The sequence below is a fragment of the Oryza sativa genome, chromosome 4 (genome assembly GCF_034140825.1).
Source record: "Oryza sativa Japonica Group chromosome 4, ASM3414082v1".
NCBI classification, from domain to species: domain Eukaryota; kingdom Viridiplantae; phylum Streptophyta; class Magnoliopsida; order Poales; family Poaceae; genus Oryza; species Oryza sativa.
The window spans coordinates 14530932-14603020 of record NC_089038.1 but is presented as its reverse complement, the minus strand read 5'-3'; the positions used below and the strand labels follow the sequence as shown (position 1 = coordinate 14603020).

The 72089-nt window shown below is 41.8% G+C and overlaps 3 protein-coding genes and 1 long non-coding RNA gene across 4 annotated transcripts; all 4 read left to right on the top strand.

Moving 5' to 3' along the window:
• Positions 1 to 20431: 20431 nt before the first annotated feature.
• On the top strand, positions 20432 to 22652 carry LOC107280531 (uncharacterized). Its single transcript, XR_001545032.2, has 2 exons — positions 20432 to 21126; positions 22271 to 22652. It is a non-coding gene; the product is annotated as an uncharacterized lncRNA (long non-coding RNA).
• An 11723-nt stretch (positions 22653 to 34375) lies between these two features.
• LOC136356187 (uncharacterized) lies at positions 34376 to 34870 on the top strand. Its single transcript, XM_066309774.1, has one exon. The coding sequence runs from the start codon at positions 34376 to 34378 to the stop codon at positions 34868 to 34870; it is 495 nt and encodes a 164-aa protein (XP_066165871.1).
• Positions 34871 to 53039: 18169 nt separating this feature from the next.
• On the top strand, positions 53040 to 54928 carry LOC9267957 (UDP-glycosyltransferase 85A3-like). The gene has a single exon (XM_066310175.1). The coding sequence runs from the start codon at positions 53278 to 53280 to the stop codon at positions 54799 to 54801; it is 1524 nt and encodes a 507-aa protein (XP_066166272.1). The 5' UTR covers positions 53040 to 53277; the 3' UTR covers positions 54802 to 54928.
• A 7939-nt stretch (positions 54929 to 62867) lies between these two features.
• Positions 62868 to 63975, top strand: LOC107277471 (UDP-glycosyltransferase 85A5). Its single transcript, XM_015779301.3, has 2 exons — positions 62868 to 62899; positions 63522 to 63975. The coding sequence occupies exons 1-2, from the start codon at positions 62868 to 62870 to the stop codon at positions 63973 to 63975; spliced, it is 486 nt and encodes a 161-aa protein (XP_015634787.1).
• The last annotated feature ends 8114 nt before the right edge of the window (positions 63976 to 72089 follow it).

Sequence of the window (72089 nt, the reverse complement as noted above, 5' to 3'; positions counted from 1 at the left end):
TTCACCGGGAAGTCTTTTTTGTGGATGAGGGTGTCATGTCCTGTCTTCCTGAGGCCTCCTCTTTGCACGTATTGGGCCCACGCTTCATCTATCGCTAGTTGAATTGGGGTCCAATCATATGCGTTCTTATCAATTCTGGAGTTTAGGTAGTAACATGTACTCCACTTAGGTGTTATGACCAGAAGGATCCAATGGGCACTGCGGCATTAATATAGTGAAAGTTAATTAAGTACTGAAGGAATGTGTCATGCTATTGTGTACATTTAGATAACACACTTACTATTGATTATAGGCGCACATAATGTACTCTTTGTCTCGGCGGGACCACAAGGTGTCGTAGATGTAGTTGACCATTCCTTGATAGGCATTCTGGAGATTTGTGACAGTGACCACTTGTGGATCAAGGAAGGCAACTTCTGGTGCATTCTTCTGACACCATTGCCAACTTAACCTACACACAGGATAAACGATCTTGTAAGCTAGTTAATCCGATTGTTATTACCAGATTGAGTTGGGCGACAATACTTACAAGGAGTAGCACTTAAGGAGGCTTGTGTCAACCGCTCGGAGCCTGTAGAGGTCGAATAGATCCTTGAAGTCGACGACGATATAATTTTTTGGACCAAGGAATGGCTTTCCATCGTGCTCTTCAAGGATATCGGTAGCTTTATTCGGCTTCCTGGCATTAGATTTCTTCATGTAGTATGCGTGAAGGTCCTTGCAAGCGGTGCCCATTGCGGCAAGGACGTCATCTCCAACAAATGGCATGCCTAGTTGGAACTCCTGTGGAGCGACATATTTCTTCTTGACCTCTTTGCCCTTAGTCTCTTCCTGGCCCTTGCCCAGATCTAGCTTTCTTGGAGCTAGAAATAAGGACTGCACCTTTCGTCCCCTTCCTCTCCCCTTTGCTTCGGGTTTATCGAGAGTAATTCTCTGAGGGGAAGAGTGTGCCTTCCTGCTCTTCTTCATCGGTGGGGGTTCATGAATCGCCTTGCTGTCGGCCTCCATTCGGTCCTCCCCAAAATCCATGTCGTACTGCAACTGCACATCGTAAGATTGTGCGGGTCTCTTTGGTGGACGACCGCCTGGTGCAGTGGTTGGCCTCGCTGTAACCGTGATCTCAATGAGGTCCTTGGGCTATTGGATGAAGGTACCACGGGCATTTTCTAGTGAGAGGACCTCGTCGTTCGGTGGATAATTTAGTGGGAATAGCTCATATTCCGGCTTCACCGAGTCGACTTGAACTTTTGCACAGTCGCCCCTGAGTTGCGCTCCATGCACTCTTGTCTCTAGGGTTGGCTTGTATGCAAGTCCCTCGGCTGCTGGAACCGTGAAGGTCGGCATCACCCTAACTGTGAGGGTGCAGCTCGTTGGTTCCTGCGATAGATTAATCAATTTTTTTAGAATATTATATATCATATGGACTCGTTAAGTCTTTCATGCATTGTGGACGAAACTTTTACCATTATGTGGTCGACGGCGCTGTCGACTGATGTTGGATTTTCTGCCACCTCAGTTCATGCGCAACTGCTGCGTTTTTGGGTGGGACTTCCTAACTCTTCGTGCGCAGCAGCAGCAGCGGCCTGGGTGTTCTGTTACTCTTCTCGGATCTCTTGCCTAATCTTGGCCCTCATCGACTCGAGCTTTTTGTCGAATTCAGATGTCAGCTCAGCTCTTATCGACGCCTAGATCTTGGCTTCAAGGCGTGCATCTTTCTCCGCCTTGTTGGAAGACCGTTTCTTGTACTGCCACGCGTAGTCTGGAAATCCATACTTCCAGGGAACAGAAGACCCAATGCCCCGTGTCCGTCCACGGTGTTCCTTGTTGCCCAACGCTTTCGTGAGGAGGTCGTCCTCGCGTCTTTGAGAGCAGGCCTCTTGCGAGGCTTGTTGCTCGGCAACCAACTCCTTCTGCATTACAATTTAGTGGGGTTAAATAAACTGCATGATCGGAACCAATGCAAACATCTAGTTTGACTAGACACTTACTATAGCTTCGTACACTCATTGATCTTCTGGATTTGGCATGAAGATTGTGCCATCATCCTTCTTCTGGTACCTGGCCCTGGCCCAATTCCTAGCCCGAGGGTGTAGGATATCGCCAGACACGAGCGGCGTGTTCGATTCCTCCGCTTCTTCATCCTCACGCTGCCATTCCTCTTCCTTACCAGCATATCCGGCGGTGCTAAGCCGATGCGGATGCTGGTTCTTGGTCTGGAGCAAGCGATTGCCTCGCTACTAGCTCTGGACTCGGGGGTCGACTTCTTTGCATGGAACTCCTCCCAGACCTGTTCCGTGATCCAAGGAAATTTCTCTCTTGGATCCGGATTCGCCGGGTTGTAGACGAACTCGCCGACTAGCTTAGTCTTGAAATTCTTCTAAGCGTTGCCCATAACCTTGAAAGCAGCCCGCCTGAGACGGTCCTCATGCTCCGCAGGATAATCGAAGCTCTCCTTGAACGTTAGCCAAGCAATGTCCTTCTCTGCGGCCGGCACGTGCTTGATGTCATCTTGTAGAATACTGAACTTCTGCCTCCCTATGACCCCGCAGATAGACCTAAATCGGCTCAATATTTTCCTTGGACATGTCGGCAACCCTACAGCGTCCACCGCTGTTATGCGGAACCGTTCCTTAGGGATTTTGTTCCCTGTCCTAGGAGTACGTGCCCTTGAGGACCCACTAGTTGTCGTCGATATTGGTTCGCCTTGCTGAGACATCGTCTACTTTTTTCTAAATAACGAAAATACACTATTCAGTGCTTCAATGGCTAAGAATCCAAAGTTCTAAAATCTATGAGTCACATAAATAAACTAAATTGCACATCTCACAGTAATAAAATGAATTGAATGTCACATAAAAATAAATTAAACATTTCATCTATTCATCTATTCATCCGCATTCATCTCGAATCATCTATTCATCCACATTCATCTATCCATAAACATTCATCTATTCAAACACATGTAAAATGAATTGAATATCACATATAAATAAATTGAATATTTCAACTATTCATCTATTCATCCGCATTCCTCTCTAATCATCTATTCATCCACATTCATCTATCCATACACATGCAAGTATTCAAACACATTCGTCTAATCATTTATTCATCACATTCATCAATCGAACCACATTCATCTATTCATCATTCATGCGCGTTGGAGGACTCACCTGGGGGTCGGCGTCGGGCGTCGGGCGTCGTAGGCTCGGTGGAGGCGGCGTCGGGCGTCGGAGGCTCGGTGGAGGTGGCAGCCTCGGTGGCGGCAGCCTCGGGCTCAGCGATGGAGGAGTCAGCGAAGGAGGAGTTGGCGGCGGCGGTGCCGGGCTCGGTGGAGGGCGTCGCCGGGGTCGGTGGAGGCCGCGGCGTGCTCGGTGGAGGCGGCGTCAGACGTCAGAGAGGAGGAGGCGACGACGATGAGGAAGGATGTCGTCGAGCTCGGTGGGGGTCGTCTTTGAGGAGGCGGCGGCGGTCCGAATGGAGGGCGGAGGAGGCTCGGTGGCGGCGACTGCGGGCTGGTGGCGACGGCGGCCCGATAGAGATAGACTAATCTCTATCGGGCTTAAACTAAGGCCCGTCACCGATGATTATTTTTCTATTTTTCCCATCAAGTCTTTATATTTGTGAGTGCAAAATATATAGCTGCTATATAATAATTCAATTTATTAGTCATAATACATTTTTGGATAGTAAATGATTTCAAATCAAAATATGGTCAACAACAAAATTGTAGAGCTTATCAAGATCTACAACTTTTATTTTGGTCATTTGTCTATATATCTTTGTTCCCAAGAGCTTGAAATTGATTTTAAAAATATGACAAATTAAAACAGCATTTGTAAATAGTAAATGATTTCAAATGAAAAAGGCAACAATAACAAAGTTGATCCTCTCATCAAGATCGACAACTTTTATTTTGGTCATTTGTCTCTATAACTTTGTTTCCAACAGCTTGAAATTGAATTTGAATATATGACATATTTAAACAACATTTAAAAATACTAAATGATTTCAAATGGAAAAGCCATAAACATCAAAGTTGTACAACTTTTATGTTGGTCACTTCTTCATCCGACAAAGTGATAGTACCAATGTTTACAAAATTGACATATATGTGTTGATGTTTATAAACCAGATGAGAGAAATGTGATTTTTGTGAATAATGTAACTATCACTTTGTCGGATGAAGAAGTGACCAAAATAAAAGTTGTAGATCTTGATGAGAGGATCAACTTTGTTGTTGACCATATTTCCATTTGAAATCATTTAGTATTTACAAATGCTGTTTAGATTTGTCATATTGTCAAAATCAATTTCAAGCTATTGGGAACAAAGTTATATAGACAAATGACCAAAATAAAAGTTGTATATCTTGATGAGAGGATCAACTTTTTTGTTGACCATATTTCCATTTGAAATCATTTAGTATCCGAAAATGTATTATGACTAATAAAATGAATTATTACACAACAGCTATATATTTTGTACGCACAAATATAAAGACTTGTTTGGAAAAATGGAAAAATAGTCATCCGTGACGGGCCTTAGTTAAAGCCCGATAGAGATTAATCTATCTCTATCAGGCATTATCTTAGGGCCCGTCACAGATGAGTCATCCGTGACGGGCCTTAATGTCATCTCAATCGGGTATTAGTATGGAGCCCGTCACAGATGAGTCATCTGTGACGGGCCCTACGGCAAAGCCCGATTGAGATAGATTAATCTCTATCGGCCATAAACTAAGGCCCGTCACCGATGACTTATCAAGATCTACAAGTTTTATTTTGGTCATTTTTCTATATAACTTTTTTCCCAACATCTTGAAATTGAATTTGAATATATGACAAATATAAACAGCATTTGTAAATACTAAATGATTTCAAATGGAAATATGGTCAACAACAAAGTTGATCCTCTCATCAGGATCTACAACTTTTCTTTTGGTCATTTGTAAGAAAACAAAATTAGCCATATTAATGACTACACATATCAAGTCTTTGTAATAAAACAATAAAACAAAATACTTCATTCATTACAATAGATAAGTACAAATGCATCGGTCACAAGATTATGCCTTCCATATGATCTAAACAAGCATATGCCACATGCTCTTGGAGATCATCGTCAAGGTCAATGTGAGGTCTTACATGAAGATTATGGTTGTATTCTTCTTCATCGACGACATTGTCAACTCCTACAATTCGGCGCTTTCCATCCCTCACGATGTGCATCTTCTTGTTTGAAGGGTCTTTTATGTAGAATATCTGCTCAACCTGTTTCGCAAGTACAAATGGTTCATCGGTGTATCTCACCTTTGATAGATCTACCAAAGTGAAACATTCCTTGTCGGCTTTGACACCAGTCCGTAGATTCACCCAACGGCAGCGGAACAAAGGAACCTTGAACTTGACGTACTTCAGCTCCCAGATCTCCTCAATGCGGGCGTAGTATGTGTTTGACCCAACTTGATCCTGGAATGCATCTATACGGACGCCGCTGTTTTGCACTGTGCTTTTGTCATCTTCTTTGACGGTGTAAAATGTATATCCATTTATATCATATCCTTGCCATGTGTCTACGGTCCAAGACGGTCCCATCCCCAACAATTGTACTGTCTCATTTGGCACATCCGTGGACATTGTCACACGATTCTTGAACCATTCGTTGAACCGAGAATTATGTTCTCTGTTAATCCATGCATCAGATAGTCCCAAGTTCTCATCTCGGATTTTCGCTAAGTGCTCCTCAAAGTATGGGCCAACTTCTGCCATATGTTGGAGTACAGCGTAATGAGCCTGCACGTACGACGCTTGATCGGGCCTAATTCTTTTCCTTCCGATTGTGCCAACACCTGACAACCTTCCCTCGTGACGAGACGCAGGAACTCCGATAGGATCGGCATCGGACATGTAATAGACACAGAACTCAATAGCCTCCTCGGTCGTGTAACCTTCAATGATGCTCCCCTCAGGTTTAGCTCTGTTACGAACGTACAACTTCAGAACTCCCATGTACCTTTCAAACGGCCACATTTCCCTTAGAAAAGCCGGGCCACATAGTTTTGTTTGCTTCACCAGATGAATAGGGAGATGAACCATTATATCAAAGAAAGATAGTGGGAAAAACATCTACAGGTGACAGAGGGTATTCACAATATCGGTCTGCAACCCATCTAGATCTTCTGGATCTATAACCTTCTGTTCAATTGCATTGAAGAAGGCGCATAGACGTTGGATCGTGTGACGCACTTTCGGAGGTAGAATGCCTCTAATAGCAACTGGCAAGATTTGTGTGATTAGCACGTGGCAATCGTGAGACTTCATTCCAACAAGTTTTAGATCGTCCAATTTAACATACTTACTTACCCTCGCTGAATAGCCCGATGGAACTTTAATATCCTACAAGCATGATAACATCGCGATCTTCTCATCCTTCGACAATGTGTGGCAGGCTGGAGGGAGGTACACTCTACCTGTCTCTGCATCTCGTATGGGCTGGAGTTCACTGCGAATATTCATGTCCTGTAGATCAAGGCGCGTGTTCAACCCGTCCTTTGTTTTCCCGGGAATATTCAACATCAGGCCAACCAAACTCTCACACACATTCTTTTCTACATGCATGAGATCAATGCAATGACGGACATCAAGATCTTTCCAGTAGGGTAGCCGCCAAAATATGGATTTTTTCTTCCACATACTCTTCTCCTTTGTCTTGCTACGTTTTCTTTTCTTCCCAAACTCATTGCTTATGTCCTTGACCATATTGTGGACCTCATCTCCGGACAAATCTTTGGGAGCAGGCTGAAGTTCTCTCTTACCGTTAAAAATTTTCTTCCTTCTTCTGAATGCGTGACGTAGCGGGAGCCACCTCCGATGACCCATATATACCATCTTTTGTGATCTCTTCAGCCACCGGCTTCGTGTATGTTCCTTGCAATCGGAGCATGCCTTCTTTCCTTTTATAGTTTGTCCGGAAAGATTACCGAGTGCAGGGTAATCATTAATGGTGCAGAACAATAGAACTCTTAGCTTGAAGTTCTCCTGACCATATGCATCTCATGTTTCCACACCTTCTTTCCAAAGAATCTCCAGATCGTCGATAACAGACTCCAGGAATACATCGATATCATTGTCGGGTTGCCTCGGACCTTGGATTAACAAGCACAACATAATATATTTTCGTTTAAAACATAACCATGGTGGGAGGTTATAATTTGCAATAAGAACTGGCTTAGTGCTGTGAGTACTACTCATGTCACCGAAAGGATTCATGCCATCCGTACACAGACATATCCTCATATTTCTAGGGTCGGCAGCAAAGTCTTTGTGTTTTCGATCGATATTCCTCCATTCAATCGAATCCGCTGGGTGTCTAAGCATACCGTCATTCCTTCTCTCCGTGGCGTGCCAACGTACTAACTTCTCTTCGTTCAGGTTGGCAAAGATTCTCTTGAAACGATCAATGATAGGTAGATACCACACAACCTTTGCCGGACCACCCCTCTTTGACTTATTTCCTTCGTCAGCACTTTTCTTTCGCTTGTATCGAGAAGCCTTGCAGACAGGACAAGCATCCAAGTCCGCATATTGCTTGTGGTACAATATGCAGTCGTTTGGACAAGCGTGAATTCTACGGACCTCTAACCCCAGTGGACACAGAACCTGCTTTGCTTCGTATGTTGTCACGGGCAATGTGTTCTCAACAGGAAGCATAGCCTTCAAAATTCCTAAAAGATTTGTGAAACTCTTGTCTGTCCATCCACTACTTGCCTTCAGCTTCATTAGGTCCAACGTAACTGACAACTTAGTGTATTTTGCTTTGCATCCAGCGTACAGAGGCGTCTCAGAATCACTGACCAACCTGCTGAACTTCATTCCATCTCTCTTATTCTGGGTTGGGTCCTCAACATCACGTAACTTGTCTTGCAGCAGATCGTGATCCACATCAACCATTTCACCGCCCAATGGAGAAGGTATAAACATGTCATGCTCATCTTCATCTTCCTGATTATGCGTACCACTTCTGTCTGCTGCTACTCCACTTCCTGATTCTTGCTCTCCATGCTTCACACAACATGTATAGCCCTTCATGAATCCTCGTTGTATCAAATGACCGTGTACGTCCTCTGCGCTATCAAACATATTCTCATTCTTGCAATCTGCACATGGATAACACATGTAATCACTGTTTCTTCTTTTCCGATCCTCCTCCACGGCATTCATAAAATTTATTACGCCATTTCTGTACTCCGTAGAATGACGTTTCAAATTTTTCGCATACATCGAACTTCGATCGATTGCTACAAAATAAAAAAAACAAATTACATGCACATCTTATAAGATCAGTATTGCAAAAGTAATACGTGATGAAATTGCTCAATTAATGATTAATATTACTCACTTGATTGATCCATTTTGATCACTTTTGGGAATTTTCTGTTTTTCTTGGAAAAAAAGACAAAAAATCGCCCCCTACAGCCTCCCACCAAAATAGTGAACAGTGGGATACAGTTACACTAGATGGTGGGGGTATTTATACTGTGCAACAAATATCTGTAACGGCGCTAAAACAATCAACCGTGACGGGCATACAAGTAATCTCTATCGGGCCTTAATAAAAGCCCGTCAAAAAAGAGTATCATCTGTGACGGGCATTAAACTTATCTCAATCGGGCCTCTAGTTGGAGCCCGTCACAGATAACCCTCATCTGTGACGGGCTTCGTTTAGGGTCCGATTGAGATATGGAACCCTCATCTCAATCGGGCATCAACTATGGCCCGTCACAGATAAGTGTGATCCGTGACGGGTTTTAGTTTTATGCCGATATACCATGGCTGTGCGACCATATCTCAATTGGGCGAAACTTCGGCCCGATTGAGATTACTTCCTTGTGACGGCTCGCAAATTCCAGTCTTGTTATGGGCCGTCACAGATGGAAGGATCTGTACTGGTGTTAATTAATCAACCTATTTGGCCAGTTAGGATCGACGTTGCACAGTGAAATTTGTACGGACAGAAACATCCATTAGCTTTTGATTGTTTGTCATCAGTTTTCATCTCTGCTCACTGTCACACATGTACTTCAGAGACTAGATGACTAAAATAGAATGCTGAATGTACATATTTATAGCATGAAAACCCTTCGGACAAAAAGTTACTCCTTCCGTCCCAAAATATAACAACCTTGTATTGGATGGGACACATCCCAGTACAACGAATCTGGACAGGGGTATGTCTAAATTCGTTATATTAGGATGTGTCCCATTTTATACAAGGTTACTATATTTTGACATGGAGGGAGTACAAGCATCAGATGGCATGGCACGTATGTAACACAGGCACAACTATATATAGGTCACAAAACGTAAGTCCATGAAAGAGAGGGGTAAAACCGAGTTGCAGACTGGTTGTCTGCTCTCGGTTGTGCCTGGCAAAACCACACCCAGATTCTACTCAATTCTACTCAAATCATTTGCACAATATTGAGTTTAACAATAGAAAAGCTAAAATGTACGGGAAAATCATTTGCACATTATGAGTTCAATTTCTAGCTTTGTGACTAACTAGCTTGGAAAAAAAATATTTTCTGAAAAGGTAAAATGTACGGGAAAATAATTTGCACATTATGAGTTCAATAAAAGAAAAGGACGTCCCGCAAAAAATAAAAGAAAAGGACGAGATCGATCAGTGTCTAAGAAAAGATTAATTGGCTAGGTCGAAAGATCGTTGTATATACAGTTTGCCCTCGGTCGTCAGATACCATATACAAATAGGGTTGTGGTTTAAACTAGCTATGTCTGGTAGGCATCAGGAACATCAGCTTGCTACCCCAGGAGCAGAGATGTAGGTAGCAAGTTAAATCCTGCTAGCCTGCATGATCCGCAAGGGATGTTCTCAATTTGGAAGCGGCAATTTTGCGGTATACAGGAACACTTCCCTAAGCAAGAGTGTGGTACTGTGGTATGTCATTTAGAAAAATAAAAAGTTATTGCTTCCAGTTTGTTCTAATCAACCAAACTAGTAGCAAACTGTGAAATAATTAACATATATCAGGATTTGCTGAAAGCACAATTTAACATGGATGATGGATGACATTTGCCCACAAGTCCTCTACTGTGATTCCACATGTACGCTTCCAAGTCAGCCCACGTGCACGATTGGGGTGTGAGCCAAATCTGACTTGGAAAATGCCCAAATTTGGCCAGACCTTTCGGTTTGAAAGGGTTGAAATGGATTGAAGGGTTTGATAGGGAATAATTCCACACCATAATAAATTTGGAATAAAGCCTTAGCCAAATTGGGGGAAGATCTTAGGGTGGGATCCTGTGAGAATTAGGAGCCCACGCTGTTTTCGGCGTAACAAATAACGTGCTGGTCCAACACAAATTATGTACAAACAAACTTTATAAATTAAAAAGTTCATACATAAAAGGTGTGCATAGGAACTACGCATTCGTGTGTGTATAAATTTCAAACAAATTCATTAGCGTTTTATCTCAGCAAAAAGACAAAAGTTCATACATAGACCTTTATACAGAAAAAACTTATAGATTCAAATTTTGTTGGGCATAAACTTTCATGTGTACAAAACCATTCCGTGTTATTGCGCGATGGTGCTGTGTCCATCCAATTAGCACGATGAGGCCCTGCATGTTCTTCTGGGTGTGCCTATGAAAAATATTAAACTAAACGAGGAAAAGTAAGAGACGGCTAAAAATGAGAGAGAAAAATCATAAAATTAAAGCAAGTTGGTGATTCCTGTTCTACTTTCCGCAATTACTTGAATAATGTAGTCCAGTGAAGAACTCAATGTGCTCGAACAAATAGGATAGGCATTCATCTGCTATTCTTTGCTTGCAAGTAGTTTATCAATGTATCATAAAAAGGTGGTGGACTGAAATTGTCACGTTCTATTATCATATTACGAGCAAATTGCCGGGGAGATAGAGTCTGTGCTGAAAATCAATTTCAGATTAGTAACTTCGGTAGTTGATAATTAGCTCCAGTTCAGCAGCAATTCATAACGCACGTGGAATACTTCAGATGATAAAGTTGGAAAACACTGCACTGCAGCAGATGTCGAAAGAAAAGTCACCTACACGGTGTGCAGGATGGAAGAACTATGGGTGTGTTTGGTTGCTTGCATACCCTCATCCTGGCCCATCTCAAGGAAGAGTGAAGTGACGAGGAAGAGGAAGAGTGAAGGCCCAGGTGGCGATGGCGACAGTCCTCCCTCGACGGCGTTCAGATCTGGCGGATTCGACTGAGCTCAAGCATGTCGCCTCCGCGCGTGTCTGGATCTGGCGAATCCGACCGAGCTCGAGCACGCCGCCCTCGCCGGAGAGGATGGTGGTGCCATCTTAGGTCAGTCCTTTGCTTCTATCTCAGGTCATCGTCCTCCTCTTCCCTTTCTGATTTCCTTGCTACTCTTCCTCTCCAAATCGTAGATTTTGAATTTTGGGGGCAAATGAGGAGGGGGCGGATTGACCCCTGCTTGCCCCTTGCACGCGCGGTGCAACGCCTTGCACCCGCGGGTGCAACCCGCTGCATCCACCGGGCCTGCCCGAGATAGGAAGCTCGAATCGAGCATTTCTCCTCAACCTGGCTGGGGAGCCCTTTTTGCATCAGCGGGGCCAGGCTAAAAATGCTGCACAGGCAACCAAACAACAGGAAGTTGCATCTACTGATGCAGGCCAAGCCTAATGCAGGCAACCAAACACGCCCTATATATTTGTGCAGAGCTCTGCCTTCTTGTATGGCCAATCACCGAAACAGAGTCACGAAAATATCTTGGATATGACTGGCCTGTGTAAGCACAAGAGAGAAATACCGGCAAGGCCCAGTATTCTGCAGATTTTTTTTATCTATTTTAGACCTTTTAAATAAATAATTTAATAATAGACCTCCCAATAAATTATTTTAAAAAACAAACCTCTTCGCCACGCCACCAGAACTGGCGTGGGCTAACTAAGTTGTCCTGTGACGGTCTACCGTGTTGACAGGGTCAAGCAGGCATCGATATGGCAGCGGGGTGAGGTGGCGTGACACTGTCATGCCAGGCTTGGTGGCGTGCCGATGCTGAGCTTGCCGTTCTTCGCGGAGCAGCAGACGAACTATCAGTACGAAATGATGGACTAGGGCATCGGGATGGAGATCGGCAACGAGGCACGACGAGGGGAGGTGGAGGCTATGAGAGGCCTCATAGTGCACCGAGCTAGCGTGGATCCTAGTTGCGCCAGCTCGGATTTTCGCCGACGTGGAGCGAGCGACCGCGCCTTAGCTAGGTTTCTCGGCACCTAACTGAGCAACGCAGAACCTCGCGAGGACCAAGGCGCGCAGCGAGGAGAAGACGTGAGACGCGCGCGCTGTGGGCGGCGTAGCCTCGCGCTCGCGTGCCCCTAGTGCCCAAAATCCCCGATTCACCCTCCCAAAATCCCCTCCCGCCACAGATCGGATTGGAAGAGAAAAGGCAAGAAAATCTTGGGGATTAGAAGAGAAGAACAGATCGGATTCAACAAGATGAAAAATAAAACAAAAGCAAAATCATCACAACAAGATTCAACAGGTCGGACTCCTCCTGCAACACCACCCCCGCCTGCTCTGATTCCGACGACGAGGACGACGACGACAAGGTGGGGACTCGTCGCTCCCGCCGCCGGCGGAGGACTCGAGGAGCACTCGCTGCCGCCCTCCAAGAACCTGTACGGGAGGCGAGGAGGAGGACCAGCTCACCGGTGCTCCAGATCCAGCCGCCGCCGCCAAGAACCGCCTGCTGCCCGCCGCCAAGAACCGCCACGCCGCCCCCGCCGCTCCCACCTTCGGGAAAGGCACGGTGACGGACCGGGAGGAGGCGTGACGGCGGACTCGGAGAGGAGCGGCGTGGGAGGCGGTAGTGGGAGGCGAGGCCCTGCCGCCGTCCGCTCCCGCACTTCTCTAAGCACGCTTCCTCCTCGGCACGAGTGAGGGAGGAGAAGCAGAGCGTGGGATATAGAGGGAGGGGAAAGGCTCGCCGGTGCGTGCGGTTTATTGCGATGAGGCGGCGCCGTCGACGTGGGAGGCGAGGAGGCGTGGCAGCGTGGCAGGAGAGGAGGAGGCGCGGCGGTGCGGGAGAGAGGAGGAGCCGAGGAGGCAGTCGCGCCGAGGAGGGGAGGGGAAAGGGTGGTGCGAGTAGTAGGCGAGGGTAGTTGAGAGAAATAAATGTGGGGTAACGCGCCTGGGGTCACGCCCACTGTGGGCTTGGTACCCTTTACCAGTGTCTCCATTCAATTAAGCCACACAACTAGAGGTGTTTGCACTGTGGGATGAGTGTCTCTGGGCCAACTTTTTGGGCTAGGGGTACGGGCCCCATGGCTTGCACTGTGAGAGGCCTGATACGGGAGTCCATGGAGGGGCAGAAGAGGCGGGAGGTGCGGCCATGTGCAGGAGAGTGGAAAGGGAAGGTTGTACGAGTGACGCTGTGAGGTGGGTCACGGGTCACCAACCTTGACCGGTTCATCCACGAGGAGCTGCTGTCCTGCAAGGATAAAACCGTCACGGTAAAATATGCATGGCAGCATTTAATATTGTACAGTATTTCTAGTTGGAACGCAGATCAATATTAGAATATTCAACCAAGCAACCAAGTAGCCATGTCATGTGTTTTACTTAGTACTTTCTCTGTTTTACAATGTAAGTCATTCTAATATTTTCCACATTCATACTGATCTTAATGAATGTATATAGTTTTATAATGTAAGATATTCTAGCATTTCCCACATTCATATGAATGTTAATGAATCTAGACATATATATATCTATATAGATTCATTACCATCAATATGAATGTGAGAAATACAAGAATGACTTACATTGTGAAACGGAGGGAGTATTTCATAAGAGCATCAAGTTCAGAACTTCAGATATAATGTTGGCGTTTTGCATCTCCTCTCTGCAGCTACATTATCGGAAGAGAAATGCACACTACTCCTACTAGAAAAAACGTTTTTCCAGGTGGGCAAATTTCTTTATTCCAAACAGCCAAACGTTCTGCCTGCACCTAAAGGCCTGTGAAAAAATATTTTTTGCAGGCGGCCTTCGGACCCGTCTGTGAAAATATTTTTGCAGGTGGACTCTTCTTTCTCGCATGCAGCAGATCCAACCGCCTGCGAAAATAATCCCAATGAGCCAAAAAAAATTCCCTGCCACCACCCCCTACCCGCCGTCGCCCTACCAGCTCTGGCCAGGTCTAGGGTTAGGGTTTTAGGAGGGAGAGGGAGGGGAGGGAACCCGCGCTGCCGCCGGTCGCCGCCACTGCAGGGGGCCATCGCCAGAGCTGGAAGGGAGGGAGGGAGGAAGTTGCGTACCACCAATGCCACCACCGCTGTATCTTGAAGAAAGGGAGGAAGCCGCGCCGTTGCCGCCACTGCCCTACCCCCTCCCCCTCCGGGCGGATCTAGGAGGTGGGGAGGGAGGGGAGCCGCCGCCGCCACCGCCCTCCCCTCTCTTCCCTCCAGCCGAATCTGGGAGAGGGAGGGAAGGTGAGCCGCCTCCACACCGCCACCTTCGCCCTGCGCCACCACCATCGCTTGGGTGAGGAGCCACCTTCGTGCCGCCAATGTCACTTGGAGAGGAGCCACCTCCGCGCCGCCTCAGCTTCCGCCACCACCACTGTCGCTTCCTCCACTGCTGCTACCATCATCGTGTCTGCCTCCATGCCGCGCTGCCGCCTCCGCGCCACCTCCACGTCACGTTGTAGTCGCTCGGAACTGGGACTGGGAGTGACGAAGGGAGGGTAGGGTAGCTGCCTCCACACCTCCTTAATGCCAGGCCACCGCTGCTCTGATCTAGGACTGGGAGTGAGGGAGGGAGGGAGGGAGGGGAGGTGAGACATGGAGGAGATGAGGAGACGAGGGAGGTGAGGAGATACTTTTCGCAGGCAGACCTCTTAAGATACCGCCTGTAAAAATGACCACTTAAGAGGTATGCCTGCAAAAATAGATTTTCGCAAGCGAACGATAATCTCGCCCCACGGTTCTCATTTTTCCAGACAGCCATTTAGCTCCAAGAGGCATGCCCGCCTAGGAAAAAAATGCCATCATGTGAAAAAATGGTTTTTTTTAGTAGTGGCACGGGGAAAATAATTTGTTTTGCTTCAACCCCTAATTATTAAAAATATATGTGCTAATTATATTTATTTTTTATCTTTACCGCTGACTAGCTGGTAAATCATTTAATCACAAGAGAGAAGAGATGTCAGAAAAATTATTTATCTTAGTGGTGTCCAATTTGAACCGATATATTATTTATCGAAGTGATTTCTGTATTAGCATGAGGATAGACAAACAAAATAAAATAAAAATGGCCGTAAGCCCCTGACTCAATTTCTTTGGCTTGTCTTAAGCTGCCAACTAATATTTAGGTCCATATTCCGTCTTTGGTTTTGTGGAAGAAGAGCGTTGAAGCTCCTTCAAGAGCAGAAAACTTTTTGCATTTATTTTGTTTTCCAAAGCCCCGAAGTTCACCGCACCGAAGGTTGAAACAACAATTACTCCCCCATACTATGTGGTCTTCCTCATGACCTAAATTACCTTCGAAGTCGAGTTCAATGGTCCAAGATGGACACAATAAAATTCCCAATGCTTCCCAAATCCAAGTGCGACGGGTCTGGTGAGAATACTGCAGGGCTTGTGGCCATCGGTCTATGAATGATATGCTATGAGTGCAGGGTAGAGACGCACAGAATATGAAAGCATATGCAAGAGCTTATACTACATGTGACAACGTGACTATTGTCAGAATCTTGAAATTGCAGCCTAATTAGTTAAGCTACCACCAGGACAAGCTGAAATAACTACTGTACATGATTTGGGGATGGTGCTTGCCCACGGTCAAGTTACAGAGGTACATATTTTGGATCATGTTTAGCAATGCCACATTTATCTCATCCAGGTTATTTCTTTCATAATTAAATTGATCAGAGATATGATGCCCATCATTTGAACCTCTCTAAACATTTCTACCTTCAGCTAAAATAACATACTTCATTTCGCCTCTTATAGAAAACGGAGTGGATTTGCTGACATGTGTTCTCTCCATTGATAGTGTCTTACTTTTATAATATGAAATAAAGGGAGTAACATTTTTACGAAGCTAAAAAAATTGTGTGTACAAAGACAGGGAGGGGATCTATCCAATAATGATGATTTCCTGTTAGGACTTGCCAATTAATTATCTATTATATGGTTAAGCACTTTAGTGTAGGCATTTAAACTTCCAACAAACACTAGCTTTGCGGTACCAGGTACATGCCTTTATTCATGGTGATTACCACATCCTGAGCAATGAATAGATGGTTTTTACATGCTAGCACGTTAGAGCAAGCTTACACAGCAACATAAAGAAATGCAACGAACGTTTCAATGGTTCGGCCATTCCAATAGTCGCATATTATTGTTGGTTACTAATTTTACCTCTCCACTTTAATTTAGAATACTAAAATGATTTATGTAGCCAACTATAAATAGTAGGCAAGGAAATATTCTTGTCTATGGTCAAAACATATAAATAGGTTTCTATGATTTACCATATCGATATAAAATGCCTAAAATTTATATGTACTGCGATGTAATTTCTTTATGGATCAATGCCGTTCAATATTCAGCTTAAGTTAGTCCTCCTGAAGTTTAAATCCTAGCTTCGTCACTGGTGATGGTACTGTGTGTACTTTCATCAAGGCCAAATGCCAAAAAGTCCTATATAATCTATCTATTATATACTAAAAGTCTATTAAACTTTCTACCAACGCTCTCATGCTACTATATGGTGCTCTAAAAACGCTCTCAAGCTGCCACATGGCGTTTTAATAAAATAGAGAAAATCTTAAAAATTTTGAGAAAAAGAAAAAAAGAATCTAGCCCTCGACTTTCATTAAAGTTTGTGGACCCATTAGTTTACACCGTTAGATTAGATCCATTATAAATAGTAATCTATCCCTCCTAATTTACCATGTAATACTTACCCAAAAAATATTGGCTGGAATAAGCCAAGAAGGCATACGCACTTACAGAGTTAACAACCACAAACGAGAAAAGAGGAAATGATATACAGCAAAAAAGAAAAAAAAACATACTGCATATATATTACTTCACTTCCTCTGTTTTTTTTATAACGGCTAATGTCAAATATTTAGTGAAACTATCGAAAGAAAACAAAGATTTTAAACTGATTTCCAATTATACTTCCTATGGACTTCTTTTTATTTTCTTTATGATGATCAACGTCAAATATTTAGTGAAGGTGGTAGTAAGAAAAATATATTACTTCATAAAAGATGCACACCCAAAAATAGATCGATAATATAATAGAAAATATCAAATAAACCTATCATTTCACACTACAATTGTTGAGTATAGATAAATTTTATTTGCATCAATGGGCCTACATTGATAGTTCAAGATGAAATAATGAGTAACTAAAATATTACTTGGGACATATTGTCAGAAACACAAATAAAAAAAGTATTGTTTAAAAATCACATTTTTTCTCACAAAACACAGTCAGGATTTTAGCCGTTAATGACTCAATCTACGCTTTTGATTTGTACATATTTTTTTAAGTACATAAGTAATAAATTTAAGATTGAGTTCTAAAGTGCTTATCAAATTGGCTCTCCCTCATTTATCTTGAGCATGTTCCGAACTATTAAACTGTGCATGTTTTGCAAATACTTTTTATACTTTTTTTAAAAAAAATCTATTTCATGTTTGTAATATTAAATACTTAATTAATCTTACGTTGATGACCTACATCGTTTTTCGTGCCCTGTATAAGCTCAACCAATGAGATCGAATGTAGCCTAAGTAGGAGATAAATTAGATTATTTACTATAAAATTTAAAATTAAAGAATCAAGTGAACTACATTATTAAAAAATCATTACTTTTTTTATGAAAAAAACAAATAAGTTTTTTTTGTCTCCTCGCTATTTCTTAGCTATTAAACTAAAACAGAAACAAACAATAATATTGGATTTTTCTAGAAACACAGCACGCGCATACCCTACCCCTTGAGTATCACCAAAAGGCTGATTCGACACATTTTGAGATACGATGTTACCACGGGCGTCTCGATGTCGATGGGTACGTCACCTACCACTGAAACATTTTGAGATACGATGTCACCATAAGCATATCGCTGTCGATGGGTACGTCACCTACCACTGAAAGAATAATTAGTTGTAAATATGAGCACCCGTATCAAGTATAGGACTTGAACCAGGTGGGCAAGTTCCACCACAAGAAACCTAACCAATTGATCCGCTCACTTTACAATAACGTTGGATATTAAAACAACCATAATTTTTAAGTTACATTGTTGGAATACTTCTATGCCTTTTAAACCGGTGAACTATTAGTTATAGCTGTTAGATCAATCTTATATATAAGTTAAGCATGTATTCATGGTACATGACATCTCCAAAATATTACTGCACAATTGTATTTTATCATTATCATATTTAAGTTAGGTTGCATGGAGCCTCTCACCCACCCTACATGAAATGTTCATAGATGGGTCGCCTCACAAACTACATCAATCGTATTAGGCTATATAAACCCATATATTTAGTGGAGACTCATGTCCCACTCAATTCATCCTTTAATGAACTATTACAATAGATATGCAATTAAAAAAAACACCTTACTTTACTTTCATTGACACGTTTTCTAAAATAAAAAGTCTACCTTATTTTCAAATTGTAAAGAAGACTATAAATAATTGCTTATAGATATTACTTAAGTATGATATAATATAAAACTAATTTAGAAACTTATTAAGCAATTAATGCCAATGAAAAAAATTTACGAACAAATCGCGACAGAAGTTCTTTGTTTAATATTTTGCTCTTATACTTATCTCAAATTTAGTATACGATGCATGCCGGCGCGAATACGCGGGCTACCTTCTTCCTAGTTTATTAATAATGAATATAAGTCAGTCTGGCCTCCTTGAACTGTCAAAAGAATAGTGTGTAGTTTACTATATTAATTATCATAACCATATTTCTCTAGCAATCTGCAGTTGTCTGTACCAAATGCTAAATATAAATGCAACCTTTTACTGTCTTTGCCTCTGGATGGATCATACGTCCTTTGAGTAGTACCGTGAATTAGTGTTATGTATATGTTTATTTCTTGCACTGATCCCTAATCTCAGTTACGAACCGACACTGATGCTATTTTCTATGGTAGTGACAGAATCCTATCAGACAGTGGTAGTTATTACTTTGTACGTATCAAACTAGTACCAAAACCATATTAATTTATCAACCTATACCCTTCCGGCACCAACTTTGTTCGTAGCACGTAGGCTGTTTGTTGTGGGTGGTTGGGAAAAAACCTCCTCCGCACAGAAAACGGCGCGGTCTATTAGCGCGTGATTAATTATGTATTTGCTATTTTTTTTAAAATGGATCATTATGATTTTTTTAAGCAACCTTCGTATAGAAACTTGTTAAAAAAGTACACCGTTTAGCAGTTTGAAAAATATACACACGGAATACGAGGGAGAGAGGTTGGGAACTAGGAGTAAAGAACACAAACCTTAGACATAATTCTATGGCTTTGTATCGATCTTTTCATAGACCTGCACCCATAAATATTGTGCAAGATATATATAAAATGAATTTGCAGGAACTCCATCAAGAAAACCTCAGGTCTCCGTTCAATAAAATTCCTTGCAGTCATGGTCATCCTCTCCTACACCAGTACCGGTCATCCAACACATTCGGTTTTGCATTGGGAGGCATTGGGAATCCTAGAGATACTAAGCAGTATTTGTTGGTTTAGCTTGCGGAGGCTATAACAAGGTTGATTAGGGTAGCACTAGCTAGCTGCTGCATTGTTTACAACATAGCTAGACAGAGCAAGCTAGCCAACAACTACTAGAAAATGGATTTTTGGCTACTGTTCCACGTTTTCTCGTGATGGCTAGGAAATTGCTTTCACCAAAAATGAAACTTTGTAACAGCTAGGATCGATCCTTCATGGAAACTGCTCTTTTCGTACAAGGAAGGATAATCCAGTCAACAAAAATGAAATGTAACACGAAAGGTATTTGCTATAAATTTTTTGACATATACTTATAGATAAAGCATTTTCGTAGACGTGGAGGGTTTTTTTCCCCAGACGGATATGACCCTCGGAGCTAAATGGCCGCCTACGAAAATATAAACCAGGGAGCTTGTTGTCCGCCTGTAAAAATACTTTTTTCTAGGCGGACCAATCAAGTCCTCGTAAGTGGTCCGTCTGAAAAAAATATGATTTTTGCAAGCAGAATTTTACGTGGTCTGCCTGCAAAAATAATGCCAACAAAAAAATATCTAAGTCCTCGTTCTTACCATCTCCTCCACCATCCTTATCCTTATCTCCTCCACTCATTTCCTTCTCCTCCTCTCTCTCTCTACCAGCAGAGCTGCTCCGCGCTCTAGCCTCCACCTTTCTCCACCACCGCCTCCCCTCTTCGCCGCGAGTGCCGCCGCCCCACCTCGCCGCCACGGCCACAGCCTCCCCTTCTCGCCGCGTCGCGGGCCCTCCCTCCTCGCCGCCTCCTCCTTCTCCACCACCGCCTCCGCTGTCTCTGCCACCGCCTCTGCAGCCGGGCTCCCCTCCTCGACGCTTCCACCGCGCCACCTCGCTCCTCCGCCACCGGCCGTGATGCGCGATGACGACGACGATGATGGCGACGCCTATGGATCTGCCATTGGCTTGCCCCGGGCGCGTGGATCCGCCGCTGGCTGGTCTCGGGGAGGGGAGGGGAGCTGGTGGCGACGAGGAGGAGAGGCGGCGGCTCACCTCCTCGCTCTCCCGGCGTCGCACCGATGACGATGGCGACGACGGCGCCGCGTGTGGTAAGCCCGGACAGAGGAAGAGAGGCAGCGACGCACGACGACGGCCTCAACGATGTCGCCGCCAGCTGTTGGGGAGGCCAGCGGACGGAGGAGGAGAGCCATCGGCCAGAGGGGAGGCCGGCGGCGGTGCCTTTTTTTTTTATTTGCTGTGATGTTTTTCGCAGGCGGGTGAATCTACCATCAGGCAGGCCATTGGGCCGCCTGCAAAAATCATTTATTTTCGCAGGCCTTTGCTTCTAGACGGTTCGTTCCCCCATGCATCTTTCCCACTGAGTTACTTGTCTCTTTTGTTTACATGAGTTTTACGCGCAAATTGCAGTCTAATTTTTTTTTAAGAATTATACAGTACAATGTAGACATTCACAACACATGCACACTCACCCCTATAAACATACTAGTTATATTGTAATTACTTACTAGTTACATTGTAGTTACATTCGTACTATTAAAGTAAATAAAATCTTTGTGTGTGTGTCTATATATATAGTCCCCACCAACCGAGCAAGCTAACCATGTTGGGTACGTAATAAAATATTATAGTTACAATGTAGTTATAGTATAATTACAATATAGTTATACTATTATATTTGTAACTACAACATAAGTAAACAAATTCTAATTATAAGCCTGTTATGAATTTTTTGGCAGCCCAGTATTGTGGGTTGGTCCATCAGATTGAGGCCCATTAGATAGTTACCGTGGCAGTTACTAGTGAGCAGATCTTATCCAAGGGTTAAAAAAAAACGTGATATATGGACTCCAAAAATCTGTCGATAGACAGCTATGTAGTCCTTTCCAACCAGCTCTTATGTAGTTTTCATCAAATCATATCTCTCAATCCCCCTCCCACTCCTCCACTATATCTCATTCATTAGGGCCATCATGTTTTTTTTATCCGTAATCTCTTAAAAATTTTAAAAATATCTTATATTTATGGACAGAGTGAGTACACAACACGAAATATCATGACAATGAATAGGTGTGAGCGTGACTACATTGGTGCATATATATACCGATAGTGTAGTCGATTGCAGTGCCAAATACCAACATCTGATACACGTCTAGCATATCAAAGCCTTATACCAGTATATATACCACCAGTCCACCACATCGTACTGCAGGTGAGTTCCAGCGTTCTGTCTAGCTAGGTTGAACAAATTAAAATATTGAGACAATACTTCTAATGTTACAGTACCAATATTTTTTTCTTCCAATTCAATAGAAAACAGGTAGCTCTGCTGTCCCAGAAAACTTGAATATGCCACCCAGTTTGCCACCATTTGGTCAGACTTGTCTGAATTACTGAATAGAAAATGGTAGCTATGCTTTACATCATGTGCGTGTGTGTTATATATGCAAGGTTATATTATTCTCATTGGTTTGGTAGGCATCAGGAACATCTGCTCGCCATGCAGGAAGCAGAAATGTAATTTAGCAGAGGATTATTGCGAGCTGTAGTGATGCAAAGGACAGAGCTGGAATGGCCTTAGTAGCACTCTTCAAAATGTGCCACCTAGAAAGAAATAGGGCATATCGACTGCTCCATCTGGATCAGTATCATCGCTATGAGGCAGGAGTGGAAGCCCGAGATCCCTATGTAAGAATATGAAGAAAGATGACGATCTGCTAAAACCTAGAGACGCGAGCGTGATCAAACTAGTTGTTCTAGCCAGCTGAGGCTATCAGCTTCTAATCATGACCATGAATTAACATCAAGGCATGTATTAAACTTAATTGGAATCGATATCGTAATTCTTACTTTTGCCTTATTTCCAGTTCCATTTTTTTTATTTTGCAGGTATGTGTTAAACTTTTAAAGCTTTTTTTATATTCACTTAAGCTTTTTTTATATTCACTTAAGCTTTTTTTATTTTCTGAAATTTGTGACGCAAAGGACCTGTAATTGACGGTTATATATGACCACTCTTATACATTTTCATTTGAAAAATGGCTTTCTCACGTGAAACTGTCTGCGAGTACTTTGACATGCAAAAATTCCCATTTCAAATACCACAATGTTATATATGTGGGAGAACCATTAACCATCTCCGGCTTTGAATTATCCCAACGCGTACTGAGGCATATATATATATATATATATATATATATATATATATATATATATATATATATATATATATATATATATATATATATATATATATATATATATATATATATATATATATATATATATATATATATATATATTACACACACACACTAATTAATGTTACTGGACTCGGTCTGAAAAGTGTATTTACTTCATTTTGTTGATCAAACAACAGAAGCAACCGCGTCATGCATGGAACATATGGCAAATTACTATGATAGCAGCAATGGTTTTTTTAATACTATCCCAAATATTGTCGCACCAAGCCAAATACATTACTAAAAACTAATTTTGTAGACTGATGATTACCAATTTATACAAGTCTTTAATAAACCACCTGTGACCTAGGCCTGTAAAAATTAATCAACAATTTCCTTATGCATTTAGAAGGAACCGCATGTGACAATCACATTTTCACAGACATCTCTCTTAACGAAATACCTGTCAAAATGAATTCTAGTGTTAGTTTGTTTCTGATAATCACAAGTCATGCGAGAAATGTATGCAAGCAGCTATATAGGATTTGGACCATAATATGTTTACTCCATGCGTGGTCTCCTTGACATCTTATCTATGAAATACTTCATTACTTTGCCATGTATGCTATTCTTTTGACTTCACCTCTACATACATATTTGGCGTTCTAAATAACATCAAATAAAAATGTCATTAACTACAAATTTCATATTTAGCGCTATAAATCAGTGCCTCCTCTCTTGCTCTCTATACTTTGCATTGATGCTGTCATATTGAGTAATTTGGTGATCTATTTGTGCATGCTTATATCTTGTTGATCACCTTCTAGCTCTAGTTTATAAGTAGTGTGCAAAGTACTCTATCTATAAGTTTTATTTTCTCTTTCCATAGGTTTTATTTTTTCTGTACAGGGCCGGATTGTCCTATCATTATTAGAGTGTCAAACAGGGTTTACGATTCTGATAGGCCCTTCTGTTTTGGGCACTAGCGGAATTCGGAATTTCACGGAATCCGATGGAAAACCGGTAAATTCCGAATAAATTTTATAAATTAAAATTTGAATACAAATTTCTGTAGAACGAGCAGTTCTACTCTCCAAGGGCCTGTGAGTTAGTCCGTTCGTTATAATTCATTCTAACAATATATCAACTATTGCATCCTGGATGGTTTGGTTTTTTTTGATAACTGAGGTACTTGCATCACCCGTTTTTCATGTACGCATGGCATGTGTGGAGCAGCAAAGGTCTGTTTGCAAATCTAAATTTGTTGCACAGAATTCCATTCGTAGACATTTTGGTGTATAAAAGTTTCTAGACTTCTAGTGAAAAGCGAGAAAACAAGTTTTCCAAAGGCTAATGATTATCCTTGGTCTGTATTTTGGAGGAAGATATGCTAAATATTTGTTATGGAAATGATTCATTTTATAGGATTGCTCGTATGACCAATGTGACACATCTCCTTATAACAATGAACAATTTTTATTTCAACTATCAAACATTCAGGCATATGGAGCATATGATTGTGAACATTGTGGGCATCTCAAGTAAGACGAGCTAGTTATCGTTGCCATTCGTATCAAAGATAATCAGCTCCCACCCAAGGGTTTTCCCTTCAAGACTTTACTAATGGCAAGTCCTTGCAGTGGTTTTATTTCATCTTTTGTCTTAGCTTAAAGTTGCAACAGTGAAGTCTGTACAGTGTAGCTTTCATATGCGGCTCGCAACGTTTAGCCTTCTGCCTTTATAAGGATAAGTGAAAATTTGAGTTTTAAAAAAATTTAGAGATGATTTCAGGTTTTCTTCACTTAGCCTTCAGGTTATAAGGATAAGTAAAAATTCGAATTTTGAAACATAATTTTAGAGTTGATTTCAGGTTTTCTTTGATGTAGTTTGTTTTCCCGCATTTTTTCAAAATCAATAAAGGACACGCATATAAAAGCTTTACATGTAAATTATATTTTGTCATTAATAAGATGTTTCACTTATAATAATTATAAATGAAGAGATGAGACATACATAACTATAAAAAGGCAGTCTGCTTCCGTCTTTGCTGCAGCAAGCAAAAAATATGTAAAGCTCCCAAGACGAGAGGCCATATCATGAACTGTAGTCACCTCAGATTTCTCACCGCCATTTAGGAGTGGGAAGCTTTAGGAATTCTAGTATGTCTTTATTGCAGTATTTGTCTTGGCTCCACATACACCAAGAAAAAAAACAAGTTTGTAAACTCTAGGGTTAGCAACAGCACAGTGCGGATAGGAAATGAACCGCGCCCTCTCACTCTGTTGCATGTTCACCCGGCTCAGACCCCTGAGTGAAGAACGGGGTTCAACCAGTCCCTAGCTTTTGCCCTTCTAGGACTCCGTAACCCGACCAAGTGCTGTTGGTGATATGCCCTAGAGGCAATCATAGAGATGATTGTATCACATACTATGTTTACATATTTATCCGAGATTGTTTGCTTGAAATAGATAACTCATTATTGGTTAACGAATATGTGATTCTTTCATGAGACTCTTTATGTTGTACGTTACTATTTTTAAAGGATCCCTGATCAAATATCATATGTGGAACAAATATGTTTAAATGATCAGCACATGTATTAATTGATGATCATGTCTCATGGATTATAGTATCGAGATACAAAATTAATAATGTGGACACATGTTGGGGAACATGTTGTTGGATAGACCCAACATGAGACATTGCAAGAGCTATATGCATGTGTTGTGTCATCAGTGATCACATTTAGCGTTGGTGTTGAATCCTTAGACCTGAGATTATCATGGTTCCCAACATGATAAACGCTACTGCGTAATTGGGTAGTTATAAAAGTAGTTTTCGGGTATGCTAGAAACATGTAGTGGGATATGAATAATGATGATGGGATTTGTCCCTCCTATGGAGAGATATCTCTAGGCCCTATGATGTTATAGATTATAGAAGTGCATGGCCATGCCAAAGGTGATTGAGGAGTCAATCACAAGTTATAAATCTATCACAAGTTCGAGTGAATGATTGAGCTATTAGAGGATAGCACATATCTAGCCTTGAGTTTAATCGATATCGTGAGGCAAAGGGGTTCATACAAGTATACACTAGAGGTTCTGCTAGGGGCTGCTGTTGACACGTGGAACGAAAAGGTGTTTTCGGGTTACAGCCGAGTGTGCATGAACCTACAGGGTCACACGCTTAACGGGCCGGAATAAGGGGATTGGATGGAGATCCAATATGAGCTTAATTCAGATAGGGATCCGAATAGGAGTCCTACGGGCCTTGGAGGCCCGAGTCATGGATCCTATATATTCGTGAGGGGTGTGACAGGCAGAGGTATTGTATCACGTGAGAAACCCTAGCCGCCACTCTCCTTCCCGAGCAAAACCCTAGCCGCACGCGGGTGCTAGCATTTCTGCGCGTAGTGTTCTGTCCCTATATGTGTGGATACCGGTAGAGGCGCTGCTGCTTTGCGGTGCTGATCAGCGTGTGTGTACGACATGGAGAACGCACGAGGAGGAGAAGGTCGAGCTGGTGCGATCGACTACTTCCTCTACATCGACGCGCGCTACATCGCGAGGGTTCCTTCGACTTCTTAGCACTTTCTTCCGCTGCTCAGCTTGTCGACTGGTAATGATCTATGATCTAATGCTTGCATGGTTCCTGATTTACGCGATAGAAAACTTTGATTTATGCTGTCGTAGCCTACGCGTATCCAAACACGTGCGTGTGTTGAGAGATCACCGTAGGGCTGTGGCTAACTTAGGTTGGCTTATGGGGACTAGGATTAGTTTATATATTGATGTGGAATTGCCTCCAGCGAATGAGACTTGTAATTGGAGTATATTTTAAGTGGTAACCATATCCAGTGAACCCATGGGTCTATAACCTTGTCCCCACCTCCGACTCCGGCCCTACAGGGTGAACTGCCCAACACCTGATCGGGGAAATTGCCACTCCTGGTAAAACATGGTCACAAATATCTAATGCAACGTTTGGCTGACAAAATCTTGGATATAATTGAAGAATTTTGTGTTTCCTTCGCCAGAAACCAGTCAAGCTCTTTGAGAAATTCTCAGCCATCTCATCTGCCAGCGAGGACATGCATGCGCAACAAATTCTCTACCATCTCGTTGACAAATCAACCTGTGTGAGACGCCTTCAAATTGGTTCTCTACATTCAACTCCGTGAAGCAGCTAGCATCTTAATTTTTGAGATTGCTGTCGTCGTTGATCACTACCTCCTGAGATACACCTGCCATTTGATAGCAGGAAAATTGCTCGGTTTTGCAATGCACATTGTTAGCTTTCCCATTTGATACTTCAGTGGGTACCACTCTGTTTTGTCACAACTCTATCGAAAATACCGAAATTTGCCCCTCTTTAACCTCTCTTCTTCGCACCCAACCCTTTTCCACGTCCAAACTCCAGCCAGCAACCGCTGCCATGTGGACCGCACCAATGCAGTTGGCTGGCCAATGCTACACCTACTCTACTACCACTTGCATCTAGACTCTGCTCGCCATCCCTAACGTGGCCGAGCTCGAGCTCATTCCAGTCGAAAAATCCATCTTGAGCAATTGTCGACCGAAACATGTGAAACTTTTAGGTCTCCAATTTAAATCATAATTTGAGGTAACCTTGTTCATTTTGTTCAAACAAAACAATCGCTATGAAATAATGCAAAATGACCGTTGTGTAATTCATGTTATACTATGAATGAAAAAATTGAGTGGATGGTCGAGCTGGATGTAGATGCCGCAGCAGAGTGGGTGCTGCCAGGCAATGATGGGAGTGGCGGCACCTGCTGGACCTCAACATGTGGTTATGCTAGTTATGCCTAGCCAAAGTTAGGGACAGTTAACTTCGGATTGGTGTCAAAATAAACATTTTTAAAATTTGGCAATACCAAAATTTTGATAAATTGACAACATTATCAAGATTTGGTAGGATTGACTCAATATAATTTGACCAAGATTTCATAGGCATTACCAATATTTGGTAACAATAAACTAAATATAACCACATGATTACCAATTTTACTAAATAATGGTATGCTGAGAAAGACCCAAAAATGATAGAGAATCAATGTTGAAACAGGGAAATTTGGTATTTTTGATAGAGTTATACCAAAAGAAGAGGTAGGATTGACATTTTTACAAAGCCAACGAACCTGGTGGCACACGAGCTTACGCTTCCGAACAGCATAGCGAACGAACAATTTTCCATATTGTTGTCAGTGCGCATGCTTTTCTTTTCCTAACAAAGAACGGAGGGGAAGACAGAAGGTGAAATATCCTTGACATGGAGATCAGGGTGGCATAGGGTAGCTGGTACCAGATATATACAAAAGTTCTCAACAGAGATAAGACATGTCAGCAAATCCACCCTGTTTATGAGTCTAGCTAGGAAGATTATTTGTAATAGATGGAATGATATCTCTGTTAGTTTTAGCTTAAGGTAGCAGAGTTTAGAGAGGTCAATTAAGTAATGGAGATCTCCATAGAGCGATTTAATTATGAATGAAATAGCTCTGGGTAAGATGTGAATGTGCATTTCTATACATGACTCGAACATGTATACTCTGAAATCTTGTACAGTGGTTTATTTTGGCTTGTGCTGCAGGTGGTAGCATAGTTAACTAGGCTGCAGTTTGATGTTTCATACAGTAGTTGTCACTTGCAGTACATGCTCTTGCATGTGCTTCTGTACCAGCTCAGACCATATATATAACTGACGGAGCAATGGATAGGTCACGCCCAGAACCCAGATGGCCACAACCCCTGCACTATTCTCACCTCACAAGTCATGCTTAGAATTGGGAAGCATTGGGAATTTCATTATGTCTAATTCTCACTATTGGGCTGGAATTTTGAGGCAATTTTGACCAGAATCTACAGCAGCATGTACGAGAAATTATCATTTCTTACAACTGGCGAACTTCGGATGGAAAAAAGTTAATTAAATGGAATATTATTTCTTTTTTTACGTTACATGCTTCAGCGTTTTTCTTCCAAAAAACCACAGACGGAATAGGGGCGTACACATTGGACGAAATCATCCTGTTTATAATTTGATAACCCATAAAATTGCCCAGAGGCCACGTCCATTTTATCTCTACCACATATTTTTTAAAAATAGATGATTTCGTTGATTTTCATATTATGTTCGATGATTCATCTTATTAAAAAAATCGGTGTAAATGTGCTAAAGTATATGAGTTATACACTGGTGGAGAAACCATCTTTGGTCGGTCGGCCAAATTCTACAATAGTCCCGGTTCCAATAAAAATCGGGAATAAAAATCATCTTTAGTCCCGGTTTAAAAGTTAAAGGGTACTTTTTGATCTTTAGTCCCAGTTGGTAACACACCAACCGGGACTAAAGATCATTTTTAGTCCTGGTTAAACAAGTTGTCAGAGCGTGTCAGGCCCCAATTATTTTTAGTCACGGTTGATATAAACAACCGGGACTAAAGATCTATCTTTAGTCCCGGTTGTTTATACCAACTGGGACTAAAATTTACCCCAAGCCACGCGATCTTTTATCTCTTCGCGCGTCGATCTGTGTCTCCCTCCTCCTCTGTCTTATCCTTAGCTTCTTCCCCTCCACTTCTTCTCCTCACTTCTTCTCCTCTTCCTCCTTGTCCTCCTCCCCTTCCCCTCTCCTCTGTCTTCCTGGCTGCAGAAAGGGGCGGCCGGCACGGAGGCCCGGCGGCAGCGGCTGCCCGCGCGGAGGGCCCACGGCGGTAGGCGGCGGAGATGCTAATGGCCTCCCCCGGCGGCGGCAGGCGGCGCCTCGGGCCGCCCGGCATGGGAATTTTTTTTCTTTATTTCCTTTTTAATGTGATGTGAATGGCTGTGATTTGTGCCATCTGTGATTTGTGCGGTCTGTGATTTGTGTGATCTGTGATTTGTTCGATCTGTGATTTGTGAATGATAATGGGAGATATGTGATATGTGAAGTATCTATGATTTGCTATATGTTATTTGTGATTTGTGATGCGATTGTGATTTGTTATTTTTATAATGATTTGGAAATACTGAACATCAGAAAAGAAAACAAAGGAAAAAAATCTTTAGTCCCGGTTGGTTACATCAATATGTATCTTTAGTCCCGGTTGTAAGGGTTACGGATAAGGTATACCCTCTATCCTTGAATATACGCTATACATCGATATGGTATATCTGCGCGTATACAGACGTTCTATGTATACGCTAAGGAAATTCATCACGGAGTCCACAGATGGAAAGATTCCGACCCGGATAGGACTGGGTCGTCACTGTATCGTGTAGGGTCCGATGTCTCTGAGTCCTACTTAGAAACCACCTGACCTGCGGTATAAAAGGGACCCCCCGGGAGGACCTAAGGCATAGAATCTCATAGCCAGGACAACCACCACAGCCTACAAAGCCGGAGCCTACAGGAGCCAAGTCGCCGGTGATCTAGTCGGAACAACTCGACTACGATCTCGTCGGTATCATCGAGTTCCACTATGCCCTTTGTAATCTATGACTTCCATCATATAATCACATATCAACTGGATTAGAGCTATTACCTACCAATGGTCCTGAACTAGTATAATCACTGTTTTTTGTTTGCTTGATGTCGTACTACGTAGATACTCATACCAGCGTACCCCAATACCCTCTATATCCGGTCTGCGGGTTTCCCCCGTCGACAGTGGCGCACCAGGTAGGGGGCCTTGGTGCTCAAGGTTCTACTACTATACCGTCAAACTTCATCGACAACGGCATCAACCAAGGAGTTCCGACTTCAACAATGCTGGCGTGTACTCAAGTCGGCGAAATCGTCTTCCCGTTTTATACCACGGTGCCGATCTCGACTGGTCCATCAATGACCGGAAGCGAGAACGCCGTGGCTACAACCCCGGACGACTCCATGTCGAAGGATCCTCCCGCAGAAGTGGAGAATGGAACGTCGACGACATCCAAGCCCGAGGAGGATCCAGGTGCGGTCAAATCTTGTCCTTCCGACGAGTGTCACAAGCCGATAAGGACAACTTCCGAGGTGACAAGGTCCTGGTGTCCTATTCACAAAACCAGAAAACACACCTTGCAAGCTTGCTTGGTTTTTCTCAACGCACAAGCTGAGATCCGCGCCTTGAAAGAGCGTGGAATTCAGCGCACTTCGCCGAGTCGTGATGTCTATTGTCCTATTCATAAGACAAAAAATCACGACCTCTGAAGCTGCAAGATTCTTCTCAACGCCATGAAGACGTCGCCTCCTAAGGTCCAGCAGTCACGAATCTCTCCTAGAGATGTGAACAAGGAATGAGGAACGATGGTCATCTCAGACCGATTCGTTGGGGTGATCGACATTGATCCCCACGAGCCATCAGTCCTACACTCGCTCGAGGACCAGGGTTCATCGTTGACAAGTACACCACGCGATGTGTTTGCTATCGAAGGGACCAGCGCGTTTGCGCGCGCCGACGCGGAAGCAGAGAATCAAGTGGTTACACCGGCCCAGCATATTGGGGCCATCAACGCAATACTGAGGGAAACCCCTTATGATCCCGTTCTGAACGATGATCTCGCACGGTGGACAGAACGACTACGGGAATCAGTAACCAACCTCAACAACGCATTTGAGGAGGCCGCTGCCGCGGCACACCCAGAACAACCGCCAGCTGGCGGTGCAAATGGCGCACCACTAGAACAGCAGGCCTCACCCCGACAAGCCACCCCTCCACACCACGGCACCAGCGATCTCCGTGACCATTTAAATGGCCGCCGAGAAGCACGACGCGCGCAAGACAACGTAAATCGTTCCCGACATCGTCTCTCTTCACGACGTCGAGAGAACGAAGAGCGAGGAGGACACCCGAGCGAGAACCGAGACCATGATAACCGCCACAACCACCATGAACGCGATGATCGCGAACAGCGGATGCCGGGCGATACTGGTCCCGGACGCCGCCATGACGATGACGATGATGGAGATCGGCGCCGGAACAACAACGGTGTACGACGAGAGGATTCCCGAGAACCCGGGCGTCATCCTCGGAATCGTACACCGAAGCCGAGTGACCCATCGTCGTCGTCATCATCCTCTTCATCCTCATCATCAGAGAGACATCCGCGAAGGACATACGATCGCCGACAACCCGCCGCCCCCAGCGCTAGGTGTAGAGCTTTCAACCGTTCGCTACGTGATGTCCGATGGCCTGAGAGATTCTGACCAGGAGCAATAGAGAAATACGATGGGAGCACCGACCCAGAAGAATTCCTTCAGGTCTACTCCACGGTACTCTACGCTGCCGGAGCAGACGACAACGCGTTGGCAAATTATTTGCCGACGGCATTGAAGGGTTCTGCGCGTTCATGGCTGATGCACCTCCCGCCCTACTCGATTTCTTCGTGGGCATATCTGTGGCAGCAGTTCGTCGCTAACTTCCAAGGAACTTACAAGCGCCACGCGATCGAAGACGATCTACACGCGTTGACATAGAATCCGGGCGAATCTTTGAGGGACTATGTTCGGCGCTTTAATGAGTGCAGAAATACAATCCCTGAAATCACCGACGCCTCTGTGATTCGCGCTTTCAAAACCGATGTCAGAGATCACTATACTACCCAGGAGTTGGCAACAAGGTGGATCACAACTACTCGAAGATTGTTCGAGATCGTCGATCGATGCATTCACGCAGACGATGCACTGAGACGCAAGAACGACAAGCCGAAAACGGGGGGAGAGAAGAAACCAGCCAAGGACACACCTGAATCAAGCAAGAAGAAAAGTAGCAAGAGTGGGAAAAGGAAAGCTCAAGCGGAAGTCCTCGCGTCAGAATACGAGCGCCCTCCCAAGCACCCAGACACACAAGGCAACGTCACGAAGAGAATATGGTGCCCTATACACAAGTCGGTCAGAAATTCTCTGAAGGATTGCCTAGTCTTCCAAAAGTCGTTGGAAAAGCAACTGGCATTAGAGAAGGGCAAGCGAGTACGTGTAGTCGAGAAGGCCGTTGAGGCAACCACTCAGGACTCGGACTCGGCACACCCAGATTCCGATCTCCATGTCTCGCACATGTTCGAAGGTTCCACGATGTACTCCTCAAAGCGAGAATACAAGAAAGTGGAGCGTGAAGATTGTTCGACATGGCAGGGGGCTGCACCCAAGATGAAGTGGTCCGAACAGAAGATTGAGTTCTCAGATGAGGACCATCCTAAGGCTGCTGTCATCCCAGGACGATATCCGATCATGGTCGAGTCTACTATTCGGAATATCAAAGTCGCGCGAGTTCTCATAGATGGCGGCAGCTCCATCAACCTCCTCTTCGCCAGCACCTTGGACGCGATGGGAATCCCATGAAGCGAGTTGACTCCCACCGATCAACCAGGTGCACAAAGACTACAAGTGCTCTAGCCCAGAGTTATTCAAGTACCTCGCGGAGGTCAGGAAGCTGGAAAAAAGATTTGATGGAATCGAGGTCCGACATGTATACCGCAAGGACAATATCGAACCAGACGATCTGGCGCGGCGTGCGTCCAGACGGGAGCCACTAGAACCTAGCACCTTTCTGGACGTCCTGACAAAGCCATCGGTGAAAGAGTCAAACGACGAAAATAACATAGTCGCCTTCGACATCAGCTTGGGGGCTACAGAGGTAGAACGCGCCGTTGCCGACATCGAGACCACAGACGACTGGCGGATCCCACTCGTTAAATTCATAAGTAGCGATGAGTTGCCCGACGACGATGCAGAAGCCAAGAAAATAACCCGCTAGGCCAAAATCTACTGTATGATCGGCAATGATCTATACAAGAAGGCGCCAAACAGGGTACTTCTCAAATGCGTCTCGTCCGACGACGGCAAACACCTCCTCGTCAACATGCACGAAGGGATCTGTGGATCACATGCCGCCGGTCGTACATTGGTCAGAAAAGCCTTTCGACAAGGATTTTTCTGGCCAACTACCCTCAAAGACGCTTGTGACATGGTACAATGGTGTGAAGCTTGTCAGTTTCATAGCAAACACACAAAGCTACCAGCCCAAGCACTGCAAACCATCCCTCTCACTTGGCCATTCTTGTGCTGGGGGCTCGACATACTCGGACCATTCCCACGAGGACAGGGTGGCTACAAATTCCTGTTCGTGGCGATCGACAAGTTCACCAAATGGATCGAAGCAACACTCACAGGGGAAATCAAGGCCGACAACGCCATCAAATTCATTAAAGGGATATTTTGCAGATATGGATTGCCTCACCGCATCATAACGGACAACGGCACCCAGTTCATCAGTGCCGACTTCCAGGATTACTGCATTGGACTGGGAGTCAAGATCTGCTTCGCTTCGGTCTCTCACCCTCAGAGCAATGGACAAGTCGAGAGGGCAAACGGCATAGTACTACAAGGAATCAAGACCCGTGTCTACGACAGACTCATGTCACATGACAAGAAGTGGGTCGAAGAACTCCCTTCTGTACTTTGGGACGTGCGCATCACACCGACAACGTCCAACAAGGAGACACATTTCTTCCTCGTGTACGGCTCAGAGGCCATGCTCCCCACCGAGCTACAATATCAGAGTACACGAGTACAGAAGTACTCCGACGAGGATCAGGAGGAACAACGAAATGATGATGTGAACCTACTCAAGGAACATCAAGAACGAGTTGCCGTCAGAGCAGCTAGCTACCAACAGGCTCTTCGTCAATACCACAAGAAGCGCATCCGAGCACGTACGCTTTCGATCGACGACTACATCCTCCGACGGGTTCAAAGCCAAGCAGGGCGAAACAAGCTCTCACCCAAATGGGAAGGACCGTACACGATCACGCAAGCCCTACGGCCAAGCGTATTCAAGATTGCAGACGGCGATGGTCGCGAGTTGGCAAATTCTTGGAACATTGATCAATTACGTAAATTTTATGTATAAATCAATAGCATCCATTCTTGTAAGACATCTTACAGCTTCAATAAAGCTATTTTTCAGGAAAAGATTACAATCAAAGTGTTCCTTCCCGATGATCCCTTAACCCGATGACACCTAGCGTTGAAACCTATCCTCATGTCCCTTTACGCCATCTTGACAAGGCCTCCGAGGAACCTAAGGGAACTTCGGCTTGGGACGCCCAGAGCCGATAAGGTCTTGTCGGATCCTGTAGAAACAAAAGACCATGTAAGATCTGGTCGTGTAAGAGTTCTCGCCGTGCGTATTAACCAAGCCGTGTAATCGGAAATCGGGTTTTCCAACTTCACGGCTGGGGGATAGGATCAGTGCTTGTTCAACCAAGGCAGGTCAAAGGTCCAAAAGCCATATCTTCCAAGAAGAATTCTCCGATGACAAGGCTGGGGGTTAGGGAGAGTGTATGACTCAAGTGACTAATCGAAGTCACAAAGTGAGAAGACACTCGTACACACAGCATCCAGAGTAAGAAAGCTTAGTTAGATAGATTTCCTTTCTATTTCACAAGTACTTCTTACAGTCCGCAAAAAATTCCAAAATATATTACACTTTTTCCTAAGATATTTGTCACAGATATATAAAGACTACCAGGAAGGCCAATGCCAATCAATCGACTGGAAGACTTTCTCCGCCAGCGGCGCCATCGACTTCGCTAGGTTGTATATCTCTGCAGGAGTCCTCCGAGAACGAGAAAACCCTTCGCGGATGAACTCGAGGTGCAGCTGCGGATGACGATCTTGTATACAGGCCAGCACGTGCCCTCCGACATACCGGCTCGATCGACGTCACTCCTGCTTTAGGCCTCGTCGATACGCTTGCTGATGCCTTCGAGCTGAGCGCAAGCCCCATTCAGCCACGAGATGTATCCGGCCGCTGACTCCTCGGGATCCCCGCGAGGTACTCGGAGTTCCCTGCAGACTATGGCCATGGTTTTGCAACAACTCCTGAGGTACGAGTTGAACCACACCTCGCGACCTCGGAGTGCTTCCAGGGCCCGGTGCTTCTTGACTTCCAGCATAGTCCTCTCGAGTTCGGCGACCTCAAACTTCATCCTCCAGTACTGGATGCGACGATCACGATCGGCAAGCGCACTCACAAGGTCTGCTCGGCATGGAAACGACTAAGTTAAGCTGTTCTCCTCTTTCGAGAACACAGCAAATTAAGCCAATCCAGAAAGAAGAGCAAAGGGGATGGAAACAAAAAGAACCAACCTAAGGAAGTCGTCGCCATGCCCGTTTCCACGGGCAGATTCTGGTCCACGTCGTCCTGCGGCACATATGGCTCGAGCGCAAGTGCCGGAACGATTACAGGCAACTCAGGCTGCCCGCGCTGCTGGACATCCTCGACATCTACATCTGTACAAACAACAACAAAGTACCCGGAATCAAAATGCTAAAGAAAACTAAGGTAATGACTGCACACACAAAGGCAGTTGGAACCGACAAAAGTTTTACAAAGCATAATTGATTAAGGAGTACAGCCGAACTGAAGTCCTACTCTTCAAAAAGTGGGAGAACAGACTCTCCTAGATCACTGACTTCTTCCATCACGTCCTTACGCGCGTTGTTAGCCGCCCCCTGATCCAAGATCCTCTGGAAATCGAGTTCAGGGTGCGACAACCTTACGCACGCGAGGAAGTGGCACGCCCCGGTGTAGATCCCGTTGGACGTCTCCTCCCCGATCCTGGCCACATGCTTGGAGCGAATCACCTCCATCGCCGTCGCCAGTTTCGCGAGCGAAGTCGTCAGCAAGAACTCGTCGGGATTCGCCAGGATGGTGCTCATGACACCACACTCCCCGGCGAGCTGGTGTAGGCCTGTGTAGGTAACCCGCAGCGAACCACGGATCTCCGACAGGTTGTTCTCGAGCTCCGACATGCGCTGCTCGAGCCCCTGCCTTTGTCGCTCGTTGCCGGCCACCAGCTTCCTCATCTTCTTGAGGTCCTCGCGAACCTCTGCCAGGTCACGCGCCAGCTTGTTGGCGCGTTCATTCGCCGACGACGCCGCCGCCGCCCTCGCCTCCGCAATCTCGCGACCTATGCCGCGAGCGCCGGCCTGGAGGATGCGCCCCATCTCGACTTGGAGCTCCTCCCAGGTGAGGACGTCAGCAGGCGGGCCTCGAGCAGGCACAAGATCGCCGGCAGGGCCACTGGGCGTCGCCTCACGGCTCCTGGGCATGACTACGACATCTGTCGAGGCCACTGCAGGAGACGCACTGGAGTTCCCTCCGGACCCATCTTGCGCCGCTTTCGCCCGCGCTGCCTTGCAAAAAATTGCCATAATGGCCATCAAGACAAGCTGCCAGAATTCGATCAAGTGAAGGACCTCAAATTTGTCCACTTACTTCTCACCAAGTGTCACCAGCCTCTGCCGTCGCGGAGGCGGGGGAGACGCATCCGATGCCTAAGTAAAACGAGTACGGTGTGAGGACAACATCTTCCGACTACGCAATAAATGACCAAAGGGGCTCACCGATGGAGTGGGCGCCTTCCGATGATTGCCGAGCATGGAGGAGAACTTCCTCCCCTTCTCCACATCAATGCCACCTAATGGGGAGGGGAGGGGGGCGGTTGGAAGATCTAGCACCTATGGGCCATTACTATCCAACACCAATAAGATTGTATGTAGTAGTGTGTACCCTGACCCTTCTATTCCTTGTTGATAGCAACACCTCATGGATGCCCTGTCAATATATCTATGTTTATATTATAATAGAAAATAGTTGTCAATTTTTTTTAATTGTGTCCTCGTACTATCAACTTGGAGTGAATATGTCAGTTTTGTATGATTTGACTCTCCTCTACATACACCAGAGGACAAATATCTAATGCCTTGTTTGGTTCACATAATTCTTGATAGAATTAAACTCAGCATATATATGGTCTTGCATGTGCTTCCATAGTGTGCTTCTGTACCATCTCGTACCACATATAATCAAATTAAGAAGCAATGGATGGAACTCTCTCATAACCCGATGGCCAGAAGCCCAGCACTACTGCTACCTCACGAATCGCGCTTAGGGTTAGGAAGTATCAGGAATTATAACATGTCCATTTCTGATCATTTTGACAACGATCTGGACTGGATAGTACGTAGAGGGGCATTGTTTTTTCAAACCAAAGAGTTTTTTCAACCTTTGGTATGCTGAACTTCGGACTTTTGGAAAGAAACAGATAAACACAAAAGATTTCTGCCATCGAGATGTCTAGCTTCAACGTTGTTCTTCGATCGCCAAATCCAAAGACGGAATGTGGACCTACATATTAGCAGAAGCATTGGCAGCTTAAGACAAGCCAAAGAAATTTCATTTCTATTTTATTTCTCTATCTGAATGCCAACTCTTCTCTCTTGTAATTAATTAATTGGCAATTCTCCTGCTAAGTTACAGAAATCATTTCCACAAATATACTGGTTCAAACTGAACATCAGTATGATAAATATATTTTTTTATGATGTCAACCTCTTCTCCATCATAAATAACTGTTCAGCATAAGAAATATATTCAGACAAGTATGTACTTTTAATAATTAGGGTTTGATGGGTATTGGAAAACTATCCAATCAACTGCACGGACAAACAAAACCAATCGTTTTCTCTACATGTCGATTGTCGACTATTCGTGCTCTGATGAAAAACACAATTAGAGCGATCACTGCCAACGATTCGTATGATGTTAAACACTGCCAGTCTACCACCATTTTACCCTCACCATTTTATCCTTGCTGGATATATATAGCAATACCTCATTCTAATTCATCTGATAATAAATGGTAACACAATATGTATCAAATCATCCTTTTGGATAGTTTGGTTTTTGATCACTGAAGGTAACTTGCATCACCCGTTTTTTCATGTACGCATGGCATGCATACTGCAGATAATGTATGTTCGCAAGTCCAATGTCAGCGTGCATATGCGATTCCTAACCAATGAAGATGAAGGTGAAACTAAACTGCTGAAGTTATCAACAGATAGAAAACATGTCTACAAATCCACCCTGTTTCTGAGTCCAGAAAGATTATTTAAAACTGATTAAAGGATCTGTTATTATAGCTGATTGGACATCTAGAGAGTGATTTATGAAATAACCTAGATGAGATGAATGTTCGTTGCTATAAATGTCCCAGAAAATATATCCCTCAAACTCGACCATACGAGCGCAAGCAACAGCCCCAAATCAGATACAGTAGATTATTTCTGCTTTTGTGTTGGGGTTGGGGGTAGCTTAATTAATTTGGCAGCAAATTGAAGTTTCTGACAGTAGTTGTCACATGCATTATATATATGCTAGCTAATTTGCATGTGCTTTCCATGCCGTGCATGATTCTGTATATATAATCTCATATATATACCATATATGGAGGAGTATATATATATATTCAGGAAGCAATCGATGGATCACCCCAATAACCCAGATGGCCAGAAGCCCTGCACTGTTGTCACCTCACACGTCGCACTTAGGGTTAGGAAGCATCGGAAATTTTACTGTGTCGTTTTTCAACAATTAGGCTGGAAGTTTGATGAAATTTTGAAGTACAACAATTTGTACCAGATTGTAGGGGAAAATAGTTTTTTCTGTGCTGAAAAGAAAAAGCCTCCCATTTCATGAACTTTGCATCTTTCTTGAAGAAAAGATAAATACAAGAGTTTTATGCTTTTGGAATAGCTTCAACGGGGCCGTTCGGTGGCCATAGGCCGTGCCATCAATAGTGTGAAAAAGAATCTGATAGTAGCTAGCTGCGGCAGCTAGAATCCTGATTATAGTCCATGAGAGTAAGGATAATAACTTAGCCAGCAGCCGGCTAAAAGTCACTGCCATGTCACTTAGCCATGCTCTAAAAACTCACCTGTATAATGGGTTGGCTATAAGTTGACTGATACATTACCTAATTAAAACATCTAAGCAATTAATATATGCATGTACAAAACATCCGTTGTGGAGCAAGCGCCGGCGCCAGCAACGGGCTGGGAGCGGGCGTTTCGCCTCGGATATAACGCTCCGAGCCGGCGACTCGCGACTCACCCATTTCCTTCTCTTTCTTGGTTTCTCGCTCCTCCACGTTGGATTCGATGACGTAGCTGTCGATTTCGCTGGCTGCCTGTACATTACTATACTTGCTCTGATAGTAGCTGCAAGCTTAAAGACAACCCAAATAAAGAATCTCAATTCACTTTTTGTTTTTTTGGTCTACCCACATGCTAAGCCTTCTCTCCTGTAATAATTAATTAATGGCAGCTTTCCGGCTAAGGGTAACACCAATGTATATAACAAAAGTAATCCATATAGATGGGACCCACATATATAGACTATAACTAATGTTATCTTCACAATGTATATGGATAGCAACTAGTATTAGGAGGAGAGAGAAAATAGAGACAAATAATATATTTTATTCTATATGGGCAGCCCATATGCTTATGGGTGGCTTTTGCTATTTTCTTGCTATGGACTAGTTACACAATGTGGTTAGGTGGCTGAATGGAATATTTTATTGCTTATTGACTAGTTTTAGGCAGCGTTCGAGAGGGTGAGAGAGTGAGTTTGTTTGTTTCGTTTTCCGCGCGCACGTTTCCCAAACTACTAAACGGTACGTTTTTTGCAAAAATTTTCTATAGGAAAGTTGTTTTAAAAAATCATATTAATCTATTTTTAAAATTTAAAATAGTTAATACTCAATTAATCATGCACTAATAGCTCACCTCGTTTTGCGTATCTTCCCAATCTCCTCAATCCCCTTCTCCTCAAACACACCCTTAGACTACATTGTGGATGCCCTAAGTTACAGAAATCACTTCCACAAATCTTCCTTGGTTTCCATTTCCATTAGTACGCTTCCCAGCTAAACGGTGCATATTTTAAATATAATTTATATAGAAGTTGTTTTATAAAAAGTTCAAATAAATCTATTTTTAAGTTACAATAATTAATATTTAATTAATTACGAGCTAATTAGTTTTAAACGAACAAAACCTAAGCTTTACTAGAATCTCGTTGGAGCCCTTAGTAAATGGTTGTCACTAAGAAAACTACCCTTTTACAATATAAGACAAGAACTGTTAGCTATTAATTTACCAAAATAATATTTTATTATCGTTCTTTTCTTAATTTTATCCATCCAATGCAGTAAATTTTCCTTTTAAAATGCTAAGAGTTGATGTTGAGCTAATATATCGTGCGTATGAATGATGTTTCTTTTTTTTCTCCCCTTTCTATCTTATGTTACCAAAATTGCTTACACGGCAACAGAACAGAGATAACCATGAATACAGCAAGGGTAAAATATTTTCGGATGTAACACAAAGATGTCGACACATTTATTTATGTTCTCTTATATGTATTAATCCATCCTTCTTTTTTTTCACCCCATGTAGTAATTTTTTTTTAATAAATACTAAGAGTTGACATTGAGCCGATGTCATACGTATCAATAATAATGTTTCTCTTTTTCCTTTTTCTTTTACATTAAAATTGCTTACGCGGCAACAAAGATAACCATCAATAAAACTAAGGTAAAATATTTTCAGGTTTGCTAGAAAGATGTCGACACATATGTTCTCTTAGCTATTAATTCCCCCAAATATTCTTTCATCATATTTTTTTCTTTTTTTTCATCCCATGTAGTATTTTTTTTAATAAACTAGGAAGGAAGCCCACGCAGATGTGCGGGCAATTCACTTATTGTTTATAAAAAGAGTACTAAAAGATATCTCGCCATATTCACTATGAGAATCATTACCTTATAATAAAAAAATATTTATTCTGTAATATAGACCATAAACTTTGATATACTATATGATAATGCCTATTATATTCAAACAAAAATCACTTTATTATCACCATCCTTCACAAACATATGAACATACTAGTTAATATGTGTTTTGGTTTTTTTTTTCTTTTACTATACATCTAATTCACTTATGCATTTTCATGGGTAATATACGAAAGAATAATTTATATTGTCAAAATTTATTATGCTAATTATTAACACTATTAAGATGATTCCCTAAATATAAAGAGATATAATGTGGTTCCACGTGCCATTTTCGATCGTACGCATGTATGTAACATGTATGTATGTACGTACGTACGAACGCACGCACGTACCTACGTAAGTAGGTATGTTTTTCATGGTGAATAGTAGTCTCTCGGATCTATATATTTTTTCTTGGTTTTTTACAAATATTTTCCCCTTGTAGGGGATAATGTGTGTATGTGTATTCACAGGATGGGTATGCATGTGTTTATATGAGCGCCCAACTGTTTTTTACATCATTATAAAAAAATACAAGTGGTGCCAAGACGACATTGCTTCCTCGACAACATCGCTAGGAGTTAACGCTGAAAAAAAATCTACCATACATGCGAAATGGTATATACACTCTCTTTTTTTTCTTTTTACATCTCTCGTGTATGTACGTATATAGGGAGGGATTAATTGTTTTTAGGAGCAAGGCATTACTTCGATAGATCTAATATAATGGTTGAATATAATGGATCCACCGGTTTAAGTGTAAATTGATGGCAAGGTGTTTTACTTTTATTCTTAGATTTTGTGTTATTTATCAAAGCGTTACGTGGCTTCTTAGGATTGTAGGAACCCTATTAGTCATACTCGCAATCTATTTGTAGTCAACTATTATTTGTTGTGGCTTGGTGGCAACCTCTACTTATCATTTGTTGATGATTGCCTATTTAGTATTATTTCTTATCTTAGGTGCTTGATGACACACGTGCTCATTGAATTATTAGTTTGGTTTTTCATCTAATTTAAGTGAGAAAGGGAAAAAGAAATAAAGATGTGGGGCTTGGTGTGCGTAAGTATGCATGTACGTAGTACTATTTTTAGTACGTATGTAACTACTTACCTGCACGTACACATTATAGATGTGGAGCTATTTACAGATAAATTTAATTGGTAAGTTTTTTAGATAAATCTAATGGTTAAAGCTAATTGAACCACCAAATTATTTTTTCCCCGTAGACGTGATATATGGTTACTTAAAAAGCGCTCTATAGGAAGTTTGATCAATTTTGATCATCTGGATTGACTTAAGATAAAATGAAGCATATCATCAAATTCTTTTTATAATGTCTTATTCTTGTTTGGTTTCCATATAATGTCCAAATGATGTATTTCAATTTTATATAGTAAAATAAAATATAGATAATATGAAACTTGAATTATTTATTGAATTATAAATAAAAGAACAACTAAAAGAACTTTAAAAATTATAATTGTTAAGCTATGTAATTTTTTTATAATATATAACGTTGTCAGTTTTAGGGGGGGAAAAGGAGAGGATGTGAGGGGGGAGGAAAGATACGTACGTATCTACACGTGGAGGTTGATACACGTACGTCACGTGAAGGGATGGAAAGTGGGCTTTTTATGTTTTTATATTGTTAGATAAATCTAATGGTAAAAAATAATGCATGGGTCCACCGTGATTAAGTGGAAATTATTGTTTGGATTTTTTCCTTATAATTTATTAGAGAGCCACGTGGCGATTTAGGAGTGTTTATAGGAATCCCACGTGGCGGCTTGAGAGCGTTTGTAGGAAGTTTAATGGACTTATATAAGATAGATACTAAGAGTTGACGCTGAGCTGATATCATACGTACCAACGATGTTTCTCTTTTCCCTTTCTCTTTTGTGTTACTGAAATTAGTTACATCGCAACAGAGATAACAATTAATAAAGCTAAGATAAAATTAATATTGGTTTTTATAGTATCTATTACACAGCGTTTTCTCCATATGTTGGCCATGGATTTCTCTTGCAATCATGTAGCCGCAGAGGATATGCAAGTCCCCAAGATGAAGATATTTTATATCTCAACTACATGCTCTCGTGGAAAACTCAAAGGGATCACTAATGAAGATTAAATAAATAACATCGCTACTTGGTTGAGTACATTCTAGTTGATCTTCGATCCCACGATTGTCTCCCTTCGACATTTTTAGTGAAAATGATGCCCGGCTTTGATTGGGTCTATGCTGGGCAACTAGATTGAAAGGAACTAATAAGAAACCAAAGTTGGCGTAAAAGGCGCCATTAGAGCTTACATTTTTTAGTGACAGAACAGAACATGCCAAAACACCGACCACTTTCAGAGAACTAATTCAGACTCACATACTCCGGGTGTGTTTAGTTCCTGAAAAAAGTTAAAAATTTAAAGAAAGTTGGGAGTTTGGAAAAAAAGTTAGAAGTTTATGTATATATAAAAGTTTTTGATGTGATATAATGTGATGGAAAGTTAAAAATAGAGGAAAACTAAACACGGCCGGAAACTAGAAAATATAGCGAAGGAAGCAGTTCTTTCCAGATTCCTCATCTGCATTTATCATATTTCAAGTCACGTACGGCTTCTTAATCGTTGCAGTTTTACAGGGACATGTCGATGAAAGCATCAGTCCCCTCTGTCAGCTTCAGCAGCGGCAACGCCCTTCGCTGTTGCAGGAACGACACAAACCTTACAAGCAAGTTAAAATATATTATAAAGAACGAGTAAGTCAGTAATTTCTCAAAACCTATGGACGAGTATTTCAGGTAATGTTTAAAAGAATGTTATCCTGTGAGCAAAACAGTCTGATCGGAGAGAATATCGTAATTGGATGGGCAATCGGGCACACTTTTTCCTCTATATTTATATGTTGTGTGCTCTTTGAAATATCAGCAAGGTGATATGTTGGACTGCGATCTCTCTTATCACAAAGTATGCTACGAGGCACAGCAGATACTGGAACTTCTATAGACTACTGTTCTTGTACTTGAGTGGTTTGCACAGGTTACAAGACGTTTCGACTTTGATTAAAGTTAAACTACTTTAAATTTGACTAATTTTATAAATAAATATGATAATATATCAAAAGGAGGTAGTATGTCAAAGTTAAAATATCTTATTACCTGAAACGGAGGTAGTATGTTATTACAATTTTCAGAGATATATACATGTATCAGACAACTATACTCGACCATAAGGATTTGGACTGGGAGGATCCAAGAGCAGTCGCCCTACATACGGCATCAGTTGTTCTCGTGAAGTTCTAGCTAAAGATGATCACATATGCATTCTAACCCCAGAAACAGTAAGAGTAATAACATAGGAGGGGGTCTGTCTTCGGATCTCGTGGATATGTGATCATCTTGATGAGGTCAGGTACGTTCCTGGAGAAACCAGAAAATGAAAGTACTAGCTGATAAGTCGTGGACGCTATTTAGCATGTCTGTGGCTCGGACCACTACTACAGAAATCGACTTTGGTACCGGTTAGAAACCATCCTTAGGTGCCAAATTTAAAACAAGCGCCCGTTAGACAACACTGATGACATGGTAACATGGATGCCGGTACCTATGAGTGGTACACTTTAAAAAAAAAAACAGCATGCTCACTCTAACAAGAAATCAAGTCGCACAACTAGTGACAAAAGCCCAACAGAAAAGAAAAAAAGGCGAGCTTTACCAGAAGGGTCGAGGCCAGGGTGGAGTTGTGCGCCAGTCGGCTAGAGAGCAGGTTCAGCTTTGGCCGCGGCGGTGCCCTGCAGGAGGACGGTGTGGCGGTGAGGCAGCCTGGGTGGCAGAGAGGAGGTCGGGGAGAAAAAAAAAGTTGTTTTTTATTTTATCTGGCAGCTGGTGCCAATAAAGGGGAGAGGAGGGGCAGCTGGTTTTATTTAAATTCATCGTTTAGTAGTTCAAAAAGTATGCATGTGGAGAATGAGTCAGCTGCTGCCGAACGCATAATTGTAACAGTTGCGAGCAAGTGAAGAACGCAATAAACAGAGTATGCCAATCCAATTTGCTTGGTTTTTTCTCCCATCAGGCTTGTTGCTCACCAGTTCATAAAACTTCCTACAAATACTCTCAAGCTACCACATGGACATCCTATAAATGCTCTCAAGCCGCCATGTGGCATGTGGTATTTTAATAAATTAAAAAATATCAAAAATTTCTAAAAATAACCCACCATTGATTTTCACTTAAATCAGTGGGCTTATTATTTATGCCATTAGATCTGTTATAGATAACACAAAACTAATTAAATCTATCAAAACAAACAAACTATCCTCCCACCCCTCCAGCCGTACGTGCGTATATAGTATGTACTTACGTCTTACTCCTTCTCCCAACTCTTTTTTTAACTAATTTTTTCAATAGAAAAATAACTAATAATTTAAAATCCATATCACCCATATTTTACTATGTACAAAAACTAAAATACATTATTTGATCATATCGCATCAAAACAGAATCCGGTTTTTAATTTATTTAAACAGTAATTTTATTTGTAATTAATTAAGTAAATCAACATCTATATTACTATTTTGCTCTATAAAAATTTAAATACATCATTTGAACATACTGGCAACAACCAAACAACCACGAAACATTAAAATATTAGTGTCATCTTAAATCATTCTACGCAATAAAGATTCATCGAACTTATCACATTTAAAAATTAGAAAAAAATTCTTAGAAATTTGAGCATCATTATCATTATATACTAAAAGTCTAATAAATTTCCTATAAATGCTCCTAAACCGCCATATGGTATTCCTACAAATGCTCCTATACCGCCACGTGGCACTTTCCTATAAACCGGTGGACCCAACATTTTAAATCATTAGATTATTAATTTTCACCACTAAATCTTATCTTCCAAAAAAAAAATCTGTACGTTCCCCCACTCCAATCACAAGTTCACTTAATACGTTTTAAAACGAAAAAAAATGTGCACATGTATGTACGTACTCCCTCTCTCCCCCTCTAACCCTCCCCTTCCATATTTCCTATTTTTTTGGCTAACACCAAATACGTGTAGTATAAAAATTAATTAGATAGCTAAATAATCTCTTGGTACATATATTTCTATATAAAAATTATAATACGTCACTTGGATGTATATACCCTTAATTTTCAGGGGTGAACTCAGAAAAAAAATCGGGACATCACTTGGATATTATCAGGGACACTACACATACAAATTATTTAATTACTGAGTGATATGTTAATTAATATGACATGAATTATCTATTATTATATACTAAAGATCCGTTAGATATCCTACAAATTCTCTCAAGCTACCACGTGGCTTCCCATAAACGTTCCTAAATCACCACATGACGCTCTAATATATCTTTATATAAAAAATTTTGAGAAAAAAAATCTTACCCAAACCGGTGGACCTTATTTTAAAATGTTAGATCTATATCTTAAAAATAAAACCTACCGATCGATCAGGCTGTCAAAATCCATATGTACAATTCACATATCCACTTCCCTCCTCACGGATGAGACGAACCCACTAGCTTTCGCCTCTTTTTTCTTCCTTACGACAATTAAGTTAACAACTGAATAAAAGAAAATCCTAAAAAGAATTTAACAAAAATGGTAGGCACATTACTTTATACCATTAGACATCTAACAACTTCTACTAACTTAATTATATCTCTCAACATGTATATGAGGTCTATTTACCTATATAAATATGTAAAGCTAAATCAATCTACAAACGTACAAATAAATCTGTAAATCCATCTATGAATGAAGCTCTTTTTAATTACTATGTCTGTCCTATAATGAATCCTACAATTTTATAGGAATTAAGAAAGAATGTAAAAATATACTAAGATTCCCCTCTCTAAATAAGGCTCATTAAATATGTGGTATGTGCAGAGTTAGAAGATGGTTAGAGTATTATTGGATAAAAAATGAATAATGGATGGTTCGATGGGATGAGTAGTATTAAAATGTATAAAATTTGAATCCTTTAATTTATGGATGGAGGTAGTACAAGCAAATAGAAGTATGTGATTATGTCTTTAATTAGATAAAGAAGCCATATTACCATATTCTTAATAGGAAATTTCTTAAATTAATATATCCTAAAATCTATAAATGCATCTTTAGTATACAAGAAAAAGTATTACTTAAAAGTTTAAATTAAGATGCTAATTTTTTTCAAAAAAGAAACATATATAGTATAAATGATAGTTTCATATGAACCATATCCACTGTTGCGACATTTTTTTCTCATAAATTTAAGATGACATGATTCATGTAATTTTAGTTTACAATTTGTAACAATCCGTTCTCTAGAACAACACATCACAGCCTATTTAACCGGCACTCACTTACAGATATCACCCCACTTACACTTTCGTTGTCGCTTCATGTAAAATAGTCAACACGAAAATGATATGGTTAGAGGGACAATGCCTTACAAGTTAGTTGCACTCTTGCTTAACTAGCAAGATAGTACTACTGAAGTGCACACAACACAAATCACATCCTTTAAATAAAACATAGGCCATATCTAATCGAACTAGGATGTCACAGACACCCCCTCAAAAGACCTGACGTACCCATCGGTCCAACATATGTATAGATAAATTAAATGCCCAGAAACATATCCCCTCTTTGCACGTCTGTACGTCCAGTGATCGAAACTAACTTTCAAAACAATCCCAAACAAATTATTGATATACACATATTTAGAAGAGAAAAAATATTTTTTTAAAAAAAATCATATACATAAACATTCGTAACAAAATTTCAAACACCACTAAATAAGATGCCCGCGCTGATGCGCTACCTTCCTAGTTCTTTAAACATCAGTGACGTAGTCGTGCATAGTTGTTGAGATACTAAAACAACCTCTCCCCCAACTCGCTTTCCTTTGCCTTCCTGATCTCTCTCTCTCTCTCTCATTTTTAAAGTTTGTTTTTCTTTTGTTCGTTTAGCCACATGCAGGCTCGATCACGCTCTGCAATTTAGTCCTAGGAACCGTGCCATGAAGAATTTCTTTTATGCTCACCCAAACGGAAGTACATCAGTATTCTCTCCGTCCAGAAAAAATATATATAAGTATGTGAAGCATATTTTAAGTTTATCTATAAATTTAAGCATTTCCGTCCACAAGTATGATGCTTTGTAATGTTGTACAACGTCCTTGTAAGGTACTGTCCTTTCAATGATAGAGACAGATATTGTAAAAGATTGGATCACGTATTCGTAATTTTCTTTCCAATTGCAACACTTGTTAACCGCGGAGGTCTTCTCTACTGTGTTCTGTTTAATAAGATATATATGGGTGGTCTACTTTGAGCTTGCCACAATGAGGGCAGACATTATTTTTCACACTTAATTTAGTGTTGGACTTTTGAATATAGATTAATATATGTTATCCTAGATGATGTTACCAAATTGTTTTACAGTAATTTTTTCTCTAACTATTTCACCCACGTACCAATAACGGGTGCGGCTCTACTCAGTGTAAAATTACTGTGTCGGCAGTGAGAGGCGTTGGCCATACTGAAGGTGACACGGAGGAGGTGGATGCTTTCAATGACTTGTTCAGTTGCTCATTGTCAAGCTGCAATTACTGCGGAGCATGAAGTGACCGGAAAAATCCAGATGAGAAATTAGAGCTGCATATGCAACAACTGCTTGGCCATCAATTTCTTTGTTATTATCCCCCAGTTGCAGTATGAGTTTGTTATGTAACTATGAGTTGTTCTTCGATAGCGTAAGGTGTTTTGGGCGTTTGTTGTGTTGCACTCTTGTGGCTCAAACTTGAGCTCAAACAGTGCCATTTAGATAACTTTTGTTTCAAGCTATTAATGAAGCTCGAATTTTAAGGCTTTTTTTGTTTCCAATGTGTTTGGCCCTAGAAGATTGATAGAAAAAATCGCTCGTTTTTCACGCGCACGTTTTCCGATCTACTAAACGGTGCGTTTTTTAAAAAAATTATATCAGAGTTGCTTAAAAATTTATATTGATCGAGTGTTAAATTTTTAAAAAATTAATCATACGTTAATAATTTATCTCGTTTTGTATATCTTCTTAATCTTCACTAAACTTCCCCTCTCAAATTGTCAGGCACAGGGAAAAATATTGACGCGCACAACTTTAATGAAAAGGCTAACAGGCGATCGATCGCCTGGAGCGATCAAACCCCCTCCTCCACGTGGTTTCTTTTTTTGGCATCGCATTACTTTCCTATTTTAATAAACTAAGAAGATAGACCACGTATTCGCGCGGGCATGTGTCGTACGCTATGTTTGAACATCTACAATATATGATTTCTCCATAAATTGTTTTCATTAGCATTGCTTTTATAATTGTCTAACCAAACTATTAGTTATCTTTATAACATATCATATTTAATTAATCCCTACAAGCAAATATTTATAATATTCTTCATCATCTACTAAGTAGGTAGACATATTTTGTGTTAGAAAACATGTATAGAAAATTATGTGTAAAATCAAAAGTAAGATATTTTTTAATTGAATATAGGTTGTCATTGTTTATTGATGGATGAATTGGGTGGGATATGAGGCTCCACTAAATGCATGGGTTTATATTATTGTTTAATTTGAGAAAGAATCCATATGCGAACGTTCCATGTAGAGAGTGTGTGAGACTCCATGCAACCTAGCGCAAATAATATTGGATGAAGAAATATGGTTGTGCAATATATTATTTTGGAAGATGATGTATTATGAATACACACTTGTCTTTTAAGATGAGATAGAACTAATGGTTGGAAATAATGGGCTTATCGGTTTAAAAGGCCTAGGAGGATTTATGGGGTAATAGGTGGCGACTTTATGTAAAAAAGAAACCATCATCTAAAATCGATTACATGATATATAAAATAAAATTATCAGTGTAGCTTAAAATTATGCTCTTTTTAATATTTGTTTCTCTCTTTAGTTTTGTAGCTGAAAATAGGGAGGAGACTGGAGAGAAACGAATAGCGTAGAACTCAAATCAGATATTAGAAAGGGTTCACAATGCAATAGTGTTATGTGCATATGATTGGACAGGGAGGGGAAGTGGACGGTACATTGTTTTTTTAAAAAGAAAATCTTTGTAAACAATCTAAGTGCGAACCTATGATTTGTTGTTTTCTCATTCTAAGGATCTTTAAGACATGACATGTGGTGGCTTAAAGTTTTTTTTATAAAGAGAAAAGCAATCTAATAGTTAAAAATAATGGGACATCAAATTAAGTGAAAACCGATGGATAGATATATAATTTATTTTCTCTTTGAATTTCAAATTTTTAAAATATCATACGTGGTGACTTGAGAGTGCTATAGAGCACGTTTAATCGATCTTTACTATGTAAAACGATTCAAGAATATATAATATATGTTTTCATGTTTTTCAATGTTTCATTGTTATTTGGCAAGGATACTTTGTTTTTATTGAGGTATATTTAATGCGTTCATCAGTTTGAAATATTTATGTCTTTAAATCTAATTGTTAAACTTATAACTCGACTGATTTGAATGAAAATTGATGAAATTATAAGTCTGCCAATTTAATTAAAAATTGATGGTTAGATTTGTTTTCTTCATAATATTTTTATAATTAAAATTATTATTTATAAAATAGGAAGATGAGAGAAAGAATTATTGGAGACGGAAAAAGTGTATGTATGTATACGTACGTGCATGGGGTGGTGGGAAGGGTGGGCCAGTGGGGAGAGGAGAGTTGTGCTGGTGGGATAGAGCCGAGGGATGTGGATATTGGTTTTTTTAAGAAAAAAAAAAGATAAATCTAATAGTTGAAAATATATGGTTCACTGATTTACTATAATACCACGTGGCAGTTTAGTAATGTTTATATGCGTAGCATGTGGTAGTATAGGTGTGTTTGTATGAAGTTTAATGAACATCTAAATATATATATATTTAAATGGTAATTAGGATGACGTGCCCTAGAAATTATTTTTTTCCGTAGAAGTTTACCACGGTTGAATCATTAATTTTTTTAAAGGCACCATGGATCTAAATTTAGATGTGTTCGCAAATTTGCTGATTATTTAGGGTGCTTGTTGTTTAGCCAGTAAAAGATAAAACTAGTAGAGCTTAGGAGGATGAAAACACGTGCATGCACACCCTCATTTGTAGACCTAATGCTCATTGCATTGATAATCCTAGCAAGAATAGGTTAGCCTATTTGGATAACCAAATTAAAGCAAGCAGCACGCACGTTGAAAACCTATTCAATATTTTGATTTCTCTGCATCGTTGTGGTTTGTTATATAACTTACTAACAATTATGGTCACTTAAGTTTTTATATGGGGTTGCTAGCTATAAAATAGGAAATTCACGTACATACCACTGAGGGAGGAGTACATATATAGAGAGAGGAGATTTCTTTTATTGGAAACAGATAATTAAGATATATCTAATGGTTAGAAATAATAGGTTCACCGGTTTATAAGTTATAATGGATGGTCAGATATTTTTTTCTTTTTTCTCATAATTTTTAAGATTTTTCTAATTTATTAGAGTGCCACGCGATGGTTCAGGAGAGTATATAGGGTGTCACATGATGACTTAAGTGTGTTCGTAGGAAGTTTAATGAACTTGTGATAGAATACAACTCGGAATAACATATATTTTTACAACTATTGGCTGAAATTATTAATTTGGTTTTTATCTCATGAGAGTGAAAAAAAAAGAAAAAAAAGAAAGGAAGGGAAGGGGCCACGTACGAAGTATGCACGTACATGCACGTACACGTATGGGATGGATCGACGTAGAACGTGGTGCTTTCTAAATATAATTCTATTTGGTATTTTTTTAGTTAGATCTAACGGTTAAAAAATATAGGTTCACCAGATTAAATGAAAATGGAATATTTTTATTTTTTCTTGGACTTTTATTAGAGCGCCACTTGGCGGCCTAGAAACATTTATAGAAATGCCATGTGGCGGCTTAGTAACGTTTGTAGGAAGTTTAATGGACTTTTAGTATATATAATAATAGATAGATTGATAGATAGATAGATTTATGCAGCTCAAGTTTACACATATAAAGTTTAGAGACCCAAAGTTTATAAGTCAACAAGTTTATATATCCGATTCAACTTTGAATTTGAATTCAAATATTTTTTAATATAGTATTTCTGTACTAATGTTTATAAACCTAAAGTTTATAGACCCAAAGTTTATAAGTCAAAAGTTTACATGCCCGATTCAAATTTTAATTTGAATTCAAATATTAATTTATAGACCCAATGTTTATAAGTTAAAAGTTTACATATTCGTTTTAAATTTGAATTTGAATTCAAATATTTTTTACATATAGTATTTCTATACATAATTTTTTTCAATTTTATTTTTATTTTTTTTAAAATTTATGGTGCAGTAGGAAGAGAAGAAGCGGAGAAGAAAGGGGATGAGCGTATAGGGGGACAAGGGGTGATCGCTCCAAGCGATCCATCTCTCCTTAGCCACACCCCAACTTTAACACGTCTCAGTTGACTATAAAACAGACTCCAATGTAATCTCCCCATTACCAGACGAACAGCTAGCGATCTCTCTTTCTCTGCTGCAAACTAATTAACGGGCATAGAATGGCATCGGCGATGGGCGCCACCGGCGACAAGCCGCCGCACGCCGTGTGCGTGCCGTACCCGTCGCAGGGTGACATCACGCCGACGCTGCACCTCGCCAAGCTGCTCCACGCCCGGGGCTTCCACGTCACCTTCGTCAACACCGAGTTCAACCACCGCCGCCTCCTCGCCTCCCGTGGCGCCGCCGCGCTCGACGGCGTGCCGGGCTTCGTCTTCGCCGCCATCCCCGACGGGCTACCGGCGATGTCTGGCGAGGACGAGGACGCCACGCAGGACATCCCCGCGCTGTGCCAGTCCACCATGACGAACTGCCTCGGCCACCTCCTTGCGCTGCTGTCGAGGCTCAATGAGCCGGCGTCGGGGTCGCCGCCGGTCACCTGCCTCGTCGCCGACGGCCTCATGTCGTTCGCGTACGACGCCGCCAGGGTGATCGGCGTGCCGTGCGCCGCGCTGTGGACGGCCAGCGCCTGCGGCTTCGTGGGGTGTCGCCTCTACCGCGAGCTCATCGACCGTGGCCTGGTGCCGCTCCGGGACGCGGCGCAGCTCACCGACGGGTACCTCGACACGGTGGTCGACGGCGCCGCCGCCCGCGGCATGTGCGACGGCGTCCAGCTGCGCGACTACCCCAGCTTCATCCGCACCACGGACCTCGGCGACGTGATGCTCAACTTCATCATGCGCGAGGCCGAGCGGCTGTCCCTCCCCGACGCCGTCATCCTCAACACCTTCGACGACCTCGAGCGGCCGGCGCTGGACGCCATGCGCGCCGTCCTCCCGCCGCCGGTCTACGCCGTCGGCCCGCTCCACCTCCACGTCCGCCGCGCCGTCCCCACCGGAAGCCCGCTGCACGGCGTGGGTTCCAACCTCTGGAAGGAGCAGGACGGCCTCCTCGAGTGGCTCGACGGCCACCGGCCCAGCTCCGTCGTGTACGTGAGCTACGGCAGCATCGCGGTGATGACGAGCGAGCAGCTGCTGGAGTTCGCGTGGGGGCTCGCCGACAGCGGCTACGCCTTCGTGTGGGTCGTCCGCCCAGACCTCGTCAAGGGGGGAGAGGGCGACGCCGCCGCGCTGCCGCCGGAGTTCCACGCCGCCGTCGAGGGCCGTGGCGTCCTCCCGGCGTGGTGCCCGCAGGAGAAGGTCCTCGAGCACGACGCCGTGGGCGTGTTCCTGACGCACTCCGGGTGGAACTCGACACTGGAGAGCCTAGCCGCCGGCGTGCCGATGCTGAGCTGGCCCTTCTTCGCGGAGCAGCAGACGAACTGCCGGTACAAGAGGACGGAGTGGGGCATCGGGATGGAGATCGGCGGTAACGCGCGGCGAGGGGAGGTGGCGGCGATGATACGGGAGGCCATGGAGGGGAAGAAGGGGCGTGAGATACGGCGGCGTGCACAAGAGTGGAAAGAGAAGGCTGTACGAGTGACGCTGCCAGGTGGGCCCGGGGACACCAACCTTGACCGAGTCATCCACGACGTGTTGCTGTCGTGTAAGGATAAAATTAGCAGGGTGAATGGTGAGAGTGTATGACTTGTTAGATCGCAGATCAATATTATAATATTCAACCTACTAACCAAGTAGCCATGTCATGTGGTTTATTTAGTCTTAATAAGAGCATCTAATTCGAATATAAAATTCTTCTTGCGTTTTGCATTGAGTACACATGGATATATTCCGACGAAAAAAAATTTAGCTTATTATTGAATTTTTTTTAAATGTTGCACGATATTTCACTAGGTATATCGGAATTGTTTCACTAAGTAGATCGAAAATGTTTCACTCGTTTAAATCGGGCGTTGTTTCACCTTATATAAAAACAATGTTTCAGCAAATAGCAAAAGAATGTTTCAGTTCACTGCAACATCTGATTTATACATAGTGAAACATTATGTGCACACTAGGTGAAACATTTTTCGGTGGAACAAAAAAATAAACCAAATTCTCTTAATAGGGGATTTTCAAAATATGTGGGTTTTTTTGTTGCAATAGAATATTTTGTTCACTACAACATTAAATTTATACATAGTGAAATATTGTGAATACATTATGTGAAACATTTTTGATGGAACAAAAAATAAACCAAATCCTCTTAATAGAGAGTTTCCAAAATATGTGGGTTTTTTCTTGCAAAAGAATATTTTAATTCACTGCAACATTAGACCTATAAATAGTGAAACATTATAAGTATACTAGGTGAAACATTTTTTATGGGAAAATAGGAGGGGAAGTGGGCGGACCAGGTACGCACGTGGGGAGGAGTGCGCGGGGGGAGCGCCCGATCCGGCTCCCCCCGCGCCGGTCGACCGGATACAAGTATTTTCGGACTAACTACTCTCTCCTATTATTTTATCAACTTCACCCCATGTGAGGGTTCATTTGTCAGCCCACGTCTCTTCGTGTCCTCACAAGGGACCACACGTCAGTGCACATTTTCTCACTAGAGACACAACGCACCTGTTTCGATTGTTATGATGCTAACACCAGGGCCAATTTGAGTACTAGATTGGTCTAGGTATCAGGTACCCGATACCTAGTACAAGGCCTGATACATATGGATATCAGACCGATCTAGATACCAAGTACTTGATACCTAGGTACCCGATACCAGTACTAAGTCTGGTACCTATGGGTATCACACCGATCTAGGTACCTGGTACCTACAGGTATCAGACCGATCTAGATACCAAGTACTTGATACCTAGGTACTCGATACCAGTACTGTAGACCCCCGATTTTGGAAATCGGAAATCTTCTGTGTTTATCCGTACCAATCCCTGGATCAGCAGTTGGTACACACATACATAGTTGGATCACAACATATCACGAATGAATTTAGGCTAAAAGAGTTAAATACTTACATTAGGGACAGGTAGGCCAACAACTATCAGAGAACAACAGCGGAAGACAAAATAATATAAGGGCCCGGTTAACATGCCACAGGCAGTCGACTGGGGAACGAGACCTAGAACAAGACCGCACTCCGATCATCTTGTGGGATACGCAAGCGTACCGACAAGGGCTTCTCTTCAACACTCTCCTAAAAGATATATAAATAGCAAGGGTGAGTACCAACCGTACTCAGCAAGCCACCACAACAACAATGCATATGATAGAGGGTATTTCAAAGAATGGCTTCAGGTTCTTTTGCATAAAGCTAATTTTACAATTCTTTTCACAAGCCTAAAACCTAGCATAGACTGATCAAATTTTAGTACCAGTGTTCACTTTAAACAACGACGATTCTGTCCACCATCCATTGTGATCCCAAGGATAGCTTCCCGCCATTGAATCGTCATGGTTTTCTGAGGATGTCCACCTTCCCTCCTCTCGGGAAGTGGCTCCATCAGCATAAAATTCATCATGCAATATCCCATCCCCCACAAGTTAAGAATTTAGAGTCTAGCCAAGTGTAATACATGTCCCGGTGCTCAATAACCGCGAGCACGGCTATTCGAATAGATTTGGTTTACTCACACTGCAGTGGATGTACACTTTACCCGCACTCCGCGACTGCCCAACACATGAGCCTCGTCCCAACACATGAGACGCGTCACGGCAAAGCTTTTCGATAACCTCGCATTGGCAGTACCCGCTCCATGAACTTTTCATCCTCATGCACTCTAGGCGTACACGGTTTCTAGCAGTGAGAGGAGTTCTGGCGCACCCGGGAAGGGAAGACTCACACATGCATTAAGTTATAGTTATGTTTTAGATTCTCACATGGCAGTCCTACCAATGACGACACCACTGTAGACACCCGCCTCGCGGTTCTACCAATGGCTGCCCCACCGTAGAGCCCCTGCCTCACACATCAAGAAACCACTATGCATGGATACTGCCTCCGCTCAGCTATCTAATCCGCTAGGTCTATACCCATTCGAGAAGTACGGTTGTACGAGGGTCGTTTCATGCTTAACTTCATGGCTCGGTCCTTAATTGACCAGGGACGGCACTAGCCTTTTCCGGACACCACCCAAGTCCTCCAGCCGCCCCAGTCGAAAACAGTTGTTTTACTTTATTTTCCTTTCACAAATCATGTCATCAATATCATGGCAATGTGGCGCTCATGTCTCCACATGCCGCATCTCAATTACCTTCCCAAAGGTAATTGCCCAAGCATATAGCATTTGATAAATATGAGTATGCATGAATCTAAAATAGCATTTCTAAGCAAGTGTCATAGTTGACTAGGGACTCGTACGTATCTATGGTTACAAAGATTTAAAGGTGAACAATAATCAAGGCATGGTATAATCACAAGTAGGATGTTCATCATTGCATGCAATTTTATTGGTAAACAAAATAATTTCGCAATTGGGATCAACATGTTCAAAGAATAGTGATGACTTGCCTTGCTCAGGATAATCCTTATTATTGATATAATCTTGATCAACCTTCACCTCCTGGAAGTTGCAGACGTTGCCTCACGACTAACCGATACACAAGGTCTATAATACGCGAGAAAAACCAATATTCAAACAACAATCAAATATGCGCAACAAAATGTACTATTCGTGTTTGCTAATGGATCCCAATCATGCTAAGGCTAAAGTTTCTTAATCTTTCTATTGTCATCGTGGCCTATTTAGGAGTTAACCTACATAGCATTTATGGGATACATATATATTTGGCTAATCAGTGGTTTAGTCTATCAAGTGGCTATGGAAGGATTATGGCTAAGCATGCATCTATCTACATAGGACGGTTATTTACTAGAGGTTCTGTTGTTAGATGGATTTAGGATCAATCAAATAGTTATAGTGAATCATTTGTATTATTATTTTATTGATGGAAGCTTTACTTTAATTATGAACATATTTTACTTGTCACAATAAATTATAAAAGGTTAATAATTATCCATGCTTTGTATGTTAGAGTTGTTCAGGTTAATCATATTATGGGTACAGATTATCCCATCACATAATTTTACAATGAATAATCCTAATTTACAGTTGAACTATAATTATAATTATATGAGGTCAAGATTTATAACTAGTATTTATCTAATATACATGTTTGTCATACTCTCCCTCTTAATTTAATTTATGCAACACGCAAATTAATACTATACCGTACCACTATAATGGGATGTATAGTATATGTGTAAGCAACAATATCTTATTATTGGATCATATATTTGAGTAGTTGCTTTTTACTGTAAGCTATACAATACATGTTAAAGATAATTATGCTACTGTACAATATCCATTTTTATTCATTGGCACACTATTTAGGTTAACTATTATCTAATCATTTGATATTAATTAATTTATAATTATAAATATATTTTGTTAAATAGTGAATTATATATCATTGGAAAGCTTATGAATTTAGATGAATTTAGGTTCAAGTTTCACTTAAATCCGAGTAAAAGTCGAATGCGAAAGTCGATTACTTTTTATTAACTTTACTATCTGCGAACTACGGCAAACCCAATTTCGATTTAAACTATTTTGCGGGTATAAATATTTTGTTGTCATAAGTTTTTAATTTACTCATCCCGAGCATTATATCCATATAACAGGTTAGAAATTTCTATTACGAGCTAAATATCGGACGAAATCTTAGAAATATTATACAATTTAATTTAGTCTATGACTAAACGATTAAATATAATACACGGCTAAGATTCCTAGTAATTGAATCCGAATTTCTACCATGAACCGATGACTTATAGAGATTACCAAAAATAATCTATAATAATCTATAAGAATTCATCTAATTGTTTGGTTATTAATTATATCTAAATTACTACCAATTTTAATCTAATCTGATCAAGAAACATATATTTATAATTAACTCGGAATTTCGATCGAAATACCATTACGCTCGAGGAATTTCCAAAAATAATCTATTATTAACCCCGACCATTTTTATTTCCTAAATCCTCCTAATTTCTCCCCCAATTTCCCTTCTATTTTCTCCTTTCCTTCTTTTTCTCTCTTTTCTCTCCCTCTCTTTCTTTTCTTTTCTTTTCTCTTTTCCCTTTTCCTTTCTTTTTCTTTCTCTCCCTTTTTCCTTTCTTCTCTCTTTCTCTCTCTGTCGGCCTCTCTTTTCCTCTTCCTTTCTTTCTCTCTCTTTTCTTTTCTTTTCTCTCATCCTACTCCCGGCTCCTTCCTCCCTCTCTCTCTCGGCTCCTTTCCACCCGGGCGGCGACGGCGACGGAACGAGGGAAGGGACGGCGGCTTACCGGCGATGGCGACGGCGGCACGACGTCGGCGCACGGCGCGGCGGCACGAAGGCGGCGGTGCGGCGGCGCGAGGGCGGCGCGACGACGGCGCACGGCGCGGCGGCACGAAGGCGGCGGCGCGGCGCGGTGGAGGGGACGAAGAGGGGAAGGAGGAGAGGAAGAGGGGAATGGGTGGGGATGGTGTGGGGTGAAAGGGGGGGTGGCCGGGGGGTTTTATAGGGCGCGGGGGAGGGGTGGCCGGCCCTAATGGCGACGCGACGGCGCGGCGCGTGGGGCTCGAGGCGGCGAGCGGCGTGACAGGCGGGGCGACGCGACGCGCACGGCGGCACGGGGCTCGGCGCGATGGGACGGGCGCGCGGCGGCTCGGGGCGCGAGGCCGACGGCGACAGGCGAGCGGCGTGGCAGCGACGGGTCGCGGGGCTCGAGGGTGCGGCAGCGCGACGACGATGGCGCGCGGCGCGCGGTGACGGCGATGGCGACGGCTCGCGGGGCGCGCGGGGCGACAGGCGACGCGACGGCGACGCGGCGCGGTAGCGGCGGCGCGCAGCTCGAAGCGGCGATGGGACGCGACACGGGGCTCGGCGTGGTGCGACGCGACGGACGACGGCGCAGCAGCGGCACATGGCTTGGCGGCGCGGGGCGCGAGGCGCGACGAGACGGCGCGCGACGCGGCAGTGAAGCCGACGCGACGGCGATGGCGACAGCGCGCGGCGAGGCGATGATGTCGATGCGACGGCGACGACGACGGCACGCGCGGAGGAGTGGGGCTCGAGAGGATGCGACCGACGACGGCGTCGGCGCGCGGCGGGATGGAGACGGCGCGGCAACGGCGACATGACGCGGCGACGCGGCAGGGCGACGGCGGCGACAAGACGGCGCGCGGCGGCGCGGGGCGCAAGGCAGCGGCGCAGCAGAGGGGAGGCGGAGCGGCGCGCGGCGCGTGGGGCGCGAGGCAGCGTGGCAGAGGAGGGGCTAGGGCTAGGGGACCACGTCGAACACCTAGGGGCTAATGAACAGTGCTAGCCGGCTATTTAACCCTATTTAAGCCTATTTCCTATATAAATTTTATTCTATAAATCCTAATTTTTACACAAATGAAGTTTACTCAATATTTGTGTTATTCTAACCAATGTATTCACCCTAGATTAATATTACCCATATTTATTTATTTATCGCACAAATGAGTCCTTTTTAGATTAATCTAGATTATTCGCCCTAAAGTGAACTTATATATTTTTGAAGACTTTCGGGTAATATCGGAATTAATATAACGATGTGTCCTTATTAATTCAATGGCATATTGGTCGAGTTTCTTTGTGTAGCATTATATTTTACACGGATATTTTTAATCTATTTATTCTACAAATAGCAAATTTAGACTCGGTACACTATTAATCTAATTGTTTAGTTAAACACCAACGCATTCTTATTTATGTATAAAGCTTAATTTGTTTACATGACCATTATTTCATGTGAATTGGTTTACCTTTATATAGACCATTAGAGTTTAGTAATATCCCATTAATTACTCCTAGTGAAACTATGTTATAGATAGAGTTCCATTATAAATGGTCATCATTTCATGTGTATTTAGACGTCATAGCACGCAACACATGGTTCACGTATTTAGTATTTAATCCCTAATTTAAATTAGTAATTAACCTTCCGTTTGTCTGGCTTTATTTTCTTGTGCGTAATTATTTGTAGGGTTAACAATATTATATTCTCATAAATCATATCTATTGCTTAAATGTAGTTCTTTTCTTTACCTTCTTGGTGATCATTTACGGTTTGGCAAGCAATAGGAATCATAACAACCAGCATGATGCAAAAGTTTTAAAAAGTTTGAAATTTTAGTGATTTTTATTGTTGGAAATTTTCAGGATGTTACAAGTACTAAGTCTGGTACCTATGGGTATCAGACCGATCTAGGTACCTGGTACCTACAGGTATCAGACCGATCTAGATACCAAGTACTTGATACCTAGGTACCCGATACCAGTACTAGGTCTGGTACCTATGGGTGTTAGACTGATCTAGGTACCTGGTACCTGATACCTGAGGTATCAGGCCTGTTACATATGGTACTAATCCGGATAATCTGGGTACCAGTTACTTGATACCTAGGTATCAAGAACATGATACCCAGACATTAAATACTGTGAGTACCATGTCTTCACACCGATGAGAGCCATGAGGAGAAAGGAAATAAGGAAAAAGCAAGCGCGAAAATGAGATGGCTACTTCCTTAGAGGTGGAGGGATGCCATTCATTCTCGTTGCCATCCTTGATTCGGAGCGTCGCTGCCCTGATCCTCGACACCCACACAAGTGTGATGGTCGCAGACATCGTTTGCGACACACCTCAACTCACCTCCCACCTTGAACTCGTTGCATCTCTTCCCGGACCCTAGCATACGAGAGCCCCATGGCCACCACCGGCGACGTGACATTAGCATAGCGAGCGCTGGACAATTCCAATCTTGTTAAAGGGCTTGCCATGGGAATCATGTCCCAACCCCCTGCTAGGAACGAAAAGAGAAGTTACAGAGGGAGGGTGGGGCGGTGGATGACGATGAAGCGAGGATCGGGGAGAGAGAGAGACACAGAAAGAGAACGGATAAGAATGGAAGGTTATCCACTTATCCCGTCTTCACGGGATGCCTTTTTCTGTTTTGCATTTCCTCAGCGGCTACATTATCGGAAGAGAAATGCATGGTGAATACGTTTGGTTTTGTTTGCCCCATGGAGTTGATTGGATAGTTTTCTAATTGCTGTCAACCCCTGATTATTAAAAACATATTTGATAATTATATTTATTTTTTATCTTTATAACGAGGACTAGGTGGTAAATCAATTACTCATAATAGAGAAGAGATGTCAGAAAAATTATTTATCTTAGTGATGTTCAATTTGAACCGATATATTATTTGTCGAAGTGGTTTCTTTATTTGCGTGAGGATAGACAAATAAAATAAAAACTAAATGGTCGTAATCCCCTGGCACAATTTATTTGGCTTGTGTCTTAAGCTGCGACTATAAAAGATGCTTATGCTAATATGTAGGTCCACATTCCGTCTTTGCTTTTGTTGAAGAAGAGCGTATATAAACAGAAGAAAACGTGTTTGCCAAATCTTCGAATTTCACCATACCGAAGGATGAAAAAACAATTTCTCCCCCATACTATGTGGTCTGGAAAAATTATCTTAGGATTCGAATCAAATGGTCCGAAACAGACACAATAATATTCCAGATGCTTCTCACCCCTAAGTTCGACTGGTCTGGGTTATGATCAAAATGATCTAAGGATTCGAATCAAATGGTCCGAAACGGACACAATAATATTTCCAATGCTTCCCAACCCTAAGCGCGATGGGTGAGGTGACAATAGTACAGGGCTTCTGGCCATGTCTGTGAATGACATATACGATATGAGAGGGTACAGACGCACAGCATATGAAAGCACTTGCAAGAGCATATGCTACATGTGACAACGTGACTATTATAAACTAGAAATTGCAGCCTAATCAGTTAAGCTACCACCAGCACTACTAGAAAAATCGTTCTTCCCAACGTGGGGATTTTTTTCCCAAGCGGGCATTGCCCTCGGAGAAAAAGGGCCGCCTACGATAATAGCAACCAAGATCATGCTAGCCGTCCACCTAAAAAAAAACTTATTGCAGGCAGACCACATAAGGTGCCACCTACGAAAACTATCTTCGCAGGCGAACCGTATAATACGTCTGCCTGCGATAATTAGGATCTTTGCAGGTGGACGTAATATATGGTCTGCCTGCAAAGATTGTTTCACGGGCGAAACCTTATATGGTCCGCCTGCAAAAACATTTTCTTATAGTCTTCTTCCTCCCTGAGAACTGTTCATTTCAACCGAAGTTTCTCTCCGAAAACAACAAAATATAGGGGGAAAGGTTTTGAACTCGAAATCTTCGGGAGATTTTTCTACATTGGTTAGATACATGCCTTTCCACTCTTGCTATGTATTTTTTTATGATTTTAAACCCCTCTTTTTGTGGTGGATCTATGTATGCAAAATAGTGAAGAAAAGCAGCATGCAAAATATGCGTCGTGGGCAGTGGCGTCCTCCGGGCGTGGTGCCCGCAGGATAAGGTCCTCGAGCACGACGCTGTGGGTGTGTTCCTGACGCACTCCGGGTGGAACTCGACGCTGGAGAGCCCCGCCTCCGGCGTGCTGATGCTGAGCTGGCTGTTCTTCGCGGAGCAGCAGACGAACTGCCGGTACAAGCAGACAGAGTGGGGCGTCGCGATGGAGATCGGCGGCGAGGCGTGGCGAGGAGAGGTGGCGGCCATGACACTGGAGGCCATGGAAGGGGAGAAGGGGCGTGAGATGCGGCAGCGTGCAGAAGAGTGGAAGCAGAAGGCTGTACAAGTGACGCTGCTAGGTGGGCCCTGGGACACCAACCTTGACCGAGTCATCCACGAGGTGCTGCTGTCATGTAAGGATAAAACTCTCAGCGTGAATGGTGAGAGTGCTTAACATTGTATGACTTGTTAGATCGCAGATCAATACTCCCTTCATTTCAAAATGTTTAACGGCCTTAACTTTTTAGCACGTATTTAACCATTCGTCTTATTAAAAAAATTATGAAATATGTAAAACTATATGTGTACATGAAAATATATTTAATAATGAATCAAATGATATGAAAAGAATAAATAATTACTTAAATTTTTTTGAATAAGACGAATGGTCAAATACGTACTAAAAAAGTCAACGGTGTCAAACATTTTGAAACGGAGGGAGTATTATAATATTCCACCAACTAATCAAGCAGCTATGTTATGTGCTTTATGTAGTCTTGCGTTTTGCATCTCCTCTGCAGCTACATTATGGAAAGAGATGCATGGCGCAAACGATTGGTTTTATTTGCGCCACGTAGTTGATTGGATAGTTTTCCAATAGCTGTCAATCCCTAATCTATTTATATTTTATATATTATATACTAAATATCTATTATATTTCCTATAAACGCTCTTAAGCTGCCACGAGAAATTTATGTAAACGTTCATAAGCCATCACATGGCACTTTAATAAATTAGAAAAATCCTAAATATTCTGAAAAAATCTCAACCGTTGATTTCTATTAACATGTGGACCCACTAATTAATTTGTTTGATCTATTATGTTTAGAAATAAACCAGCTAATCCACTCGCTCTCCCTTGGAGCCTCACCAGCAGTCCTCCTATAATCTCCCAAAAAAATATTTTTGGGTTTCCTAAACTGAAAATAGGAAGTGAAAAAACTCCTCCCTCCAACAGATAATCAAGATTTAATCCCCAAAACTAAAAGTGGGCTCTTCTCTTACCAACAGATATTTCCGTTTTTTCACTTCCCCAACGCCGCCGGCAGATCCCTCCACTGCGTGCTCCCTGCCCCTACGCCGCTGGCCGATCTCTCGGCGCGCGCCCTGCTGCTCGTCGCCGATCTCCTATACCATCCCTGCCACACAGCAGCAGCACACACAGCTGCTACCACACAGCACAATCAACACACATGTCTGCATTTTCGTGATCAATTTTCAGCAGCAGAAGCACAATCAGCACTCACAGCAGCAAGCCAGCAACAACAATTTTATCAGCAGCAGTTTATGCATCAGTAGGAGCAACATTCCAGCAAGAATAGCAGCAGCATTTCCAGCAAGAACAGAGCATTTTCCAGCAGCAGCAGTTACATTCCAGCAACAGCAGCAAAATTCCTCCTGCAGCAGCTAATTTTCATATATTCCAGAATCAGCAGCTAATTTTCAGCTGAAACTGCTTATATTTTCAGCAGTCCAAGCAGCAGTTTCAGCAGAAGGAGCAGCTAGCACAGCAACAGAAGCTATCTCAGCAGCATTAATTAGCAGCAATTTCAGTGCAGTTTAGCAGCAGCAGCACTGCAGTTTCAGCAGCACAAAAAAAAAATAGCAGCAACAGCAGCATCATTCCATCGTTCCAGCATCAGCATCAGCACAAATTCTTGCATTATATGAGCTTCAGAAGCAGCAGCACAAATTCCTGGAGCAGCAACATAATTTCCAGATGCCACAGAATTTCCAGAAGCAACAGCACCAATCTTCAGCAGTAGCAATATCATTCCAGCAACAGCAGCAGCAACAGATTCTAGCTAACAGCACCATTAAAGCGGGAAGGTGATTTCATCCCTTGAGGGGATATCCCCTCGTTTCGTGCATGTCACCTAAATATTCATCAAAATATTTTAAAAAAAATTAGCAACATAGATTAATATGAAATATATCACTCCACAAACATGTAAGTTTAAATTCAACTTCTACATGTTGTAACAAAAATAACAAATATAGCTGCGAATATACGATAACTATTTTCAGTTTAATTTGCTCTTTTTGTTGCAACTTGTACAAGTTTAATTTTCCCGTTGGCGACGCCCGGTGCCGAGGACGAGGACGCCACGCAGGACATCCCCGCGCTGTGCCAGTCTACCATGACGAACTGCCTCGGCCACCTCCTCGCGCTGCTGGCGAGGCTCAAAGAGTGGAAGGAGAAGGCCGTACGAGTAACGATGCCAAGTGGGCCCGGGGACACCAACCTTGATCGGATCATCCACGAGGTGTTGCTGTCATGCAAGGGTGAAAACGGGTCTGGTTCGGTTGGTTCTCATCCTTCCCATTCCTAACCCATATTTTATAATCGGGATCGGATCAGACATGAATATTATCGGGTACAAATACAGACCCGAATAATCTCGGGAATAAATACGGAACGAATACGCACCAATACGGATACGAACTCTATCGATTGCGAATATTTATTCGGACATCAAATCAAAGCAACGACCATATATATCATATAGATAATAGCCGTTCAACCATTCCATATATGTATAATATGAATATATTTGAGCACGTACAATAGAAGACTATTAGCCAGCTATAAATATATTTTAATGAGATAAAATATGAGAGAGAAGAGCAACGGTCAAGCACGGACTCTAAGACACAACGTGTGTATGATATGTGGGAGTATATATTAATAGTATAGTAAGCAACTATTATATAAATTAGCTATTAGATCGGCTATAGATGAATTGGAGCTAGTAGTGGGCTCTTAGAGACTCAATGCTGTAGACTGTTGTTCACCATAGCTGCATATCAGTAGTAAAACTACTACTGTACATCACCATAAGTAACAGTGCTATTACAGCAGTATCAAAGTAGTACGACGGTGGTCGGCGGCGGTACGACGGCCGTCGCGCATCCACGCGGCGATGTGCGAGACAGTGGCCGGCGGACGCGGGTGCGCGGCAGCGTAGCCACTAGCGGCTAGCATATGTGCGGCGCCATCGGCATCGTACCGTCACGGCCGGTGCTGGGCGGCGCTCGTGAGTGGCGAGTGGTTGTGCACGCGCGCGGCGTGCCGGCGTGCGGCACCCTCGATGAGACGGTGACTGCTTGCCCCCTCCCTGGCTGCCTTTGGTTGTTGACATGATGGAGTGGTGGTGGCAGCAATCTGGGTAATGTACGGGTAGTTTACCGGGTAATACCCGTATAATTTACCGGACACTCTATATCCGTCGGATACCATCCTTCCAAACCCGATCTCATATCTGCCAGAAAATATCCGTATTTGTATCCAATATCCGTGTAAGGACTCGGGTATCCGAATTTATCCCAGATTAATACGGTCGGGCAGGCGGGCGAGAAATATCCGTCATGTTTTTACACCTTCTGTCATGTAAGGATAATACTCTCAGGGTCGTAAATGATAGTAACGGTTAACATTCTATGACTCATTGGATGGCAGAACAATATTAGAATATTAAAACAACTTACCAAGTAGCCATCTTACGTGCTTTATTTAGTCTTTATAATAGCATCTAGTTAATATATAAAATTCTTCATGTTGGCGTGTTTTGCATCTCCTCTGCAGCTACATTATGAGAAGAGAAACGCGTGGCGAAAACGATTGGCTTTGTTTGCGCCGTGGAGTTGATTCGATAGTAAGTTATATTTATTTTCTATCTTCACCGTGTACTAGGTGGTAAGTTAATTAATTATAAGAGAGAAGAGATGTCAGAAAAAAATATGTGTGTTAATTATATTTATTATTTTCTTTCTTTACCGTGTTCTAAGTGGTTAGTTAATTAATTATAAGAGAGAAGAGATGTCAGAAAAAATATTTATATAAGTGATGTTCAATTTGAACCGATATATTATTTGTCGATGTGATTTCTGTATTAGCATGAGGATAGACAAATAAAATAAAATAAAAATGGCCGTAAGCCCCTGACACAAATTTTTTTTTTGGCTTGTCTTAAGATTCCAAGTATTACAATATGGATTATAGAAGATGCTTCTGCTAATATGTAGGTCAACATTCTGTCTTTGGTTCTTTGGAAGAAGAGCGTACGTTGAAGCTACTTCAGGAGCAGAAAACTTTTTGCATTTATCTCTTGTTTTCCAAATTAGCTCCGAAGTTCACCGCACCGAAGGTAGAAAAAATAATTTCTCCCCCATACTATGTGGTTCGGGTTGTGATCAAAATTAGCTTAGAATTCGAGTCCAATCTTCAGAAATGGACAAAATAAAATTCCCAATGCTTTCCAACCCTAAACGCGACGGCTGTGGTGAGAATAGTGCCGAGCTTCTGGCCATTGCTCTGTGAATGATATGGTATGAGTGGGTTTAGACACATAGCGTGCATAAGAAAGCAAATGCAAGAGCATATACTGCATGTGACAACGTGACTATTGTCAGAAACTTGAAATAGTATCCTAATTAATTAATTAAGGCTGCGTTCGTTGTGATGAGTTCTGGGAGGTTGGGTGAGAAAAGGACATCGTATTCCACGTGCACGCTTCCCAAACTACTAAACGGTGTATTTTTTACAAAAATTTTCTATAAAAAAATTGCTTTAAAAAATCATATTAATCTATTTTTAAAATTTAAAATAGTTAATACTCAATTAATCATGCGCTAATGGTTCACCTCGTTTTGCGTATCTTCTCAATCCCCCTCTTCTCAAACTAACCCTAAGCTACCACCAGGACAAGCTGAAATAGCTACTGTATATGATTTGGGGCTGGTGCATGCCCACGGTCGAGTAACAAATTAAGGTACATTCATCTTATCTAGGTTTTTTACTTTCATAATTAAATTATTCTGGAGATGTCCATCATTTGAACCTCTCTAAACTTTTCTACCTTCAGCTAAAATAGCATACATCATTTCACCACTTACAGATAACCTAGACTCGACAACGGAGTGGATTTGCTGATATGTCTTCTATTCATTGATAAAAGTGTCTTAGCCTTATAATATGAAACGAATGAAACGAAAAGAGTAACATTTTTACGAAGCTAACAAAATTGCGTGTATGACCAGGTTAAGCACTATCCAACAATGATGCATTTCCTGTTAGGACCTCCAATTAATTATTTAATTATATGGTTAAGCACATTAGTGTAGGCATTTAAGCTTCCAAACACTAGCTTTGCAGGACCAGGTACATGCCTTTATTCATGGGTAGATGGTTTTTACATGCTAGCACCTTAGAGTCACATACTACATAAAGAGAAATGCAACGGACGTTTGGATGGCTTGACTGTTCCAATATAAGAGAGATAATTTGCACCATACATTAATCATCTAAGAACTAAAAACAATTGATGTGATATAACTTAATGAGAAAAAAGAAAAAAATTGAACTAAATGAAGATGAACTATAAACGTATATATGATATTATAAAAATTGATAGAGAGATACATTGAAATATTATGTGAATGGTGGGATGATTTAACATGCTTACATTTTAAATCTCTAAAATTTAATAAATTATTAAATTATATATAATATAGCATGCTTGCATGATGCTTAAATGTAATAATTGTTAGATGATAATGATGGAACACCATTGCTTGTTAAGCTTTAGGAATTAGTGGGCTATAACTTTATAGCAAGAGAGAATTAATTATGATAAACAAATTTCTTTAGCAATCCGCAGTTGTCTGTGTCAAATCCTATGTTACTAAGGCTTAACATGCAAACATGCCAAATCATCATGTACTAACAAGATGTCCCATCATCATGTATTAACAAGATGCACCATCATCATCCACTAACAACCATTAAATTTAAACATCATGTAAACATGCTATATTATCTATAATTTTATAATTTATTAAATTTTAGAGCTTTTAAAATGCAAGCATGTTAAATCATCATCCCACATAATTCACAAAATATTTCAATATATATCTTCATTATTTTTATAATATGCTATGTACCTAGTTCATCCTCACTTAGTAGTCTTAGCTAGTTAATGCTATTTCTCACTTCTCTCGTTAAGACATATCACATCAATATTTTAGTGCTTAAATGATTAATCTATGGTCCAAATTATCTCTCTCCTTTTCTTCTCTAATTAATCCATATCACCTCAATTATTTTTAACCTTTAGATGATTAATCTACGGTCCAAACTATCTCGATACTTTTCTTCTTTCATAAAGTCATATCACCTTACTTTTACATTTGAATCATCATTCTATATACTATTTAAATTTAAATTATCATAAACCACGTTAACTTTACATAATCTTATGTTGTCTAGCTGTATTACATATTATTTTTACTTATTGTTATCATGCTAAACTCCCGCAGCAATGTGCGGGGTTTCACCTAGTGCTAAATGATAAATGTAACCTTTTATTGTCTTTGACTCTAGATAGATCGTACGCCCTTTTGAGTAGTATACCGTGAATATATAACTTTAGTTTTCATCAAATCATATATATCTCCCTATCCTCAATTATATATCATTCATCAGGGACATCATGTTTTTTCTAGCCTTAAGCTCTTAAAAGAAATGAAAATCCGTTATATTTGTGGAAAGAGGGAGTATACAACACTAAATAGCATGACAATGAATATGTGTGAGTGTGACTACATTGGTGCATATACCGATAGTTGTAGTCGGTTGCAGTACCCAATACCAACATCTGACACATGTCTAGCATATCAAAGCCTTATACCAGTATATATACCACCAGTCCAACACATCGATCTGCAGGGGTGAGTTCCAGCGTTCTGTCTAGCTAGGTTGAACAAATTAAAATATTCAGACTATACTTCAACAGTTACAGTACCAATATTTTTTCTTCCAATTCAATAGAAAACGGTAGCTCTGCTGTCCCAGAAAACTTGAATATGCCACCCTTGCCACCATTTGGTCAGACTTGTCTGAGTTATTGAATAGAAAATGGTAGCTCTGCTGTACATAATATGTGTGTGTCTGTGTGTGTATATATATATATATATATATATAAGGTTTTATTATTTATCATAGGTTTGATAGGCATCAGGAACATCTGCTCGCTACGCAGGAAGCAGAAATGTAAGATAGCAGAGGATTATTGCGAGCTCTAGAGATGCATAGTACAGATTTGGGGTGAACTTAGTAGCACTCTTCAAAATCTGCCACCTAGAATGAGATAGGGCATATCGACGGCCCCATCTAGATCAGTATCATCTCTATGAGGCAGGAGTGGGAGCCCGAGATCCCTATGTAAGAATATGAAGAAAGGTGATGATCTGCTAAAAGAGACATGAGCATGATGAAACTAGTTATTCTAGCCAGCTGAGGCTATCAGCTTCTAATCATGACCATAAACTAACATCAAGGCATGTATTAAACTTGATTGGAATCGTAATTCTTACTTTTGCCTTATTTTTATTTCCATTTTTTTATTTTGTAGGTATGTGTTAAAATTTTAAAGCTTTTTTTATATTCACTTGAGTATTAATTTGCCACCTTCAACTATATATTCTCATTTTTTTTTCTGAAATTTGTGACGCAAAGGACCTGTAATTAACGGTTATATATGAATACTCTTCCTTATATATTTTCATTTGACATGCAAAAATTCCCATTTCAAATACCACAATGTTATATATGTGGGAGAACCACCAACCATCTCTGGCTTTGAATTATCCCAACGCGTACTGAGGCATCTATATACTAATGTTACTGGACTCGGTCTGAAAAGTGTATTTACTTCATTTTGTTGATCATATATACAACAGCCTGTGTAAAATAGTTGAGGGCGATACACTCAAACAACAGAGGCAACCTTGTCATGCACAGAACATATGACAAATTACTATGATAGCAGCAATGGTTTTTTAATACATTACTATAATTTTGTAGACTGATGATTACCAATTTATAGACGTCTTTAGTGAACCACCTGTGACCTAGGCCTGTAAAAATTAATCAACAATTTTCTTATGCGTTTAGAAGGAACCGCATGTGACAATCACATTTTCACAGACATCTCTCTTAAGGAAATACTTGTCAAAATGAATTCCAGTGTTAATTTGTTTCTGATAATCACAAGTCATGCGAAATATGTATGCAAGCGGTATATAGGATTGGGACCCTAATATTGTTACTCCATGCGTGGTCTTCTTGGCATCTTATCTATGAAATACTTCATTACTTTGGCACGCATGCTATTCTTTTGACTTCATCTCTACATACATATTTGGTGCTCTAAATGACATCAAATAAAAACGTCATTAACTACAAATTTCATATTTAGCGCTCTAAATCAGTGCCTCCTCTCTTGCTTT

Excerpts from the sequence above, each read along its gene's own strand:
- LOC136356187 (XM_066309774.1), top strand. The coding sequence starts at position 34,376 with ATGTCACATGACAAGAAGTGGGTCGAAGAACTCCCTTCTGTACTTTGG.
- LOC107277471 (XM_015779301.3), top strand. The coding sequence starts at position 62,868 with ATGTCTGTGAATGACATATACGATATGAGAGG. Across the intron at positions 62,900-63,521 it reads GACATATACGATATGAGAGG|AAAAGCAGCATGCAAAATAT; the intron begins GTACAGACGCAC and ends AAAATAGTGAAG.
- LOC9267957 (XM_066310175.1), top strand. The coding sequence starts at position 53,278 with ATGGCATCGGCGATGGGCGCCACCGGCGACAAGCCGCCGCACGCCGTG.